Source organism: Oncorhynchus nerka, linkage group LG17 (assembly GCF_034236695.1).
Source record: "Oncorhynchus nerka isolate Pitt River linkage group LG17, Oner_Uvic_2.0, whole genome shotgun sequence".
Lineage (NCBI taxonomy): Eukaryota > Metazoa > Chordata > Actinopteri > Salmoniformes > Salmonidae > Oncorhynchus > Oncorhynchus nerka.
Window position 1 is genome coordinate 51,742,309 of NC_088412.1, and position 72,089 is coordinate 51,814,397.

Below are 72,089 nucleotides of genomic sequence, written 5' to 3' on the forward strand. Positions count from 1 at the left end.
AGTCTGGATTTCTTTTGGTGGTTTTGGAGCAGTGGCTTCTTCCTTGCTGAGCGGCCTTTCAGGTTATGTCGATATAGGGCTCGTTTTACTGTGGATATAGATACTTTTGTACCCGTTTCCTCCAGCATCTTCACAAGGTCCTTTGCTGTTGTTCTGGGATTGATTAGCACTTTTCGCACCAAAGTACGTTCATCTCTAGGAGATAGAACACGTCTCCTTCCTGAGCGGTATGACGGCTACGTGGTCCCATGGTGTTTATATTTGCGTACGATTGTTTGTACAGATGAACGTGGTACCTTCAGCCGTTTGGAAATTGCTCCCAAGGATGAACCAGACTTGTGGAGGTCTACAATTTTTGGGCTGATTTCTTTTGATTTTCCCATGATGTCAAGCAAAGAGGCACTGAGTTTGTAGGTAGGTCTTGAAATACATCCACAGGTACACCTCCAATTGACTCAAATTATGTCAATTAGCCTATCAGAAGCTTCTAAAGCCATGACATCATTTTATGTCTAAAGGCACAGTCAGCTTAGTGTATGAAAACTTCTGACCGGATATATGATACAGACTGGATATATGATACAGTGAATTATAAGTGATATTCTGTCTGTAAACAATTGTTGGAAAAATGACTTGTGTCATGCAAAAAGTAGATGTCCTAACTGACTTGCCAAAACTAGTTTGTTTAACAAGAAATGTGTAGAGTGTTTGAAAACTAGTTTTAATAACTCCAACCTAAGTGTATGTAAACTTCTGACTTCGAATGTGTTTTTGTCCTGGAAAATGTTCATGTGACTTACAACCTCATGCTAATCACATTAGCCTTCATTTGCTTAACCTTCCTGTGGGAAGGGACACTGTTTTTTTCCCTTCGAATCCTAGTCACACCTCATGTAGCCTAGCCCATAGGCTTAAATGTTTTCATAAGGTTTGTATCACAACTAAAGTGGCCAAATAACTTCTTAAAATGTAGCACATTAATCTGCTTTACAAGGGGTGTATGATTTAACTGGCATACACAAGCAGAGGTGAGTTTCAAGTTTGAGAGAGATCATTTTCACCATAGAAATGCATCTTTATAATAAAAGCATGACATGCATGATTACATTTGCGTTCACTTTTGATAATGGTGTTTTCCGTTGATGGGACATTCACGCTTATAGCCTACTACCATGTGCGCATTGATGCGCTTCCACTGTGAATAAGTAGCCTAATAGTGTGTCAACATTTTAAGCGAAACATTCTGATCTGTTGCGTCAGCCACATTGCGTTAAAAAAGTATTTTGATGCTCGTGGTTGTATTAATTTGGGATCTATCGCATCCCACTGTTGTCCCAGATTATGTTTGGAATATTTATTTCTCGCACGGAATAGAATAGGTCGACCTTTGTACTCTGGGGGATAGTAGATTGACATAGGCTATTGCTTTTGCTGTTCGTTAGGCCGACTCATCTTGTTGGCTGATGAAAATTAAATGTGGACAATTCTTCCAATATCTTCAATATGCACTTCGGAATTGGATAAGGCCACGTGCAGTAGCATGTGAGAAAGACCCAATCATGTGATAGAACACAGCACTCAGGGAGAAGGGCACAACCTCCAGTGGCCGCAAAAAGGTATGGATTTTTTTTAGGGTGCTTTACGATACGCAAAGTGAATGCCGCTGTGAAATTCTACGCATTATCAAGTGCTTTTGTAAAGAAATGCTATTTCTTATGCAGGTGACCAACCTATTACTATTAATGATACAACTCACAGTAAAGCCTGTGGGGTCCCCTACAGGATAGCTCCCACATTACACACTAACTGCCAAACCAGCGCACACACATAATCTCCTTTCTAGCCGAACATTGTGTGCCCGAAGAGGATTCTACGATGACAGACAGACAACTGAGCCAATGGCGGAAGACTACAGACTACACCCAGCCTGAACCAATCCAAAGATCCGATCTTCTAGAATCAACCTACTTTCTGTTCCACATATAAGGGGTGTGCTGACTGTTAACGACCTCTTGCCTGCTGTTCCATACGAGCTAACGGAAGAGCCGTAATTACGCTGTACCAGATATCTTCACTCTGAATAAACTGTCGCTTGTCATACAATTTACCACTTTGTCTGAATCGATCCTTGACCGGTTCACCCTTCTACATATCTAATTACTAACAGAACTTGGTAGCAGAGGATGGTTAACTAACGGTTCAGTCGAAGTGAGCTGATTGGGTGTGAGAGAGGGGGTGAGTTGGTGGAAGGACGATTCACGAAGGGCGAGTGAAGACGTTTCGGGGGTGGACAACAATTCTGCTCAACTCGGGAAACTGATCTAAAGGTGCACCATAAATAAGGTAAGCAAAACCTGTTAAATCAAACTTTGCATATTGTTGTATAGTCTGTCTAAATTTTGATCAGTATTTCCGAGTAAGTATGAATTATTGTGTAAATTTATAATTTGCTGACGAGTCGAAAGAACAGTGAAGTGAATATATGTAGTAACAAACCGGCGACGGCCGGGTGATATAAATCATTGATGAGATATCAGTAAGGGGATAGTTAATTGCTATTCATTAAATCTGGCGCCGAGGGGATAAATTGTAATTTTGTCCCGCGACCCGGTCAGCACAGTCTGATAGCTTTCAATGATGAGAGATCACTTTAAGGCCTGGATAGTTCCGATAGGGGTCAGGAATAGAGATCAGTAAGGGGATAGTTAACTACTATTCATTAAACCTAGCGCCGAGGGGAGAAATTGTAATTTTGTCCCGTGACCCGGTCGAGGCTAGTCTGATAGAAATTCACTGATAGGGGTCGGACATGTGTAATAATTCTGATAGGGGTTAGCTCGATAGGGGTCGGGAATAGAGATCAGTAAGGGGATAGTTAACTACTATTCATTAAACCTAGCGCCGAGGGGAGAAATTGTCATTTTGTCCCGTGAACCGGTCGAGGCTAGTCTGATAGAGATTCACCGATAGGGGTCGGCTTTCAGGGGTCAGAGAGAAAACGTGTATTAATTCTGATAGGGGTCAGTTCGATAGGGGTCAGTAGGGGATAGAATTGGATTCTAGAGTTGAATTTTATCCAGTAAATCCGCTTAGTCCGGTCTGATAGGGGTCGACTGATAGAGGTCAGAGATATAACCTGTATTTGTATGTTTTGTCTTGTTTTGTCTATTTGTAACTGTTTATATTAAAATGCAATGTGGTTGTAATTGTTTCCATTAATAAGATTGTTGGTGGTTACATAGAGAGAGAGAGATAGAATTATAATAAGGGTTATTGGATAAATCCGAAACTTCTATGTTGTATGTACCTATGACTTCTGTGTTAAATGTATAATCAGGAACAAAATGACTGATGTATAATTGAAATAATATCTGAATATAATATTTAAATATTGAGACTAAATAGTCGAATAGATCCCTTGGTTGTGCGCTCCACAAATGCTATACCAACCCATTAGTTTTTTCTCGAACTAAAACATACTAAGGAGAAGCTCAGAGATAAGACAGAGCACGAGCAGCAGTGTCTCTTCGAATACATCGTGGGTATTAATCAACGTCGGGCGAAGTATATGCTAACTATATTCAGATAGAAGGAGAGAATTCCGATTAAAACTACGATTAAATTCCGATTTAATTAAATTAAATTACGATTAAAGCAAATTCACAATGGCGACCCCCAATACTCCAAAGCTGAGGTTTAATGAGTTCCTAGAACAAAAAAATAGAATATAGATCAGGGGGAAAGGAACAATGGAAGCACATGAAGAAAGTTTGGGAGGGATTAAAGCTAAAATGGACACAAGAAGGTTATTTAAAAGGGGGAACGCCATCCGGGGTCCAGCTGAAAACAATGGAATGTGGGTTAAGAGAGACGTTGCAGGAAGCTAGAGAGAAAGAGGCAGAAAAGAACAAAAATCACGTATTTAAGAAAGAAAGGGTCAGATACGAAGGGAGCGAGATTAATGAGAATCCTAATTGAGGGAAAACTTTGGGCGTTTAAATTAGTGCTATTTTCTGTTGTTCAGATGCCGGAGTAACAAATACAGATAACTGTAAATTGGGTCTATTTGCGGAGAATCTCAGTTCCATAGCATTGGTGGTTCAGTGGTAGAATTCTCGCCTGCCACGCGGGAGGCCAGGGTTTGGTTCCCAGCTGAGGTGTAAAGAATAGTTATATATGTCTGAGTTTTTGGTTGTAATTAAACTAATTGTTTTGCAGAGAAAGTTATAGTCACTAGTATTGGTATAAGATATAAACTGAACATTTTAAATAGTTTGTTTGGTTCAAATTGAAAGACTAAGTCAGTCAACTTAATATAAGAACGGAGATTTTGATGCAAGACGATGTCTGTTCACTAAATGATTTGCTGGGAATAATACATTGGGAAAAGAGTCGTAATTAAAATGCTAAATCAAAGACGAGACAGTAACTTAAATCAAATTAATTCTGAATAATAACGGGGAACAATTACGATAGATTTGTGTCCATCGAAATGTTTTTATAAGATTAGCCAAATTGAGAGATGTTGATTGATGTTGTAAACTCTAATTCAGGATTCAACAGACGTGATAAATTAGGTTTGGTTTATCGAACCCGAAATACTGTTGATGCAGACAGCCAACCATTATTTACAATGAGTTGAAAATCGTTGCAAATTGAGTCAAGATTGAGCGCTTGTTGATGACATCACTCGCGAGGTTTCCGTCACCACGGAAATAATGTCTTGACTGGGGTGACGGAGAAAATGGTTAGTGTCTTTTAGAAGGAAATGCGTGCATTATTGTTGAGTCACTTTTCAGAAGTTGATAAACATTTCGAAATACATTTTTAAAAGGAGTATGTAAATCGTCAGGAAAGATGCTAAAAACTAGCAGCTGATTCGCTGGGTGGGTTTCATTGATTTGTGGCGTTTATTTGGACTGTAATTAGGCCATGAGAAAGGTAGATTGAATGTCTGAATCATAAAACATCGTGATAATGGATTCTGATGGTTATTGATTCTTGGTTTGATCGTTTAAATAACACCAGTGAATTTGAGCACTGTTTCCATTATGTGGAACAGTGTCAGGGTATTAACCTCTTACCTCTACCTGGGACGCTTGCGTCCCAACTAGAGCTCTGGAAATGCAAATGCACTACGCTAAATGCTAATAGTATTAGTTAAAACTCAAAAGTTCATTAAAATACACATGCAGGGTATCAAATTAAAGCTACACTCGTTGTGAATCCAGGCAACAAGTCAGATTTTTAAAATGCTTTTCGGCGACAGCATGAGAAGCTATTATCTGATAGCATGCACCAATACACTACAACAGAAAAGCACAGCAGGGGACGTAAACAAAATAATTAGCATTTCGGCGTTACACAAACCGCACAATAAAATAGAAAACAGTCATTACCTTTCACCATCTTCTTTGTTGGAACTCCTAGATGTCCCATAAACACTATTGGGTCTTTATTTCGATTAAATCGGGCCATATAAAGCCAAGATATCGTTATATGTAGACTGTGTGATAAACGAAAAAAACAGCGATTTCACAACGTAACGTCATTTTTTAAAATTCAAAAAGTAGACGATAAACTTTCACAAAACACTTCGAAATACGTTTGTAATGCTACTTTAGGTATTAGTAAACGTTAATAAGCGATAAAAATCATCCGTAGGCGATGTACATATCATTAGCTGTCGTCTTGGAAAAAATTTCAGGAGAGAGCTCTTCCGGAATGATCTGGGCGGAGACCGGAGGTACGTCGTGCCCCTCTTTCGGTTCAACCAAGAATCAAAGAGGATTAAATTCACAAGATACTCGACTACATGGGGATGCTTTGGGAGTTGAATGCTCGGTCTTATCTAATTCGGCTCACTGTTAACAATTGCGGTAGTGGCGCAAGGATATTTATTTCCATTTTCTGTGATCAGGTTTTCCTGCTCTTTCCGATGTAACGCACGTTATGTAATAGCCACAGTCGTGATTTAACCAGTTTTAAAAACGTCCGAGGGTTTCCTATACACACATTCTAACCATATGAACGTACTATATTCCTGGCATGAGTAGCAGGGCGCTGAAATGTTGCGCGATTTTTAACAAAATGTTCAAAAAAGTAGAGGGTCGACTGAAGAGGTTAATGGTGAAAAGCAACCTCCATAGTAAAACATAATTGTATATGTTTTGGTAAACTAGCTAGGTTGAATTTGGTTATTTGAGCATTTCCCTTGATACGTAGACATACGTAACAGGGGCAAGTTGTTTTTCCTTGAGGAACACGCAGATGGTGTTTTGTTTTATTGAGATGTAAATGTGAGTTGAAGGAGCCAAGGGAAAATACGTTCTTTTTATTAAATATCAGGGATTATAATCTTGGGGAGAATGAGGCCATAAACGACCAAATTGGAAAGGCCTGGAAGTTTTGATTAATCATTAAGGTTTGCAAATATATACACATAAAACATTTGTTAGGACTATTTGTTTTTGTGCAAAGGTATTTTAAAGAGGCACGCTCAAATATAGAACTTTATGAGTTTTTATTTTATGAGTTTTAAATTACACAAGTGAATTTAGATTTTAAGGATAAAGGGTTCTTTAATATGTCTAATGTAGTATAGAACTGGACTATAAATGGGTGGGTTGACTTAATGACCTTATCATGACTGTCTTCTAAGGTCTGATCAGCCTTAGGGGAGAGTCATTGGTATAATGAATGTGGTCATATTGAGTTACTAGTTTTAAGGTAAATTCATTATACATTTACATTTACATTTAAGTCATTTAGCAGACGCTCTTATCCAGAGCGACTTACAAATTGGTGCGTTCACCTTAAGACATCCAGTGGAACAGCCACTTTACAATAGTGCATCTAAATCTTTTAAGGGGGGTGAGAAGGATTACTTTATCCTATCCTAGGTATTCCTGAAAGAGGTGGGGTTTCAGGTGTCTCCGGAAGGTGGTGATTGACTCCGCTGGTGCACAATATCTAAGGAAATCTCAAGGTTTTGCTCGCCTAAGGTAGAGTATCTCATGATAAGCTGTAGACCACACTAACTACCTACAGATGTTTCATCTATATTCTTCATAGCTGTCTCCACAAACCGATGCTGACACTAATACCGCACTCAATGAGCTGTATACGGCCATAAGCAAACAGGAAAACGCTCATCTAGAAGCGTCACTTGAATCAGTTTGATTCAATGGACCGATGTCTACCAGCATGTCACATGCAACAAGAGGAAAAAAACTCTAGACCACCTTTACTCCACACACAGAGACACATACAAAGCTCTCCCTCACTCTCCATTTGGCAAATCTGACCATAATCCTCCTGATTCCTGCTTACAAGCCAAAATTAAAGCAGGAAGCACAAGTGACTTGGTCAATAAAAAAAGTGGTCAGATGATGTAGATGCTAAGCTACAGTACTATTTTACTAGCACAGACTGGAATATGTTCCGGGATTCTTCCGATGGCATTGAGGAGCACACCACATCAGTCACTGGCTTCATCAATAAGTGCATCGATGACATCGTCCCCACAGTACATACCCCAACCAGAAGCCATGGATTGCAGGCAAGATCAGCACTGAGCTAAAGGGTAGAGCTGCTGCTTTCAAGGAGTGGGACTCTAACCAAGAATCTTATAAGAAATCCCGCTATGCCCTCCGATGAACCATCAAACAGGCAAAGAGTCAATACAGGATTAAGATCGCATCGTTCTACACCAGCTCCGACGCTCGTCAGATGTGGCAGGGCTTGCAAACTATTACAGATTACAAAGGGAAGCATAGCCAGAAAGTAGTGCGTACGGTCCATTACATCACCGGGGCCAAGTTTCCTACCAGGCACTGTTAGAGGAAGGCCCTAAGAATTGTCAGACTCCAGCCACCCTAGTCATAGACTGTTCTCTCTGCTACCACACGGCAAGCGGTACCGGAGTGCCAAGTCTCAGTCAAAGAGGCTTCTGAACAGCTTCTACCCCCTCTAGCCCTAAGATTCCTGAACAATCCATCAAATAGCTACCCAGACTATTTGCAATTCCCCCCTCTCTTTTACACTGCTGCTACTCTCTGTTATTATCTATGCATAGTTACTTTAATAACTCTGCCTACATGTACATATTACCTCAATTACCTCGACTAACTGGTGACACCGCACATTGACTCTGTTCCGGTACCCCCTGTATATAGCCTCACTATTGTTATTTTACTGCTGCTCTTTAATTATTTGTTACTTGTATTTCTTATTTTGGGGGGTATTTTTCTTACCTGCATTGTTGGTTAAGGGCTTGTAAAGTAAGCATTTCACTGTAAGGTCCACACCTGTTGTATTCGGCGCATGTGACAAATATTATAAAGGAGTTTAGGTTAGGAGGTTAGAATTATTGTTTGAACTGCAAATGAGAAAGTGGTTCAGGATTCTGTTTTACAACATTAGCTGTGAAGTTTTTGAATGGGCTATTAACAGAGAAAAAATAATCCTATTTATCATTGAGAATAAATAGGGGAAGATAAGATACATTAAGGTTGGGATAGGAGATATATTAAGCCAATAGGGCAGGGAATTACATAGAAAATAAGTTTCAGTTCTTAGGGGTGATAAATTACTGTAGATAAGGAATTCTGCACTTTGCAACATATATTAAATTCATGTTATTGTCAGATAGAATACTGAGGGTCCTTGAAGGAAGGATTTTGATATGATAAGCATTTGTTTTGAATTTTTTGACTATTAGGAGTTTAAAAAATATATATATATATATAGTATTACATTTAACAGGTATATAGGACATCTGTGATGATTTAGGATTATTGTTAGGTTGATTAAGGAAATGTAAGGACTTTAGAGATTGACACTCATAGACATGATTTTAGATAAAGTCAAACAGTTAGAAGCTTAGTGATATTTGAGAGATATGAGAGAAAAGGTTTAAATTGGTAAATATATATTTAAGAAAATATATAAGTAGCGCAGATAGTTCTTAAGTAGATAAGAAACTTGACAGGGAATTGGTACTGGATTGACGCCCAAGGGAGAATTGGACATGTGGAAAACTAAAAGGGGCTCCTTCATGATGATGTCAGACATAAGGATAATATACTAATCTTACCTAAGTCATTATTTAGAGTAGGTAAGGTTGATACCTGGGCAGAGTCAGGTATCAAAAGGGGGATGGGTAAATTGTGGTCTAGGATAGGATGGGGCCTATTGGATAAGAAAATAAAAAAATAAAAAAATGTAAGCTAACAATTGGGCATAGAAGTTAAAGATATAATCAGATAAAACATATGAGAAATTGTTTGTTAACCAAGCCTGTATGTCCAGGATTTTATGCATTACAGGTGAACTACAGGTGAAGTCACTCAATCCAGTCCCAGAGGCTTGGGGACCATAGAAGACCCCTGGTGACAGCTAGCTGAAAGAGCTACCCAGATTCATATCGCACGGCGGAAGGGTAAGACACTTTTTCACTGTCGGACAATAAACAGAGTTCGGGAGAAGAACTGGTATTAACAGAATTCCGGGGGACAACTCTCGAATGAAGTAACCCTCCCTGTCCTATCACCCCTGTTTTTGTTCATAGAAGTGAAGATGTGTCTGGCTCCGGCTAAGTGATGTGTATTTGGTTCCAAAATAAGCATAAGAGATCCCTAGATCTGGGTAGACGGGAAGTTAGAGTAGAGATTACATGATAACCGATTTCGGACAGTTCTAGGATTGGAGAAGAGGGTATCCTTATAGCATAGGGAATCCCACAAGGGTGGATAGGTTTTCCATGATATGGGGAAACCTGGGAGCAATGTTGAACTTTGTAAAGGTGATGAAATCCTACTAACCATCAAAACTATTAAGCTCTCTGATGCAGGCACTCACACCCTCGGACTACAAAGGACGAGGACAGACATGATGGGTGTGTTTTCTATTAAGGTACTGCCAAGACCAGAGGCAACCGGACACACTCCTCTACCACCACTGTGTTAAAAATACCATTCAGGTAATTAATGTTAGAAACTATTCGGCTATTGATCAATTAGGAACTGAGACTGGTTTTGATAGTAGGGACAATTTGTGGCTGTCTTATATGAGGTACACAGCTAAAACCCTGAGAAGAAAGGACTGCATTATTTGTAGTCATGCTAGACCTGTTCTGGCTACACACCCATTTGCGGTAGGAGAAGGAGAGGGGTGGTTGTGTATTCTGAGAAGTTTTTACCAGGTTAAGCCCAATTCAACCCTCTGTTCCTCTTTGAGCCTTGTGTTTCCTGCAGTACCTCCTCATCGGGCCTCTTGGGGTATATGGGGGCAATTACGAGTGCATCACAGGGACAGGTAATGGCATTGATTATGGGAGATTGCCTGAAGCTGATTGCAGTAGTAACATAACCATTAATTCCACTTGGCCAGTTACAGGCCTAAACCAAACTAGTGGTCTGGCTGATGTGTGGTGGATGTGTGGAGCCAAAAGAGTGCTGAGACCCATTCTTAGAGGAGAATGGCAAGGTACGTGTGGTCTGACCAGTTTGATAATTCCACTGACCATTGTTGATGTTGCTGCTGAACAGCTGTTGGGTTCTGTATCCAGGGGACCTGAAAACATTCCATCCCATGGGAGACATAGATGTAGTGCTCCATGGACAGAGGATGTAGTTGACATACACACTAACCTGTTGGGAGTGCCAGTGGAGTTTCCTCATGAGTTTCAGGCCTTGGGTAGGAATGATGGACTCTGGCACTTACTACCTACTATAGGTCCAGCCATGGTGGATGCTAGACAGACTGCATGGATTAATTATATCTACTATAATCAACAGCGTTTTGTGAATTACTCCCGTGATGCACTCACTGGTATGTCTGAACAGCTTGAGGCCACATTTGGGGTTTCCAGACAGAATAGACTTGCCTGGGATATGCTTCTTGCCAGTCAGGGGGACGTCTGCAAGATGTTCGGTGAACAATGTTGCACGTATATTCCTAATAATACCAGTCCAGATGGTAGTATATCTAAGGCGGGCTTGATGCACTATCTGCTAAGATGAGGTCCACGGGGGGGTGGAGGAGTCTGTTCTGGTTTGGTAAGTACACTGGTATGATGGTTACTGGATTTCTGACCCTAATTCTTGTATTATTTGTTATTGATGTGATGTGCTGCTTGCATCATACCGTGTTTTAAGAAATCTGTTACAGATGTGGTGAAGGCTTCAGGCATGCTGTCTTTGCTTGATGCTCCAGTTGGAGATGCCGATACTGAAGCATGCTTTCAGGGGAGGATGGGACTGACTGAGGATGACACATGGTATGCTGTGGGTGAGGTAGTAAAATAATTTTACACCACCACAGTTCCTTGTTATACATTTTTATGATAGGTTTTCTTTCCAGTATGTTTGTTCTCCCTGTTGTGAAGGTTTAGAGTCCCTGGGTGGCAAGGAGCCCACCTGGTACAGGATAGGAGTAGCTGAGAGGACCAGATGGTTTCTAATAATTCTTTACTCTGTTTTCCATGACCAAAGTTTTATCCTACATCTTACATGTCAATAACAATAAAGTTTTATCCTGTTTTTGATAAGTGACACCCTTGTGGGTGACAAAAGGGGGAAACAAAAGCATACAACAAAAGCATATATCATTTGTTATTAACAATAAACTTTTTATTATTTTCATGAAATGCTATGACTGCTGAAATAAAGGATAATGAGTGACACCCTAGCGGGTGTCAAAAGGGGGACTTAAATTTCACACTATTTTATTTTGTTCTGTTTTTGAATGAGCTGTTCTCTTTTGACATGCAGGTAGTTTAAACTTTGTAACTGTTATATGATTCATTGCTGAATTTTTGTTCACACCCTTGGGGTTATTTTACATTATAGCCATTACCATATATATGATTGAATATTATCTGCTGTTGCCTTGTGTGGATGTATGTATGTGTTATGCTACCTAGCTGATTTGAAACATTGTTAAAAGTATCAGGGCCATGGAACTTTCTCATGCTGGAAAAATACAGAAGGGAGGGCACATTCAGAGCGTGGGGTTGCGAGAACAAGCGGTCTTTTGTTAGATAACAGGAGCCAGGTGCGAGATAACGGTATGGAGCATGAGACCCATCTTTCAGTTTTTGCAGCCATTTTAGTGTTGTGCGGCTGCTGCTGCATTCCATGTATTTCGCTCACTCACTACTAGAGTTATATCTAAGGCCCGAGTAGGAAGAGGGGGATCCAGTTGCTTTTATTGATTAAGCTCTCCATTGTATGTCGTGTCCCATCTGGGATGGGAAGAGGGGGCAATTATTTTTCTTTGTGGGCCATTTCCGTATAGACTTACCTAGTTTAGGCTATTTTTCCTTTTTGGATTATGTTTTCGTTTTTGCTTGGAGTAATGTATCTGGACTATATCACATCTCTTAGGAGATGTGAAGAGAGGGAATCACAACTTTTTCCTGCGGGAAAAAGTTGGCTTATGTGGACAATCATTTTACTTTTATTTTGAGCTGTTGTTCTCCGCTCTGTTAAATGAGGGTTTTAAGTTCCTAGGTGGCTGGTAGCCAACTTAGTACATAGTGGGATTGAATGGAGAACATGATGGTAATACATATATATCTATTTCTGTTTAATACCGTGCCTTATTTCATAGTCCCTTTGGGAGAAGTTTCTCTTTGTGTCTGGATCTAGTTAGGTTGTGTCACGTCTCTGGTGAGACGTGAAGAGAGGGTTTTGTAAATAAATGCTATTTCTTATGCAGGTGACCAACCTATTGCTATTACATTGATACAACTCACAGTAAAGCCTGTGGGGTCCCCTACAGGATAGCTCCCACATTACACACTAACTGCCAAACCAGCGCACACACATAATCTCCTTTCTAGCCGAACATTGTGTGCCCGAAGAGGATTCTACGATGACAGACAGACAACTGAGCCAATGGCGGAAGACTACAGACTACACCCAGCCTGAACCAATCCAAAGATCCGATCTTCTAGAATCAACCTACTTTCTGTTCCACATATAAGGGGTGTGCTGACTGTTAACGGCCTCTTGCCTGCTGTTCCATACGAGCTAACGGAAGAGCCGTAATTACGCTGTACCAGATATCTTCACTCTGAATAAACTGTCGCTTGTCATACAATTTACCACTTTGTCTGAATCGATCCTTGACCGGCTCACCCTTCTACATATCTAATTACTAACACTTGTCAACTTGTGAATGAGTGACTGATGTACATGTACAGCCTGCACAAAAAACAAAGTAGAGTTCATGCCTTTCAAGCGACTTTTTTCAAATAATCATTAGTCACATCATGCAGCCTTACAGTGTATTAAAAATCTAAACATATAGCCCAACATTTGTAGGCCAACTAAAGTTACATTTAGTAACTCTAAATTAAGCATATAGGAATACCTATTATTTTGTTCACCGCTCAACAAAGAATAGCCACATGGACGCACACTCAAATATTTTAGATTTTTTTTCAGCTTTGCTTAATTGTATTCTTCATACTAGAAAATAATGCCACGGAATTGTAAGCAAATATTGTCAGCTAAATTAACTAGTGTAGCACACAGCCATTTGGCATAGCCAGATCAGGACCCAACATAAGGACAACTCAAGAGTATGCTATTCTGTCGTTCTGATATAGACTACATTTTCTGCATATCATGCTTTTTTAGACCTGTCTGTCAAAAATAAATAATGGATGTACTGCGACGATGTAGGCATGGATGTATTACTTTTTAATATGTAGATGTTCCAAATATGTGGAAGCCAAGAGATGCTGAATGTGTTTATGTTAGTTAACGGTCAATTACCATGAGAACGACAGTTGTTTGCTTGACAATCACCGGCTGACGAAATTTTGTGGTCCCACAGCCCTTTCTCTAAATGTCCTTGAGTGGCCCAGCCAGAGGCTGGACTTGAAACCGACCGAACATCGCAGGAGAGACCCATAATGGCCCATAATGACAAAGGAAAAAACTTGTTTTTTTTAAAAAAAACATTTTCGCTATATAAAAAAAAAAAAATAGGACATTCACATAAGTATTCAGACCCTTTACTTAGTACTTTGTTTAAGCACCTTTGGCAGCGATTACAGCCTTGAGTCATCTTCGGTATGACACTACAAGCTTGGCACACCTGTATTTTTCTCTGCAGATCCTCACAAACTCTGTCAGGTTGGATGAGGAGCGTTGCTGCACAGTTATTTTCAGGTCTCTCCAGAGATGTCCGGCTGGGCCACTCAAGAACATTCAGGGACTTGCCCCGAAGCCACTCCTATGTTGTCATGACTGTGTGATTAGGGTCATTGTCCTGTTGGAAGGTGAACCTTCGCCCCAGTCTGAGGTCCTGAGCGCTCTGGATAAGGTTTTCATCAAGCATCTCCCTGTACTATGCTCTGTTCATCTTTCCCTTGATTCTGACTAGTCTCCCAGTCCCTGCATCTGAAAAACATCCCCACAGCATGATGCTGCCACCACCATGCTTCACTGTAGGGATGGTGTCAGTTTTCCTCCAGACATGATGCTTGGCATTCAGGCCAAAGAGTTCAATCTTGGTTTCATCAGACCAGAGAATCATGTTTTTCATGGTCTGGGAGTCTTTTAGGTGCGTTTCGAAAACTCAAAATGGTCTGTCATGTGCTTTTTACTGAGGGGCTTCCGTCTGGCCACTCTACCATAAAGGCCTGATTGGTGAAGTGCTGCAGAGATGGTTGTCCTTCTGTAAGGTTCTCCCATCTCCACAGAAGAACTCTGGAGCTCTGTCAGAGTGACCATCGGGTTAACGGTCACCTCCCTGACCAAGGCCCTTCTCCTCCGATTGCTCAGTTTGGCTGGGCGGCCAGCTCTAGGAAGAGTCTTGGTGGTTCCAAACTTGCATGGCGCAGCAGTCTTAGGCACTGCATCGCAGTGCTTGAGGCGTAACTACAGACCCATGTTCGATCCCAGGCTATGTCACAGACAGCCATGACCGGGAGACCCAAGGGGCGGCGCACAATTGGCCCAGCGTCGTCCGAGTTAGTGGAGGGTTTGGCAGGCTGGGATTTCCTTGTGGCAGGCCGGGCGCCTGCAAGCTGGCTTTGGTCGCCAGCTGTGTTTCCTCTGACACAGTGCGGCTGACTTCCGGGTTAAGCGAGCAGTGTGTCGAGAAGCAGTGGAAGGGTCGTGTTTTGGAGGACGTATGGCTCTCAACCTTCGCCTCTCCCGAGTCCTTAGAGGAGTTGCAGCGATGGGACAAGACTGTAACTACAAATTCGATATTACAAAATTGGTGAGAAAAAGGGGTAAAGTTTTTTTTTTTATAAATAAAACATTTGATGGAGGCCACTGTGTTCTTGGGGACCTTTAATGCTACAATCATACCACCCGGTCTCAGAGCTCTATGGACAATTTCTTCACCCTCATGGTTTAGTTTTTGCTCTGACGTGCACTATGGGCTAACTAACTAACTATGGGCTGTTTAACTATTGAACTAACTATTCATTGTATTCTCACGCGTGAAGGTGCTGGAATTATTAGGGAATTAAGTCAAGGTGAGAAAGCGTCAGGGTTTTCCAACCCTCTCCTCGGCCCCCCCAGACATTCCCCCCAAAAATGTAACGCTAAACTGACACACCTGATTCAATAAGTCAACTAATCATCAAGCCTTTGACTAACTGAATCAGGTGTGGCAGTTTCTGTCCCCCTGTCTGTATGTCCCCTTTCTGTCTGTCGGTTCCCTCATTTTGGTACTGTCGGGGAGCACGGGTGACCTCAGCCAAGAGAGAGAGAGAGAGAGAGAGAGAGAGGGGCGGAAAGGAAGGGCGGGGCAAGGTATTGATAGTGAGAATCAGTCATGTTTGTTCTGCATTGGTCACCATGGATTACCCCATTTGGAGTGACTGATAAGGCCGTCATTGTAAATAAGAATTTGTTCTTAACTGTCTTGCCTAGTTAAATAAAGGTTAGATATTTTTTTAAGTAAAAAATAAGAAAGAAAAGGGTGAAAACCAAAACGGGACTGAGACAGAAACTCACCCGCCTGCTACATGTTGAAGAAGACAGGAATGTATCCGAGAGAACAAAAGTCACCTGGCTTAATATTGATGGGAAATTCAAGGTGTGACTGGTAATGGCGTCTGTCTGCTCTGACTCTGCTTTGAAGTTGTGTATGTGTTAATCATTAAAGTCATCCTGAAATGTGGGTTCCCTGCTTGGACATCCTATATCTTAGCAGGGCAGGTACGGCAGAGGAACCAAAGTCCAGCAGGTAGGAGCCTAGTGAAAATGAACTCAGTCTTACTGACAATATCAATAGGCGAACTGACTTACGCAAAGTGGACAGGCCTGTGTATTCAGTCCCCACCCAGTTTTATGGCTCGGTAGAGCAGTGCCTATATTAAAGGACGCACCAGATGACTTGGGCGGAACATTTCCTTATTTGCAGTTCTCTGTTGTTTCGTTTCTCTTTCACTGGAATCAGTCGGAGCTTTTCACACACAGAGAAGCAGAACGGGTAAGTGACAAATATTAGTCTTCCTAATCCCAAGCACACTACAGTAGCATGATTTGTAGGCCTACACTTGTAGCCTACATGCATTTAGCTTTTAGCTGTTGAATCTACAGTGCATTCGGAAAGTATTCAGATCCCTTGACTTTTTCCACATTTTGTTACGTTACAGCCCGATTCTAAAATTGATTACGTTTAAAAAAAAAAAAAAGAATAATAATCCTCAGCAATCTACACACAATACCCCATAATGAAAAAGTGAAAACAGGTTGTTAGACATTTTTGCAAATGTATAAAAAATGAAAAACAGAAATACAGATGCGTAAGTATTCAGACCCTTTGCGACTCGAAATTGAGCTCAGGTGCATTCTGTTTCCATTGATCACTCTTGTGAGGCTGTGTGCTGCCAGGACAACAACCTCTCCCTCAACGTGATCAAGACAAAGGAGATGATTGTGAAAAACAGGAAAAAGACGACCGAGCACTCCCCCATTCTCCCACAACGGGGCTGCAGTGGAGCAGGTTGAGAGCTTCAAGTTTCTTGGTGTCCACATCATCAACAAACTAACATGGTACAAGCACACCAAGACAGTCGTGAAGAGGGCACAACTAAACCTATTCCCCCTCAGGAGATGGGTCCTCAGATCTCCTGAGGTTCTACAGCTGCATCATCGAGAGCATCCTGACTGGTTGCATCACTGCCTGGTATGGCAACTGCTCGGCCTCCGACCGCAAGGCACTACAGAGGGTAGTGGAACGGCCCAGTACATCACTGGGGCCAAGCGTTGTATTCTGCGCATGTGACTAATAACATTTGATTTTATTTGAGATGCTTCTACAACTTGAATGGAGTTCACCAGTGGTATATTCAATTGACTGGACATGATTTAGAAAGGCACACACCTGTAGAAATTGGTATGTGAGGGTGCAAGAACACTGGGTTAAAATGAACAATAACATTCTGCCTTGAAATCTATTTCTCTATTGTCAATGTCATTGAGTAGCCTATACAGTGTAGGCCCAAACTAGAGTGAATTGGATCAGAATTCATGCAGGATCAATGATAACTTGATTTCCAAAATTAAATAGACTAGTGGTGGGGAGATGTGTGGAGTAGATTTTGGTCACATAAGATGCTCCAAAATGTCATATTGTCACATTAAAATCAGTGTAGATCTGATTATCTGATTAGTCTGCATATGTCAAACAATACTGTAATCTCCTTTCTCCAGACAGATCAGTCATCAGCCATGGTTTCTATCAGCAGCTCTAACACAGCCTTTGCCTTGGAGCTGTACCGCACTCTGGGTCAGACCAACACAGGGAATGTCTTCATCTCCCCCTTCAGTATCAGCTCAGCTCTGGCCATGGTCTACCTGGGAGCTAAAGGAGACACAGCTGCTCAGATGGCAAAGGTAACGCACACATACTCAGATACACAGACATGGGCACACGCACACACACACACACACACAGATACGCACTGAAAGAGATAGACACACATACACACCCTTAAAGTAGGCTACATGTAACATGGATGGAAGACATGACTAACTCTGACTATTGCTACTCAACTTGTACTTTGGAACGTACCAAAGCAGTATCTACGTACGTATCACTGTCCAGCTAGTTACCATGGAGAGGGCTATAAACCCACAGGTTACTTTTTTCCCAAATGGCACCCTATTCCCTATATAGTGCACTACTTTTGACCAGGGCCCATAGGGCTATAGGCAGGGAATAATAGGGTGCCATTTGGGACATATTTACATTTACATTTACAGTAGCATATTACACCATAACAATTTCTTTGTGTGCGAGATGTACACTGCACTTTATCTGCACACAGGCTTGATTTAGTCACCTTTATTCATTTCATCATCATAACCCAAAGGGTTGCAAACCGAGGGTATATTACCGATAACTTTCTAAGTTTACCAGTAAACTACCAGAATTGAGGAAACTTGGGTATGATTTAGACATTTTAATCATGTAAAATATATACATTAATAAAAAATAAGAGGATTTTAAAATGTTTTTAAAATGTGACAAAATGCTGTAAAATACTATTCTAAATATAGAATACTTGTTGAGTAGCGTTCATTCGTATTTAATATGAGGAGTTCAGCATTAAATATTTTTATACTCTTTTATTTATTTTGCTATGTCAACATGTCTTTGTTGTAAATGTTTTGGCACTTAACTGGTGGCAGTTGTGAAAAAAGTTGAAAATTATTCCATTGTTAATTAGAATTTGTTTTTTTTAAATTAATTACGCTATTTTCTCATAGTTTATCCATTAGAAACTCATGGACAACATGGACACAGATATAAAAATGAATATTTTGTACGAATACATTTTTAAAAAGTTATTCAAGTATACAGTATTTACCAAAGTTACCATCAATTGCAATAGATTAACTGTAAATGACCACAAAGTCTGGTGACTTTGGTAAATGATCAGTTGTTTTGCAACCCTAACCACCATTATCATCACTTTAACCATCTTTCCTCTCTGAATTCTCCCCAGGTTCTGTCATTCAACTTGACTAAAGACATCCACACAGATTTCCAGACACTCAATGGAGATATCAACTCTCCCTCTGCATCTTACATCCTGAAACTGGCCAATCGCCTGTATGGAGAGAAGACCTGCAAATTCCTGACTGTGAGTTTCACTATAAACTATACTTTTCATGCAAGTAGCAAGTAACAGCCACACTACCACTTTACAGGCTACTAATCTATACAATCTTTTCACATTTACGGATATGCTGAGGTAATAATTACATACCCAATGTTCTCTAGTAATACTAGTCCTGTGCGAATAGGGCTTTATTGAAACAGACAGACTGGCTTTGCTATTACTGTCCCCAGAAGTTCTACCGTGTTTCCCTATATGCTAATTGAACTGTTCTCTCTGCTTATTGGTTTAACTGTCCTCTATATGCTAATTGAACTGTTCTCTCTGCTTATTGGTTTAACTGTCCTCTATATGCTAATTGAACTGTTTCACTCTGCTGTAGGAGTTTTTAGAATCCACCCACAAGTTCTACCATGCAGACATGAAGGCAGTGGATTTCTCGGCGCAGCAGAGGAGGCCAGAGGAGAGATCAATGGCTGGGTGGAGCAGCAGACAGCGAGTATGATCATTCAACATATCAATGATTCAGTTAATCAATCACATACAGTAACAGTCACAAGTTTGGACACTACTACTCATTCCAGGGGATATCTTGTTTTTTCTGTTTTCTACATTGGAGAATAATAGTGAAGACATCAAAACTATGAAATCACACATATGGAATCATGTAGTAAACAAAAAAGTGTTAAACAAATATTTTAGATTTCAGATTCTTCAAAGTAGCCACCGTTTGCCTTGATGGCAGCTTTGCACACTCTTGGCATTCTCTCAACCAGCTTCATGAGGTAGTCAACTGGAATGCATTTCAATTAACAGGTGTTTCTTGTTAAAAGTTCATTTGGAATTTCTTTCCTTCTTAATGCGTTTGAGCCAATAAGTTGTGTTGTGACAAGGTAGGGGTGGTATACATAAGATAGCCCTATTTGGTAAAATACCAAGTCCATACAGTGCCTTGCAAAAGTATTCATCCCCTTGACGTTTTTCCTATTTTGTTGCATTACAACCTGTAATTTAAATGGATTTTTATTTGGATTTCATGTAATGGACATACACAAAATAGTCCAAATTGGTGAAGTGAAATGAAAAATATATATTTTTTTTTTAAACGGAAAAGTGGTGCGTGCATATCTATTCATCCCCTTTGCTATGAAGCCCCTAAATAAGATCTGGTGCATCCAATTACCCCAGAAGTCACATAATTAGTTAACTAAAGTCCACCTGTATGCAATCTAAGTGTCACATCATCCGTCACATGATCTCAGTATATATACACCTATTCTGAAAGGGTCTAGAGTCTGCAACACCACTAAGCAAAGGGCACCACCAAGCAAGCGGCACCATGAAGACCAAGGAGCTCTCCAAACAGGTCAGGGACAAAGTTGTGGAGAAGTACAGATCAGGGTTGGGTTATAGAAAAATATCCAAAACTTTGAACATCCCACGAAGCACCATTAAATCCAGTGGGGGAGGTGTTCAGTCCCAGGGTCCTTACCTTAGTGATGAGCTTTGAGGGCAATATGGTGTTGAACACTGAGCTGTAGTCAATGAATAGCATTCTCACGTAGCTGTTCCTTTTGTCCAGGTGGGAAAGGGCAGTGTGGAGTGCAATAGAGATTGCATCATCTGTGGATCTGTTGGGGTGGTAAGTGAATTGGAGGGGGGTCTATAGTGTCTGGGATAATGGTGTCGATGTGAGCCATGACCATCTTTTCAAAGCACTTCATGGCTACAGACGTGAGCACTACGGATCAGTAGTCATTTAAGCAGGTTACCGGTTACATATTACGGTTACTTACTCACAATCCACCCCCACAGTAAATTATTAAAAAATTGAAGGAATATGGCACCACAACAAACCTGCCAAGAGAGGCCCTCCCACCACAACTCACAGACCAGGTAAGGAGGGCATTAATCAGAGAGGCAACAAAGAGACCAAAGATAAACCTGAAGGAGCTGCAAAGCTCCACAGCGGAGATTGGAGTGTCTGTCCATAGGACCACTTTAAGCCGTACACTCCACAGAGCTGGGCTTTACGGAAGAGTGGCCAGAAAAAATGCCATTATTATAGAAAAAATAAGCAAACACATTTGGTGTTTGCCAAAGGCATGTGGGAGACTCCCCAAACATATGGAAGAAGCTACTCTGATCAGATGAGATTTTTTTACTCCTTGGCCATCAAGAAAACGCTATGTCTGGCACAAACACAACACATCTCATTACCCCGAGAACACCACCCCCACAGTAAAGCATGGTGGTGGCAGCATCATACTGTGGGGATGTTTTTCATTGACAGGGACTGGGAAACTGGTCAGAATTGAAGCAATGATGGATGGTGCTAAATAGAGGGAAATTCATGAGGGAAGCTTGTTTCAGTCTTCCAGAGATTTGAGACTGGGACAGCATGAAAATGACCCTAAGTATACTGCTAAAGAAACACTTGAGTGGTTTAAGGGTTTAAGGGGAAACATTTAAATGTATTGGAATGGCCTAGTCAAAGCCCAGACCTCAATCCAATTGAGAATCTATGGTATTACTTAAAGATTGCTGTACACCAGCGAAACACATCCAACTTGAAGGAGATGGAGCAGTTTTTCCTTGAAGAATGGACAGAAATCCCAGTGGCTAGATGTGCCAAGATTATAGAGACATACCCCAAGAGACTTGCATCTGTAATTGCTGCCAAAGGTGCTGTACAAAGTATTGACTTTGGGGGGGATGAATAGTTATGCACACTCAAGATTTCATTTTTTTTTCTTATTTCTTGTTTTTTTCACAATAAAACATATTTTGCATCTTTAAAGTGGTAGGCATGTTGTGTAAATCAAATTATATAAACCCCCCAGAAATCAATTTTATTCCAGGTTGTAAGGCAACAAAATAGGAAAAATGCCAAGGGGGTGAATACTTTCGCAAGCCACTGTATTATGGCAAGAACAGCTCAAATAAGCAAAGAGAAATGACAGTCCATCATTACTTTAAGACATGAAGGTCAGTCAATCCGGAAAATGTCAAGAACTTTGAAAGTTTCTTCAAGTGCAGTCGTAAAAACCATCAAGCGCCATGATGAAACTAGCTCTCATGAGGACCGACACAGGAAAGGAAGACCCAGAGTTACCTCTGCTGCAGAGAATAAATTAATTAGAGTTAACTGCACCTCAAATGCTTCACAGAGTTCAAGTAACATACACATCTCAACATCAACTGTTCAGAGGAGACTGCATGAATCAGGCCTTCGTGGTCAAATTGCTGCAAAGAAAACCACTACTAAAGGACACCAATAAGAAGAAGAGACATTTGTCAAAGTCTCGGGCCTAACAACACCAACACCAACACCTACCAAGGTGTTTACAAACACTACAGGAACAAGATCATCCCCATGTATCTTTCACATTTTTACTAATACTGTAGAACTTTGTTCTAAAGCTGTATCCGTACCCATTGGATGCAGTGATCAAGATATAGTGGCTAGATTCAGGAAAGTTCCAACAGCTGGGCCTAAAATAGTGTATAAGAGATCCTGCATTTTGCAGCGATACGCCATCCCATCTGGTTTGCTCTTAGTGGGACTATCATTTGTTTTTCAAAAGGACAATGACCCCAAACACACCTCCAGGCAGTGTAAGAGCTATTTGACCAAGGAGAGTGATGGAGTGCTGCATCAGATGACCTGGCCTCCACAATCACATGACCTCAACCCAATTGAGATGGTTTGGATGAGTTGGACCGCAGAGTGATGTAAAATCAGCCAGCAAGTGCTCCTCCTGTGTGGGAACTCAAGACTGTTGGAAAAGAATGCCAAGAGTGTGCAAAGCTGTCATCAAAGCAATGGGTGGCTACTTTGAAGAATCTAACATCTAAAATATAGTTAGATTTGTTTAACACTTTTTTGGTTAATACATGATTCTATATGTACTATTTCATAGTGTTGATGTCTTCACTATTACTCTACAATGTAGACAATAGTAAAAATAAAGAAAAACCCTTGAATGAGTAGGTGTGTCCAAACTTTGGACTGGTACTGTATATTGTCTAAATTGGGAAATATGTAGTGCAATACAGGGAGGAAAAAACACAACATAAATACAATATATATTTATTTACAAATGCATACACAGCCAGAAGAGAACTGGCCACCCCCTCAAAGCCTGGTTCCTCTCTGGGTTTCTTCCTAGATTCCTGCCTTTCTAGGCTGTTTTTGCTGCCACCGTGCTTCTACATCTGCAATGCTTTCTGTTTAGGGTGTTAGGCTGGGTTTCTGTATAATAAGCACTTTGTGACATCTGCTGATGTAAAATGGGCTTTATAAATACATTTGATTGATTGAACCATCAGATCTGTAACTAGGATCAGCTAACATGGAACTCAACTAAATATGAATAAATGTGTCTTTGCTTAAATTACATAATTAGAACCATATGGTACTTCTTGTTTTAGATTGTTTCATTGTGTGTGTGTACGTGCATGTGTGTTTGTGTGTTTACAGATAGAATCAAAGATCTGCTGAAGCCGGGGACAGTCAGTGCTATGACAAGGTTGGCTCTAGTCAACGCCATCTACTTCAAAGGAAACTGGCTGAATCGATTTGACCAAAAAGACACCAAAGAGATGCCCTTCAAACTAAACCAGGTATTTAGATAGATATCTAATAATATTTAGATAGATATCTATGCTGAGTAATTCAATAATGGAATTATAATATAATTATATACTACACTACTAGAAGATATGATGAAAATGTATATTAAAACAAAAAGGATTCAAAAGCTCACTTTAAATGGGCCTTATTTATAGCAATGGTACAGGCAAAGATTTGACATGTGTATGTCATCCAAGAGACAAAACAAACCTTCAAGTTACACTGTATAGGCCTATTGTGAATTATATGGTGGTCAGATGAACTCATTCTCCTTGTCTGTTATATTCTGTGATTTTTCAGAATGAAAGCAAGCCAGTTCAGATGATGCACCAGATGAAGAAGTTCCCCTTTAACTACGTCCCAGACTATAACCTCCAGATCGTGGAGCTTCCGTATGTGGACGAGGAGCTCAGTATGTTTGTCCTGCTACCTGAGGAGGCCACTGATGGATCTGATCCCCTAATGAAGGTATACACAGCCTCCTGTAACCTTTTCACACTACTGAAGAAACCCTTACTAATGAGCCATGTTACAAATCCCACAAAGTGGGTTCACCCTGTTGGCTCGATGCGTAGGGGGGTTTGCCTTTCATGCCAGCAACCGGGTTCGCTTCGCTGTCCCTCTGTTCAATACACTACAAAACCTCCTATAGTTAAAGTGATACTTCACCCAAATTACAAAATTACATTGGTTTCCTTACCATGAAAACAGACTATGGTCAAGGTACAGTGGTTCTTCCTTTGAAAGTTGTGTCATACTGCAACACAGCTTGTGGGGTGCCACAGAATCCTATGGCACGTTATTTAAGTGTCAGCCATTGTTGCCATTAATGCTAGTTTGACCACCAGAGGGCATCTTTGAGAAGTTAAGTTATTGAAATGACATGGCGCTGTAGACTTAAGAGTCCTTAAGAGCTGTTATAGCATAACTTACTTATTGGCATACAGGCCTACTTCAATATACAGTATATCAATCAATCATTAGTTAATTTGTGCGTGTCATCACGTCTTACATGTCTTTACATGCATTCAAGCATTTTAGTTATAACTTTAAATAAGCCATGTTATAGCCATGAGCCATGAATATTTAAACAATGAATAAACCTCAACATGTCGGCTAAAGCGATTGAATTCAGGAATGCATTTGACGGTTTTTAATATTAAGAAAATATGGCGCTGTACAACGTGACCGGTCGGGAGTAGGCCTAGGCTACTAAGTGACTGCGAGTGAAGAGCAAAAATAATCCTAACATTTCCAACCCTAATTGTAGGCTAACCAATACCCAAACGGAGATCAAATTAAAAAATAAAATCTCATTGATTTATCAAGCCCAGTCCCCATGCTTGTCTCAGAGCAGCACAAAATGGTGCTGAAATACCACACGTGGGTAGGCTATTGCTTCAAATCCTATTATAACAATTGGATGACTTTGGGAGTTTCAGTAAGCAACAATTTGTTGCCTTCTTTAGCCTACTTTATTCCACTTTATTCCACTAGTTCTGTTATTCAGTGATATGTATGCCCATAGTAATTTGTTATGGATCCATCCAGATGTGGTTAGACAACAGTGCATTTGGTGGGGCTATGCAAAAGTATGGGAGAGGTGACATGCCTCGCAAACATCCATTACTACATTTAAAGTCCCTAAACTCGGCAAGTGTCTATTGTCCTGCTGATAGCCTATCAAGGGTGGAAGGCTTCTTTTGTATTCAAGAACTCCAGCACAAAGAGAAAGGAGGCTTAAATAATTCAACAATGAATAAATCACAACATGTCAGCTAAAGAGATTGAATTCACTAAAATGCATTTGACTGTTTTAATATTGGCCATCAACCAAAAACACAGCATCTACCGTGGTAGAAATATGTTAATGAATTCATTTTTTTTGGTACTATTTCGAAATGCATATGTTTATTAGGCTACTGTGCAATGTCTTTAAATACTTTGGTTCCCCCTACCCTCCTTCCCTATTGTCCTGCTAATAGCCCATCCTCGGGGGATGGCTTCTTTTGTATTAAATACATTTTTTTAATTACAGTCATTTACCATTCTCATTCTCGGAGTGTAAACGTTGTTATTAACAACTTGCTACACTTGTGTGAAAAACAAGTGTTTGAAAACATGTTTTCAAAATGTCTCCAACTGTTAATCAACTGTATTCAAAAAAAAAAAAAAAACACAGGATCTACAGTGGTACAAATATATTATTGAATTGGGTTTTAAAAAACTGTTTTAAAATGAATATGTTGACTAGGCTACTGTGCAGTCTGACGAAACCAACAGGGCAATGAGAATAGACAACAGAAGCAGGAACAGCATAGGGCTGATTGACTTACTCATTCCTGGCTTTCGTTCAAAGTAAGTTATATTATTAAAACAGCGTCTGGTGCTGGTCTAATTTCTGGTCTAATGTGTGGATAGGCCTCTGGGAGTAAACGGATACTGTACTGCACTCTGGTCAAAGAGTGCTGACAGACACAGAAGACCAGTCTAGGAGTTTAATGATGAAGCAGAGTATACATGTGGTCTGTGTACAGAGGGAAACAGGATACAAGAAATAGAACATTACTACAATGTAAATCCAATAAACAATGTTACATTAAACACTAATGTCAACAATCTCTATACACAATTGACAATAAGAGAAAAATAACACACCATAGTTCCTCTCAAGATAATTAACATTACAGTTACACCAATGGGTAGGCTAATCACACAAAAAGTGGTAAGGGAACTGGTGAAGAAAGTTACATACACATTTCTAGTATGCCCATATAGCAACAGGAATATGATAAAAGTGACATAAGTATTTGTTCTGATTTACATTTTGTCAAAAATGCACAAATATCCTTGCAAATGAAAATAGTCTGATCTCCACAAAAGCCAACCTAACTAATAAATACATTTAGTTTGTTGCCATGGTGAATAATCCAATAATAATTGGTAGGACACATTAAAGGAAACATCAGAGTTTACCGGAATCTCGAAATGAAAATACTAGCAGATCAATAAAATGTCCATGTAAATCGTATTACATTTAGAGGATTCTAAATTAATATCTAAGGGGCTTTTATACAATTATAATGCAGGGTGGCACAAATTTGGGGATTTTTCACACCTAGCCAAGCTAGTAGAGTATCCTTTTGTGAAAAACAAGTGTTTGAAAACATGTTTTCAAAATTCCTCCAGCTGTACATAACTACTTTAAATAAAAACAGCATCTACAGTGGTACAAATATATTATTGAATTAGATTTGTTTTTTTTACTGTTTTAAAATGTATGTTTATTAAGCTACTGTGCAGTCTGACAAGTAAACATAGCCTATAGTACATAGTAAACATGGTAAAGTGCCTAATTCCTTACGTAAGGAAGAGCAGGCCATGTCCAGACTTTCTCTGTGACCTCAAGTACTCATTAACTCTGTCTTTAATGCTTTGTCGTGTTCCATCAGTCAAGGACAGAAACTTCTGAGACACACCCGGAGGTTCACTGGTAAGCCACATTTGTCTCGGGATCCATCCCAGTTGGTATTCTGTGTCCGCTAGAAGGTATCTCTCTTCGGTTACACATCCTTGGAATAGCAGAACAGCATAACGGTCCGGACGGCCCTTGCTGTGCCTGGTGAGCAGTTCGTCAAGTTTTCTTGTCAGAAGAGGAATGGAAATGTCAGTGTGAACCGACGACCTGACGAACCCGCCACATATGTTGACTCTGCCTGTCAGAGGTGGAGTTCCAGAGCTCACAGGTGTGCCTGGCATGGATTGCGACTCCATCTCGTTCCTCAACGTGTCATTCTCCACCTGACTCTCCGCCAATACCGCCTGGCTCTGGATCAATGGATCAGCTGTCACCCGTATCTCTCGTATCCCTCAGAGAATGTTTCTCTTTCTGCTGGTCTGCCTTCAATGACTTCATCTCAGTCTTCAAAGTTTGAATCTGATCCATGTGCATCTTCATCAGATGAGCCGAACGGTACAGCCCTGAGCCCACCATCGATTACAGTGGCCTATGGAATAAACGGTAGATAAATTAATATTAAAAGTGACTACAAACACGCAAATGCTGCGTACAGAAACACATTTTAAGAATCTAGCTAAACGAACCACTTTTTTGGGAACCAATGTATTTTTTTCTGTTGTCTGTTGTACAGCTCTTTGTCCACTGATCTCCGTGGATGGTTGGGTCGGTTGAGAATGACCAGGAGTGAGCAGATTATGTATTTCAGGAGGAACGGAAAATCTACTGGAGACATTTAAAAAATACTGTTAGAATTGGGGATTATGTAGCTGAGATATACAGTAGTTGAAATGAACATCTACATTTTGAAAGAGTATTTTTATCGTTATTTTATTGACAAAAGCATAAAGATGTTGATGAACAAATACTGTACTCCCTCCAATTTAGAGGATTGGAGGATTCTAAATTTAGATCTAAGGGCCTTTTTCGTTAGGGCAAATCTGGTCTGTGAGAATATCTAAGGGGCTTTTATATAATTAGAATGCAGGGTTAATAATAATCGCTGGATAACAGATCGGCTTTCGAAACTCATTAAGAGACGGCTTCTGTCTTCAATATAATCATTAATTCAGAAGATTAAACCCGTAGGTTTTAGGCCTGCAATAGTGTATAATAATCCATGCCTTCTGGGAATGTTAAAAATGAGAATTTTGGCTGTTAGAAGTACTAAAATCAACCAATGTCAGCCTTTCAATGCTTTATTATCCAAATGTTTAAAGTGCGTGTGGACGACGGAGAGAAACAAAATGGTGCAGTTTGAGGCCATGAGGCGGAGGGTGACGCAGTGCTGGAGATAAAATAAATGAGAAGGGAAAAAAAGCAACATGAGTCTGATTATTCATTATTATACGATTGATTTAGTTTATATTCTTCATTGCAACCACAATGTCACGAATAATTGAACACGCACAACATGAGCAGATTAACTTGTATGTATTTTTAAAGACTATCAGAAAGAGTGTTGGTACTTATTTATTTAGATCCAAAGCCATGAATGAGTGAGTCACTCAGCTTTATACTGACAAAATGCTGACTCTTTCATTCCGTTTCTTCTTCACATCAGCAAAGAAGGACTCCGTGTTTCAGAAACTCACTTTGTATAGAGGGGCTATCACTCTTTCACACGGTGGTAAATAAAGCCCGTTTTTTATTTAGAATGATTTATTTCTGTTTTCAGAGAGAGAGAAACCAAAAGCCCACCCTGCCTATTTAAAAAAAAATCCTCAGTCGATGGTCCTGGAGTTAAGTTCTCTCTAGTGCCAGAGAAGAGAGACTCTCAGACTGTAAATATTTCCATTAATTCTTCAAAAAGATAGTCAATTTGTGCCATAGTTTAGACGACCGAGAGATCAGCGTTCTAATTACCCCTTGTGATAGTGTGGTGCAATGACAGAATCTACCACTAACGGTCTCGGCCTAAACTCTAACCTTTTATAGAAGAACCACTGTGACAGCATTCCATGCGTTGGTTTTGTTTCCCTGGTTTCCAAATGCTAACGTTTTAGCATTTGTGGCAAAATCCAATGCAAGTCATGGTACCTATATTAGCATTTTCCACACATCATTTGCCACTAGGTGGTGGACTTGGCTCAGGCCCGGGTAGGCTGCTGAAAATCCCACTACTACAGTATCATCTATCACCTGTAGGAGTGTCAATGCTGCTACGCCTCTCTACACTGATTGGGTTTCAACTGTGTGTGTTTCACCTTCTTTCTATACTGACTGGGTTTTAACTGTATGTATAATTTTAGCTGGAGAGAGAGCTGACCATGGAGAAACTGGACGAGTGGACCAGCAGGGACAACATGGACACCGGCACAGAGGTCATAGTTCACCTGCCCAAGTTTAAACTGGAGGAGGACTACGAGCTGAACGAGCCCCTGACCCAGCTGGGCATGAAGGACGTGTTTGAGGGGGGCAGGGCCGACCTGTCTGGGATGAACGGGGAGGGGGGGCTCTTCCTGTCTACGGTGGCCCATAAGGCCTTTGTGGAGGTGAACGAGGAGGGGACGGAGGCTGCCGCCGCCACTGCTGGGATAGTAGCGTTCTGTATGATCCGAGAGGAACACTTCACAGCTGACCATCCCTTCCTTTTCTTCATCAGGCATAACAAGAGCAAAAGCATCCTCTTCCTCGGCAGATTCTCCTCTCCTCAGTAGAAGACTGGTTAAAAAAGCGTGGAGAAGATTTAATTTATAACATTTATTTGACAGGGAGAAATGAACATCATTCAACATTTCTGTAAATGTGGCAGATTTAGCAAGCTAGCTAGTAGCTAGTTCCATCGGCCCTTGATAGAATCCACTATAAAAAAAATATTTTACTCTTTTAAAAAATAAAGGAAATTTGTCTGTTTGAAAAGTATCATTGTGATCTTGGTTCCCTTATACACGTATTTTGACAACAGAGCAATCTGGGATTCAAATAACAAGGGGGAGGAGTAAACAGCTGAGAGTTGGGGCTGGAGAAATGTAGTAAAGTAGCCCAAGCTGATAAGACTGCTCATCGTGGAGCCTATCTTCTGTTTATGTAGCGTGAGGCAGCTTGTATACCCCCTGGACAGGACGCTAGTCTATTGCAGGGACTTACCCCAATCTGTCTAATTAATGCTGAGTGCTAAGCAGATATGCACCGGGTACTATTTTTACAGTCCTTGGTATGACTCGGCCGGGGATGGAGCCACTCAAAACACAAGGTCTCTGAAATGATTGAACAAATGCAACCACTCAAATACATAGGCAGAGCTATAGATGCAAGGACTGACCATCCATTTTTAACCATGTTTTGAAGCTGTGTTTGTTTACAATACCATAACAGAGTTGAACTAAACTAATGAGAAGGAAGTATGAGATGTATTCAAAAATCAGTGCATTCGAAACATATCCAGACCCCACATTTTGTTATGTTACAATCGTATTCTGAAATGAATTAAATTAGTTTTTTTCCCCTTATCAATCTGCACACATTACCTCATAATGAGAAAGTGAAAGCATTTATTCATTTTTTGCACATTTATTTAATCGAAAAAATAAAAATACCTTATTCACATAAGTATTCACACACTTTGCGAAATTGAGCTCAGGTGCATCCTGTTTCATTGATCATCCATAAGATGTTTCTACAACTCAGTCCACCTGTGGTAAATTTAATTGATTGGACGTGATTTGGAAAGGCCGACACCTGTCGATGTAAGGTCCCACAGTTGATAGTGCATGTCAGAGCAAAAACCAAGCCATGAGGTGGAAGGAATCCTGAGACAGGATTGTGTCGAGGCACAGATCTGGGGAAGGGTACCAAAAAATGTCTGCAGCATTGAAGGTCCCCAAGAACACAGTGACCTCCATCATTCATAAATGGAAGAAGTTTGGAACCACCAAGACTCTTCCTAAAGCTGGCCGCCCGACCAAACTGAGCAATCGGGGGAGAAGGGCCTTGGTCAGGGAGGTGACCAAGTACCCAAATGGTCAGTCTGATAGAACTCCAGTGTTTATCTGTGGAGATGGGTGAACCTTCCAGAAGGACAATCATCACTGCAGCACTCCACCAATCAGGCCTTTATGGTAGAGTGGCCAGATTTACTGAGGAGTGGCTCAAAGGCACATGGCAGCCCAAACGGCACCTTGTGCTCAGGTGCATCATGTTTTCGGCAGGAAAAGGAAGGAAGCACCTTGTTTCTCAGATTCTCTGGTTGGAAGAAAACGAGATTGAACTATTGTGACAGATCCTTGATGAAAACCTGCTCCAGAGCACTCAGGACCTCAGACTGGGGCGAATGTTCACCTTCCAACAGGACAACGACCCTAAACACAGCCAAGACAACGCAGGAGTGGCTTTGGGACAAGTCTCAATGTCCTAGAGTGTCCCAGCCAGAGCCCAGGCATGAACCCTATCGAACATCTCTGGAGACCTGCAAATAGCTGTGCTGCGATGCTCCCCATCCAACCTGACAGAGCTTGAGAGGATCTGCAGAGAAGAATAGGAAAATCTCCTCAAATACAGGTGTGCCAAGCTTGTAGAGTCATACCCAAGAAGACGAGGCTGTAATTGCTGCCAAAGGCGAGGCTGGCTGAGGCTGTAATTGCTACAAAGTACTGAGTAAAGGGTCTGATACCCTGATATAATAGGATAATTATATCCTCCTGATTCCTGCTTACAAGCAACAACAAAAAACTAAAGCAGGAAGTACCAATGACTCGCTCAATATGAAAGTGGTCAGCTGACGCGGATTTGCTAGCACAGACTGGAATATGTTCCTGGATTCATCCAATGGCATTGAGGAGTATATCACATCAGTTACCGGCTTCATTAATAAGTGCATCGATGACGTCGTCCCCACAGTGACTGTACGTACATATCCCAACCAGAAGCCATGGATTACAGGCAACATCCGCATCGAGCTAAAGGCTAGAGCTGCCGCTTTCAAGGAGCGGGAGACTAATCCGGACTCTTATAAGAAATCCCACTATTCCCTCAGACGAACCATCAAACAAGGAAAGCATCAAGTCAGGATTAAAAATGAATCCTACTACACCGGCTCTGACGCTCGTCGGATGTGGCAGGGCTTGAAAACTATTACGGACTACAAAGGGAAACCCAGGCGCGAGCTGCCCATTGACGTGAGCCAACCAGACGAGCTAAATGCCTTTTATGCTCTCTCCGAGGCAAGCAACAATGAAGCGTGCACGAGAGCACCAACTGTTCTGGATGACTATGTGATAACACTCTCGGTAGTCGATGTGATCACAACCTTTAAACAGGTCAACATTCACAAAGCCACTGGTCCAGATGGATTTCCAGGACACACTAGACCCACTCCAATTTGCGTATCGCCCCAACAGATGCACAGATGACGCAATCTCAATCGAACTCCACACAGCCCTTTCTCACCTGGACAAAAGGAACACCTATGTGAGAATGCTGTTCATCGACTACAGCTCAGCATTCAACACCATAGTGCCCACAAATCTCATCACTAAGCTAAGGACTGGGACTAAACACCTCCCTCTGCAACTGGATCCTGGACTTCCTGATGCGCCACCCCCAGGTGGTAAGAGTAGGCAACAACACATCTGCCATGCTGATCCTTAACAATGGGGCCCCCCAGTGTACTTAGTCCCCTCCTGTATTTCCCGTTTACCCACGACTGCGTGGCCAAACACTACTATAACACCATCATTAAGTTTGCTGACAATGCAACAGTGGTAGGCCTGATCACCGACAACGACAAGACAGCCTATAGGGAGGTCGTCAGAGAACTGGCAGTGTGGTGCCAGGACAACAACCTTTCCCTCAATGTGAGCAAGACAAAGGAACATATTGTGGATTACAGGAAAATGCGGGCCAAACAGGCCCCCATTAACATCGATGGGGCTGTAGTGGAACGGTTCGAGATTTAAAAGTTCCTTGGTGTCCACATCCCCAATGAACTATCATGGTCCAAACATACCAAGTCAGTCGTGAAGAGGGCACAACAAAACCTTTTCCCCCTCAGGAGACTAAAAAGATTTGGCATGGGCCCCCAGATCCTCAAAAAGGTTATACAGCTGCACCATCAAGAGCATCCTGACCAGTTGCATCACCGCCTGGTATGGGAACTGCTCGGCATCCGACTGTAAGGCTCTACAGAGGGTAGTGCGAACGGCCCAGTACATCACTGGGGCCAAGCTTCCTGCCATCTAGGACCTATATAATAGGCAGTATCAGAGGAAAGCCAATAGAATTGTCAGAGGCTCCAGTCACCAAGTTATAGACTGTTTTCTCTGCTACCGCGTGGCAAGTGGTACCGGAGCGCCAAGTCTAGGACAAAAAGGCTCCTCAACAGCTTCTACCCACCCAAGCCATAAGACTGCTGAACAATTCATAAAAATCGCCACCGGATAATTTACATTGACCCCCCACCACTCCTTGTACACTGCTGCTACTCGCTGTTTGTTTGTTACGTATGCATAGTCACTTCACCCCCACCTACATGTACAGATTACCTAGCCTGTACCCCTGCACACGGACTCGGTACCCCCTGTATATAGCCTCGTTATTGTTATTCTTATTGTGATACTTTTTATTTGATCCTACTTGATAAATATTTCCTTCTTCTTGAACTGCACTGTTTAAGGGCTTGTAAGTAAGCATTTCACGGTAGTCTACACTTGTTGTATTGGGCACATGTGGCAAAAAAAGTGTCTATAATTTGGATGGGACACATTCAGACTTTGTGTCGCTGGCAACAGCGTTGTCCACTATCTTCTCCTAATTATTACTTGTCGTTACATTGTGTTCACAATAGACCCAATATTAGCATTATGGAGGTCTGGAGCCTGCTGGTTCGGTTCTACCTGATAATTAATTGCAACCGCCTGGTGTCCCAGGTCTAAATCAGTCCCTGATTCGAGGGGAACAATAAGTTTGAGAGATATTAAGCCTTGTTCACACTGCAGGCCTTATTACTCAAATCAGACGTTTTTCAAAGCAGTTTTGGACTACTGACTATCCAAGCAGCAAGTTACAAGCGACCAAATGGGATGTGTGTTCAGACAGCAGTCATTTGCTGAAATGGCTACGCTAGTTGTCATTGTTGTGACGGTTGTGTGCACGGTGGTGTAGGCCGAGTGGTGGTGGTGCTCGTGCTTCCTATCACTCAGAAGTTATGTAGCAAGCTAAGGTGACAATAATGCCCTGGACGTTTCCCCAGTTGCTTTGAATGTTCACAATCATAGTGTAAGAACACTTTTAAAGCCTCAAAGGACAAGATGATCCAACTTTCAAAACAATTTTTGGCCACAGCAGCTGTTTAGCATTCTAGCACATTTACCAATTTGTTTGTAAACTATTAACAAACTAGTTAGCTACCACGTTCTTGTCAAACTGTCAGAGTAGCTAGCAAGCAACAAGATATCCCAAATAAGTCTAAAAACTAAATAAATCAGATTTAACCATTTTGACAAAAGTCACATGGCTGGGAATCAGATTTGTATGAACAACCTACGAAGTTGGTTTGAAATATCCAATTCCATTTGCGTTTTGGCTGTTCAGACTGCAGGAAAAAGCACAGATTTGAATAAGATATGCAAATAGGTGTCACGCCCTGACCATAGAAAGCTGTTGGTTGGGGCATGATAGTGACTAGGGTGGGTCATCTAGGTGAATTATATTTCTATGGGTGGGTCATCGAGGTAAATTATATTTCTATGGTGGCCTGATATGCTTCCCAATCAGAGGCAGTGTTTTTCATTGTCTCTGATTGGGGATCATATTTAGGTAGCCATTTTGCCCATTGCTGGTTGTGGGATCTTGTCTACATTTAGTTGCCTGTGTGCACACCAATAGCGTCACGTTTCGTTTGTGCTAATTGAGTTTCGATTTATTAAAAATATGTGGAACTCTACGCAAGCTGCACCTTGGCCTACTCATTACAACGAGCGTGACAATAGGTTTTGAGTCACTTCAAATTGCCAATGTGAGCACAGCTGACAAAATCCATGAGTATGTCTCAAATGCCATCAATAATGTGAAAAATATCCCTGTTGGATCTTTCCTTCTTGAACAGGCACCATTTTTCTGTTAACAAACTCCTCCATACGGTTAAGACTGAATTCCCTGAGGATTTCTACCTTGTGTTTTATCTTGGTTTGTGATCCACTGTGGGGACAAAAGGAGAAAGAGCATGCAGCAAAGTTACACAGATTATTATAAGTATTAAGATGTCGCAGAACAATGAATGATCATTATGTTAGCAGGAGATGGATGAGTTTACAGACTCTAAGGAACGGGCTGGGAAATCCCAGTCATTTTACCCATTCGTATAGCTATAACTTCTTCTACTGTATGCCGTTTTGCTGTCAACTTTCATAATAATTCACAAAGAAAACTCTACATCCACTAGTGATCACCTAGCCTTGTTTGAATACAGAAATGGACACAATGTAAGAACAGTTGATTTGGTAAAGTGGTCCAGAGCCTTCTCTTAATAAAGAGAATGACTGATATATCTTGCCGCTACCCATGCATTTGACCCTTTATTTCCTACTATTGTTCCCCACGTGGCTGCATACATGTGTTAATACTCACAGAGAGACAGACAAGAAACTAGTTAAAGTGCACCAAAAGCTCTTTATTATTAACCATGAGTGACACAAACAGCAGCAAGGGACGGACTGGGAACATGGTTACGTCCCACATGACACGCTATTCTCTATATAGTGCACTACCTTTGAACAGCTCATAGGGCTTAAAGTAGAGCACGACAGAGTGAATGGGGTGCCAGGTGGGACGGGCCCAATGAAAAGGAAGAAGGTCAGAATCAGATCTTGTTGAAGGCTGCTACGTCAACACTCTGGACCTGCAGAACAAGAGATAACATTCATCAAGATAAAGTACATAACCATTTCTAATTTGGGAACGCTAACCTGTACATAGTGTGCCAGTTACATTTTTATATTTCATTGTGGACCCCCGAAGGATTACGTGTGTGTGGGTGTGTGTGTGCGCGCGCCTGTACTTACAAAGTCCTCAAACTTTGTAATCTCCTCCTCTAGCAGGTCTGTCCCGACCTTGTCGTCCTCGACAACACACTGGATCTGTAGCTTCCGGATACCATAACCCACAGGAACAAGCTTAGATTGACCCCAAAGTAGACCGTCAGCGACAACAGACCTCACACATTCCTCCAGTTTAGCCATGTCTGTCTCATCATCCCACTGTAAGAGAGGGGAGGGAGGGAGGTGGGGTATAGAGAGAGGGCAGGGGGGAGAGGGATGGGATGATAGTAATGTCAGGAACACAAACACAGAGGAAGAGACCAAAATTCCATTCATATTTTTAAAAAAATACTGTATAGTGATTGGCGAAAGTATTAGGAGAAGCGCGGGGTCTGTGACATACAGGCTTGACGTCCAATAGGATGGAGGACTTTGCGATGAGGGTGGGTTTCTTTGCCTTCTTCTCTGCATACTCTTTCAGCCTCTGCTCTTTGAGTCGCTCAGCCTCCGCATCCTCCTCTTCATCGCTGCCGAACAAGTCCATATCATCATCATCATCATCTTCATCCTCCACTGGGGGGCTGGTCTTCTGCTGCTGGACAGAGGTTCCCTGAAGAGAAGAGGCGATTAAAATACACACTCATATATTGTACCAGACAAAAGTTTGGATACACCTACTCGTTCAAGGGTTTTTCTTTATTTTTTATATTGTAAAATAATAGCGAAGACAAACTATGAAATAACACGTTTCATATTTGAGATTCTTCAAAGTAGCCACCCTTTGCCTTGATGGCAGCTTTGCACACTCTTTGCATTCCCCCAACCAGCTTCATGAGGTAGTCATCTGGAATGCATTTCAATTAACAGGTGTGCCTTGTTAAAAGTTCATTTGTGGAATTTCTTTCCTTCTTAAAAAATTTGAGCCAATCAGTTGTGTTGTGACAAGGTAGGGGTGGTATACACAAAATAGCCCTATTTGGTAAAAGACCAAGTCCATTTTATGGCAAGAACAGCTCAAATAAGTAAAGAGAAACTACAGTGCATCATTACTATAAGACATGAAAGTCAGTCAATCTGGAAAATCTCAAGAACTTTGAAGGTTTCTTCAAGTGCAGTCGCAAAAACCAAGTGCTATGATGAAACTGGCTCTCTTGAGGACCACCACAGGAACGGAAGAGTTACCTCTGCCGCAGAGGATAAGTTCATTAGTTACCAGCCTGAGAAATTGTAGCCCAAATAAATGCTTCACAGAGTTCAAGTAACAGACATATCTCAACATCAACTGTTCAGAGGAGACTTCATGAATCTGGCCTACATGGTTGAATTGCTGCAAAGAAACCACTACTAAAAGACACCAATAAGAAGAAGAGACTTGCTTGGGCCAAGAAACACGAGCAATGGACATTAGACCTGTGGAAATCTGTCCTTTGGTCTGATGAGCCCATATTTGAGATTTTTGGTTCCAACCGCTGTGTCTTTGTAATACACAGAGTAGGTGAACGGATGATCTCTGCATGTGTGGTTCTGTGAAGCATGGAGGAGGAGGTGTGATGGTGCTTTGCTGGTGACACTATCTGTGATTTATTTAGAATTCAAGGCACACTTAAACAGCATGGCTACCACAGCATTCTGCAGTGATACACCATCCCATCTGGTTTGCACTTAACCAGCATGGCTACCACAGCATTCTGCAGTGATACACCATCCCATCTGGTTTGGGCTTAGTGGGACTATCATTTGTTTTTCAACAGGACAATGACCCAACACACCTCCAGGCTGTGTACGGCTATTTGACCTAGAAGGAGAGTTATGGAGTGCTGCATCCGATGACCTGGCCTCCACGATTACATGACCTCAACCAAATTGAGATGGTTTGGAATGAGTTGGACCACAGAGGGAACGAAAAGCAACCAACAAGTGCTCAGCATATGTGGAAACTCCTTCAAGACTGTTGGAAAGGCATTCCGGGTGAAGCCAAGCGCGTGCAAAGCTGTCATTAAGGCAAAGGGTGGCTACTTTAAAGAATCTAAAATAGAATTTGATTTGTTGAATACTTTTTTGGCTACTACTTGATTCCATATGTGTAATTTCATAGTTTTGATGTCTTCACTATTATTCTACAATGTAGAAAATAGTAAAAATAAAGAAAAACCCTTGAAGGTGTGTCCAAATTTTTGACTGGTACCACACACATGGGTAGACATAAAAATATATGCCGCTTTGTGTCACGTCAGAAGGCTCAGTCTGAAAATAGTCCATGGCTACTTGTCTCATAAGAATGACATCTGTCGAAAGAATGGCCACTTAGCAGTCTTTTATTCAAAGCGACAGACTACAGTGAGTGCATGCATTTTTAGTATGTGTATGCGATCCTTGGGGTAATCCTTGCGGTAATTGAACCCACAACCTTGGCATTGCGCACCATGCTCTTCCCGACTAAGCCACATAGGACCAGAGCGAGAGGGACTTACATTTGTACAGGGGGCTGCAGAGACTGGGGCTGCAGCTGGCGACGGTGATTTCTCCAGCACCGCTACCCGACACTCCAATTTAGACAGAGCCAACCGCAGGTCCTCCACCACTTAAACACACACAAAGGAAGTCAGTAAGATTACAGACTAGTTATATCATCTGTAATACAGATTAGACATTCTGTATACAAATAGGGAAACAAACACCTTTCAGTAACATTTTCGAAGGGTAATTTGATCTCTATACATGTGGACACACATACATACACTGAACAAAAATATGAAAATGCAACAATTGCAATGATTTGACTGAGTTACAGTTCATAGAAGGAAATCGGTCAATTTAAATGAATTCATTAGGCCCTGATCTATGGATTTCACATGACTGGGCAGGGCCGCAGCCACAGGTAGCCCTGGGAGGGCATAGGCCCACCCACTTGGGAGCCAGGCCCAGCCAATCAGAATGAGTTTTTCCCAACAAAAGGGCTTTATTATAGACAGAAATACTCCTGAGTTTCATCAGCTGTCCAGGTGGCTGATCTCAGACAATCCCACAGGTGAAGAAGCCAAATGTGGAGGTCCAGGGCTGGCGTGGTTACAGTCTGCGGTTGAGAGGCGGGTTGGACGTACTGCCAAATTCTCTAAAACGACGTTGGAGGCGGCTTATGGTAGAGAAATTAACATTCCATTCTCTGGCAACAGCTCTGGTGGTCATTCCTGCAGTCAGCATGCCAATTGCACTCTCCCTCAACTTGAGACATCCGTGGCATTGTGTTGAGACAAAACTTTAGTGGCCTTTTGTTGTCCCCAGCACTAGGCGCACGTGTAATGATTAGTGATGCACCGATATTACATTTTTGGCCGATACCAATATCCGATATTTTCCTTGCCAAAAAAAAAACGATACATGATATTTAGAATTTTAGCTGCCTTTTAAGCATTCTAGTACAGTTATATAGTTAACACACACACATGGACGCAGCGGTCTAAGGCCCTGCATTTCAGTAAGAGGTGTCAATACAGTCCCTGGTTCGAATCCAGGCCGTATCACATCCGACCGCGATTGGGAGTCCCATAGGGCGGGGTGCACAATTTGGTCTAGCGTCGTCCGGGTCGTCATTGTAAATAATAATTTGTTCTTAACGGACTTGCCTCTTTAAATAAAAGTCGCTTTGGGCAACAGGGTTAAGTAGCTGACTAGCTATTTATTTTCATGAACTTGAGTTCAATTTCAATAGGCGAACAACAAGTGGCAACCTAACTAAAACGTCACAACGATTCCTAAATCATAGCTAAGAATAATGAAAATGACTGCAGGTTCTACTGGTCAGTTTTCAGGCTGGTTGTATTGGTGCTAGCTAGGTACCAAGCTAAAGCGAGCTAGGTACCAAGCTAAAGCGAGCTAGGTACCAAGCTAAAGCGAGCTAGGTACCAAGCTAAAGCTAGCTAGGTACCAAGCTAAAGCTAGCTAGGTACCAAGCTAAAGCTAGCTAGGTACCAAGCTAAAGCTAGCTAGGTACCAAGCTAAGCTACCCCTGAAGTTGCGGTCGAACAAATTATGCTTTATTACCAATGCGGTATTGTAAACACATTGTTCGTGGCCGGTGTTTGCGCTACTGTATCTTTTTTGACGCGCAAAGACCCAAACGGCCTTCCATAGTAGGCATGTCGTGAAGCTAACAGCAGTGAAGCTATTATTAACTCCGGTAGGGCAACATCTGAAAAATAGCGCACTTGGTAGTGTGTACCAGTGCTCGACCAGTCAGTGAAAACCAACATCACCCACAACAGAGGTTGATTGTCAAGGACAACGTGCTCTTTCAAATGACTGCTCGACTTGTTGACTGCTCGATCCACACAGGAGACATTGTGGAATGCTGTGTTACACGTTTAGCATGTGCCGTTATTACGTCATGTACCTACATTATATAGGTATGTAGCACAGTAGCTTTGACATCGGTTTTTAACATCGGTGTTAAACTAGACATCGGGCCGATGTTGATGTCGGTATTTTTAGCTAATATCGGTCGATTCCGATATCCTGGGGGGTCTGGGACAGGTGATATGTTCACCAATATATCATGCATCCCCAGTAAAGATCATGCTGTTTAATCAGCTTCTTAATATGCCACAACTGTCAGGTGGATGGATTATTTTGGCAAAGGAGAAATGCGTACTAACAGGGATGTAAACACATGTATGTGTATGGAACATTTTGGGGATCTTTTATTTCAACTTTAAAATGTTGTGTTTATATTTTTGTTCAGTATACACACACACACCTTGGTTCAGACTGTTGTTCTCTAGCTCCAGGCTCTTAATCCGTGTGATGAGTTCGCCTTGATCTCCTGCCCCATTAGCTGCACTCTGAACACACACACACACGAAAGAGTGTCAGGATATCCCTATAAGCATATCACCAGCGAACTCTAGTGGCTAAACTCAGGTACCACCACAACCAATTGAGGAGACAGGGCAGACATGAATAGAATGAGCAACACATTACATCACCTGTACACGTAAATAACCACCATCACCTAGAGGCACAGATTGGACAACAACAGCTACAATTGCAGCTCATGCAAAGCTGTCTCACTCAGGAATAAAAAGGTACTTTAGAGTCTGTTGTTATGGTGACGATCAGAGGAAAGTTTCAGGAAATCCAAGTAACCCCTCTGGAGCATTATACATGGAGGTGTCCAAATATTAGAATCCTGAAGTTGACCAATCACAACTCTTCAAAAACCAAAGAAACAAGTGTCCATCTCAGCACCACCTAGAGAGAGAGTAAGCTCAGTGGAGGGTGGCCAAGGACAGGGCAGACTATGGAGTCAGAGAGAGAAGCAGACCCATCATACAGGGAGAATGAAGGAGGGTGGTTGGGTTTGTTTGTTTGTGTGAGTGTGTGCACAAGTCTGTGACATTGCTCTTAGTCAGAGTGGGGGGGGGGGGGGGTCTAGCTACTGTCACACAGGGTGGGACACTTACAGGATGGGGGTTCTGGGGTTGATCAAAGCCTCTGCTAGGTAACAGCGAATTCTTCAGCTGGGGTGCGGGAAGGGAAGGAGGGAGAGAGTTGAATGAGGTTGGAGGTGCAGAAGGGACACTAGCAGAAAGAGAGAGAAAGCTACAAAATAGGATCAGGCAAAGTTAAAGTATACCCAGGGTTGGTCTAAAGAGGAATCAGAGAAATTAAGAGCTAGCCAGCAATACAAGAAATCTTGCTTCATGAATACGACCCAGGGTATTCAATGCTCTCAGCAGCAGTTCAGAGTCAAGGTACCCACACCTTGCGTTTCCCCGTGACATGTAGCCTTAGCCGTGTGGTCACATATAGCTGGTTCAGCCTTGCTTACACGTTTGTGTGTGTGTGTGTGTGTGTGTCTTTGACATATTTACAGTAATGGTGTGCATTGTCCCTGTAAAACTACATTTAATAAAGTATCTTACTTTCAGTGCAGCTTTAAAAACAGATAATGTGAGATATATGTGTTGTATGAAGGGTTGGATGGGTTTATTTTATACTCACTCCTGCTAGGGACTTCTGGATGTTCTCTCTGGCCCGGGCTATGTCCTGCAGGATGGTGTTGGCTCCCAGCTCCTATAGGGTACAGGAGACCAGGTCTGACAGGATGTAGGCATACACACACCAGAGACGTATCCAAGTTTTAAGTGAAACGCCTTTCTTGCTTCCCAACAATGTGGTAATGGATATCAGGTGGCGACACGTGTCAGGAAAAGACCGACAATGTGGGGGAGGGCATTGGCACACACACACTAAAAGAAACGCTCTCTACCTACCTGTGCTGGGTGTGAGGTGCTGTTAATGCGTTCGTAGAAGTGTCTCTCCGCATCGTCATAGCGAGGCTTATCAAACCAGATCTTCTCCTGGACAAAGTAGTCTACTGCTGAACTCATGGTGCTACACGGACAGAGAGAGAGAGACAGACAGGATAACAAATGGTTAGTAAAGTAACATTCAGTCCACCAGAAAGCTTGTGTCCCTCTGTTTTAACCATCTGTGTTCCACTATTTACAGACAAGACCACTTCTCTTTCACCGTCAACGCCACACTAACATCATCCTTAGAAGTAAGCTACATCTTTGAAAACCACTAACATTGAGTCAAATAAATCAAGCATATGCAAAAAAATTAAATGGAAAAGGATTACATCTAAAAACCAAATAAAACAAAAAAGAGACAAATGAGCCAAACAAAGTTTAATAAATTATGTGAAACAAACAAATTAACCAAACCAAGACACAGACAACATCAAAAAGGAGAAAAAAAATAAGGGGGGAAAAAAGGAGTAAGTGAAGCTGTGTTTGTAGAGGTCCAGTCTCCTGGGAGGGGTCATACTTGTCCCTCAGAGGGCCGGTGCAGGCGACCGATGACGGTTGTGGTAACAATGTTGCCGACACCACAGCATCTTCTTGCCCACGAGCCCCCTCCTCTCTGTCTGCTACTGTTGACTCAGCAGGTACAATCTGACGGTAACTGTAGAAACGGCTCTCTGCAGCCTCGTAGCGTCTCTGGTCCAGCCAAACCCTCTCGCTGTCTGGATGCAGGAAGTAGCACACTCCTCCCATCGACATGGCCCCACCTTCCTCCTCTGCGACGTCAGCAGGCTCCTCCTCCTCCTGAATGGTGCGCAGAGCGTGGAAGACTTCGAGCTTCCCCTGTGAGACCACGGCTTCTTCTTCTACCACTTCTTCCTCCTCCTCCTCTTCTTCTTCTTCAACAAGACTCTGTGGGTGGTCTCCACTTCCTCTGGAGGTTGAGGGAGCGTTGGGGTTGGTACGTGAGGTGGAAGCTCCACCACCCAGGTTGTTGCCGGTGGGAGAGCGGTTGTTTCCATAGAGGCTCTGGTAGAAGGCTGCCTCGGCCCGGTCGTAGAGAGGTTTCTCCAGCCACACGTCCCTCAGCAGCTCCATGGGGAGACGGGGGAGCCCATTCACTGGCTGGCCAGGGGCCGGGGTCAGTGGAGATGTGGAGGCTGCCTGGGGGGTCTGGGCCAGGGACAGGTACCCCTCATCTGGCGTGGCTGGTGTGCTGGGGCTGTTGGCAGGGAGGGCTAGGAATTCTGGGGCTGCTGGCTGCAGTGGCTCTGCAACAATGCAATGCTCTTTGGCAACTATGGGTGGATGGTTGCTGGGGTGGTTCGGGGCTTGGGGTGAGGGTGATAGTGAGGGTTGAGGGGAGGCGGGGTGGTTGTCAGTCGTCAGGGTTGGGGGTGAGCCGATGGGCCGTGTCATCGACCCGTTGGCAGAGTGTGCCAACCAGCACTGATACAGACTCTCAGCCTGCTCATACACACTGCGGTCAAACCACACTGAACCACACTCAGATCGCAGGCCGAGCAGGACCGCGCCGGGGGAGTCAGGAGCAGGGTCGGGAGAGATGCGGCTACTGCCCTTCTGGCAAAGCTGGGGCTCCTCCCCTTTCTCCTGGCCAGGTGGTGGTGGTGGCAGCGGAGTCATCATGGCAACAGGAGCCGGGCGGTTATCGGGTTGAGCGGAGCGTTTACGACGGCGACGCCTCTTCCCACTGCGTTTCCCATTGCCGTCTCCATTCACACTGCTACTCTCTGGGGAGGACGAAGCAGCACCACCCCCGTTCCTCTGACCTCCCTCCACTGCCACCTCAGTGGTACAGTCCACCTGGCAGCGTCTGGAAGGGAGATCAGGATCGGACTGATCCATTGCTGAACACAAGGGGTTCCTCTGAGGCATCATCTTTGATACGAAGCAGAGAAAGAGAGTGACAGGGGCATGCCAGAGGGTTAGTTACACAGAGAGGAATTTAGAGAGACAGATTGATCCATATAGATTATAGTCTTTTAAATATCTTCTAATTTTAGTATCTTTGTAAATTTTACTTACGAAGCGAATCTCTGTTTAACAGAGCTAAGAGAGAATTCAACGGACCAATCCCAGAATGCTTTTAGGCATGCAGGAAAGGAAGAGAGCGGAAAAGAATGTGAAAAGAACCAGATCAAGCAGACCAATAGATTATGAAAAATGAACTGAACGATGGATGTAAGTAATAGTGCCCCTGTCACAAGTTTTACTCCCATTTCATGCCCTCTGAACACAACTCCTAATGTCCAATGTTACATTCTGGAGTTCTTGTGATTCTCAGACTTCTGAGGCCACCCATAGTAGATAAACAGCCCTTTAACCAGCATGTCTCTGGACTACTTCTATTCAGGTCCACATAGAGGTAGAGGACACAACATAGTATCTTTCCCATTATGGAGTCTGTGAGAAAATGGGCAGCGCCATTGAGGCTATTTCCTTATGTTATTACTTCTACGAGTTGGTAAACAAACTGAAAGGGTGCATACTACCACCTGGAGGGTGTTGTTTGAACAGGTATAAAGCCACGGTTGGCGATTTACTGCCACCTGCAGTTATGTAATGCTTGCTCGTTTTATTTATTTGTTGTACCCTTATTTTACCAGGTAAATTGAGAGAGAACAACTCATTTACAGCAACGACCTGGGGAATAGTTACAGGGGAGGGGGGATGAACGAGCCAATAGGAAACAGGGGAGAGGAGGGGGGATGAACGAGCCAATTGGAGTATAATTCATTGGCTGAGTCCTCCTGGTGACCTGGATGGAATTATGTGACCTGGGGAATAGTTACAGGGGAGGGGAGGGGGGATGAATGAGCCAATAGGAAACAGGGGAGAGGAGGGGGGATGAACGAGCCAATTGGAGTATAATTCATTGTCTGAGTCCTCCTGGTGACCTGGATGGTATTATGTGGTGCCTCTTAACCCGATAGAAAGTCCCACCCAGTTGACTACTTCGAAATGTTGAAACTGTAAAGATGACCATTACAAGCAAATGGCAATAATGACAGCATATACCAACATGTAATTTCTGCATGCAAACTGAAAAGGTTTCTGCATAACCTTAAAGGGCAAAGCATGTAATATGATCACTCAGCAAGGTTACCGGGCAGCCTTGGTGAATGAATGCTGTTTTGTGTAGTGGTGATGATAACAGTAACAGCACTGGCATGCTTAGTCAGAACTAATGCAGGTGAGACCAACTCGCACTGTGGAGCGGACCAAGTGGCACCCTATTCCGTTTATAGTGCTAAAGCTCTGGTCAAAAAGTAGTGTACTATAAAGGGAATAGGGTGCAATGTGGAACAAATCCTGTGGGTTCTGTGTACACCGCATAGAAAGAGAATCATAGACTCTATACAGTATGTCTATACAACATAACCAACCACAGTCATTAGCAGTGCGGGATGCAGCTGTGGTTTTGATGAAGGAGGACGATCCATGAAACATTCATGATTCATACAGTAGCATTGTGAAACAGGAAATACATGTCCTTATACCAATTTCCTTGTTTTTCCCCCCTGATTGTTTTTAGGCCTACTAATATCAAACTGGGCTGTACTATTGCTGAGCAATGTGCTTTAAATTATATTTTAAAATATATTTGTGTGACTATTATTCAAATCCTGATGAATTCACCATTCAGAAAAAGATTTTGTGCATTACAGGTGTGTCTATTGGTGGCCTATATGAAACCCTATGTAACTCACCTTCCTTGGTGAGAATAAGACCAACAACTGTCGTGATTAGATTAGAATGTTCAACATGTCCATCCATTCAGCAGCCGCCAGCCATGAACAAACAAACATTATAGCCTAATACACCATACAGACCTAGCAGAAAAGCAACACGTTTGGGAATAGGGTGCAGTATAGGCGTGTACAGTATGCTTACAGTAGCCTAAATGGTGGCAGCTTCATAATTAGTCTAAAGTGCCTTCACTTCCTGTTGGATCCTCCCCACGGAGCATGCAAGAGCAACGTGTGAGTGAGAGGAAATCTAAGGTATTCATTCAATGACTGCCTTTGGAGTGGGGCCGTGTGGGGGTGGGAAAGGCTATAAAGACTGCATCGTTGCATATGTCATTAGAGGAATAATCAATAGCCTAAACCACATTTTTACTAATGTTAGGCGACACGTCGGAATCATACTCACTTTTCCAATTCTTGAGAACACAGAGAAGGGGACAGAGGCATACTATTAGAGGTTATCGTATTGTAAACGGTGACAAGAAACATTATAGCTTGTTATTAGCTGACTAACAGCAACATTGTATCAACCGCGGAGCTGTTCCTTTGTTTGATGTTACAATGTAACTATTTCAGGTCACCAGCTCGCACCGCCACTGCAGCGTCGACATCTTCAATCGCTCTCAAGATATCGAGGCAGGTTGTGACAAAGTAAAGCCTTAATACACATCTATATTCATTAGCAACGAATTCGCTGAAATGTTGAATTATTTTTTAAATATTTCTTCTCAGTATCTCAGTTTATGTAGACATTCATTTTTAGCCGGTCGGCCCGGTCTTGGGCGCCCATCATGGCTCCACGACATTTCGCTTTTCTTAGCCATTCACATGATTTCTCCCTCCCACCAAACAAGTCGACTAACGACTCCCGTGTTCATTTCTCGAGAATCCCCGGCTCGAAAAGCGAACTGTCAGTTACTTACTGTTCTGTATGTCGTTGGTTAACCGGGCCGGTGGTCCTCGTGCGATTGTTCAGCTGGGAGCCTAGAACAGAAAGAGTGACGAGTGGGAGAATAAAATGCGAGTGAACCGAAGGGGGCTGTTCGTTTAAACAACGGGTTGTTTTACACTCAAACGCTGAAAATAGTATTTTTTTAATCCACATATTATTAATGTCCAGAACAGTGTATTAATTATGTTTTTAATTATTTTTTGTATATCAGTTTTATTTCGGGTTGGTATGTTCCTACTGCACTTGCTCATGACAGAGTCAAGAACTAAATCATAAATGATTTCGCCAGTAGGCTGAATACATTGACCATCGTTTGTCACCACCTTTCAAAGTGTGTGGCATTATAGTTATAAAAATCGTCAGACTTGCGACGAAATGTCAACTGCACGGCCTTTACATAAATCATATGATCAAAAGATCCGTTTTTGATGAACTCGCTGCAGTTGCTTCTCACTAACCGCACCATGCAGCCATCATCTGCATTGTGAGAGGCACTATTTGTCAACCAATCATTAGGGTTGTTTGAACCACGCTAACCTATCGTAGCAGACGTAAAAGAAAACGGCTGAGCGGACTTTCCTCGTCCAGTTTTCAGCGGAAACGGAAGCTAGATTGAATTTGCTGTATCATTTATGTAGCACTATATTGTATCACTCCAATATGGTATCCTTCCGCGCGGCAGGATACATTCTGAGTAATTTCAGATTAGTCCAGTGTACCGGGGCACTACTTCCACCTCTTCATTTTCTCTGCTCATTCCAGAGAGGATTCGTTTTATAAGAGCTGTATGTTGGAGTGCATAAGCATACCCGCAGATATTCAATAGCTCGGAGCAGTTAGCCTCTCCATCAAGGTGCTCTGCTGCCCTCCCACTCGGTGTGATTTGTGCCATCTCGTTTGGGTTGCGTCCTAGTGACAGTGTACTAATTTTGGCGATACTCGGTTTAGTCTACCAGTTTTGCGGCGCTGGGGGTTGGTCATAGTTGTCTGCATGACTTGTCAATTAACCGGAACCGTCCGGGTTATAGCCTTCAGAATCGTGGACCTCGCCTACCCCGCACGATCGGGAGACTGTATGTTTCGCTCCAACGGGCTTGCAGTTCTCCCTTGAGTGAGCTAGGTGTCGCGAGGCGCACCACTATGGGATCAATATCATGCCAAATATATTCACAAATGTAAATCACTATCCACAAACAAACACTTTTTGATTTGTATTTGTAAATCGATATATTGCATTGTAATTTTTTTTATACCTGCAGATATGCAGGTCATTTTCCAAAGGACAGACGATTTTTAGGCATTACAGCTTCAGTACTCTGCGGTCCCGTTCGAGCCTTTGTTGCTCCTAAACGTTTCCACTTCACAATAATAGCACTTACAATAGAACATCTTTGGAGGTAGCTGAAAGTCCGTATTGCCCAGCGACAGCCCCGAAACCTGAAGGATCTGGAGAAGGTCTGTATGGAGGAGTGGGCCAAAATCCCTGCTGCAGTGTGTGCAAACCTGGCCAAGAACTACAGGAAACGTATGATCTCTGTAATTGCAAACAAAGGTTTCTGCACCAAATATTAAGTTCTGCTTTTCTGATGTATGAAATACTTATGTCATGCAATAAAATGTAAATTAATTACTTAAAAATCATACAATGTGATTTTCTGGATTTTTGTTTTAGATTCCGTCTCTCACAGTTGAAGTGTACCTATGATTTTTAAAAATTACAGACCTCTACATGCTTTGTAAGTAGGAAAACCTGCAAAATCGGCAGTGTATCAAATACTTGTTCTCCCCACTGTATTTGCTGACCAGTAGTAGTGTCAAAAATTGGGAAGGCGGCAGGCTTAGGTCTCTCTAGATACACCTTTCTCATTTGTGGATTTGACTTAATCCAAATGAAGTTGGAAATGTAGCTGTCCAGTTGTTTGAACAATGACTTCGGCAGGAAAATGGGCATCATTTGGAAAAAGTACAAAAATCTAGGTAGTACAGTCATCTTAACAGAATTAATGCAACCTGTTAATGAAATGGGAAGAGACGACAAACGTATGAAATCCTGCTTAGTGCGCTCCAAGAGTGTTTTGAAGTTTAAACAGAGCCTTAAATGAGCGTGTGACCTTTATCCCCAAATTAGTAAAGACCTGATGCTCCACTTTAAATGGGAAATTGGCCAATTCCTTCTGAGGTGGAGCACACTTTTTGTTAGGTTTAATTTATACGCAGAGAATGTCCCAAAACCTTATAGCATGTCCAAGAGATGGGGTATGGACTCCACTGGGTTAGAGATGTATAAAAGAAGATTGTCTGCATATAAGGACACCTTGTGAGTTATGTTGCCCCTCAATATTCCCTCAATCCTATAGCAAGAGGCTCAATAGCAATATTAAATAGGAAAGGGGATAAACATCCTGCCTGGCCCCCCTGTGGAGAGGGAAGCAGCTGGAGGTAATATTGTTGGTGAGAACGAAAACCACTGAGTACAAAATGACGGGCCAAACCCACATTTCTCTAGTTCTGTAAATAGATATTCCCACTCAACCCGGTCGCCTGAGTAAGTGTCTGTGGCAGTTTCTGACTAGAACGGATTTCATTGTACATTGACCTGAGAATAGGGGATAATTTAGAAGAAAATGCTTTATACATTTCAATAGGGAAGCCATCTTGCCCAGGGGCTGGATTGTTCATCTGAATTGAGGCAGGGGATGTCCAGATTGTCTAGAAATGCGTCAGCGTCAGACAAGTAAAGAGCAGAATAGAATTCCTTCAATTGATTGTTGTTTTTTTGGGATTGGTAGAAGTTAAATCAGCTGCAACACAGATTTCAGGTATGGTGCTGCTATTCTTTTTATTTTACCTTTATTTAACTAGGCAAGTCAGTTAAGAAGAAATTCTTATTTTCAATGACGGCCTAGGAACAGTGGGTTAATTGGTCTAGGAACAGTGGGTTAACTGCCTTGTTCAGGGGAACAGTGGGTTAACTGGTCTAGGAACAATAGGTTAACTGCCTTGTTCAGGGGAACAGTGGGTTAACTGCCTTGTTCAGGGGAACAGTGGGTTAACTGGTCTAGGAACAGTGGGTTAACTGCCTTGTTCAGGGGAACAGTGGGTTAACTGGTCTAGGAACAATAGGTTAACTGCCTTGTTCAGGGGAACAGTGGGTTAACTGCCTTGTTCAGGGGAACAGTGGGTTAACTGGTCTAGGAACAGTGGGTTAACTGCCTTGTTCAGGGGAACAGTGGGTTAACTGGTCTAGGAACAGTGGGTTAACTGGTCTAGGAACAGTGGATTAACTGGTCTAGGAACAGTGGAATAACTGGTCTAGGAACAGTGGATTAACTGGCCTAGGAACAGTGGGTTAACTGGTCTAGGAACAGTGGGTTAACTGCCTTGTTCAGGGGAACAGTGGGTTAACTGCCTTGTTCAGGGGAACAGTGGGTTAACTGGTCTAGGAACAGTGGGTTAACTGGTCTAGGAACAGTGGATTAACTGGTCTAGGAACAGTGGAATAACTGGTCTAGGAACAGTGGATTAACTGGCCTAGGAACAGTGGGTTAACTGGCCTAGGAACAGTGGGTTAACGGCCTAGGAACAGTGGGTTAACTGCCTAGGAACAGTGGGTTAACGGCCTAGGAACAGTGGGTTAACGGCCTAGGAACAGTGGGTTAACGGCCTAGGAACAGTGGGTTAACGGCCTAGGAACAGTGGGTTAACGGTCTAGGAACAGTGGGTTAATCAAATCAAATCAAATGTTATTTGTCACATACACATGGTTAGCAGATGTTAATGCGAGTGTAGCGAAATGCTTGTGCTTCTAGTTCCGACAATGCAGTAATAACCAACAAGTAATCTAACTAACAATTCTAAAACTACTGTCTTATACACAGTGTAAGGGGATAAAGAATATGTACATAAAGATATATGAATGAGTGATGGTACAGAGCAGCATAGGCAAGATACAGTAGATGGTATCGAGTACAGTATATACATATGAGATGAGTATGTAAACAAAGTGGCATAGTTAAAGTGGCTAGTGATACATGTATTACATATCAAATCAAATCAAATCAAATTTTATTTGTCACATACACATGGTTAGCAGATGTTAATGCGAGTGTAGCGAAATGCTTGTGCTTCTAGTTCCGACAATGCAGTGATAACCAACAAGTAATCTAACTAACAATTCCAAAACTACTGTCTTGTACACAGTGTAAGGGGATAAGGAATATGTACATAAGGATATATGAATGAGTGATGGTACAGAGCAGCATACAGTAGATGGTATCGAGTACAGTATATACATATGAGATGAGTATGTAGACAAAGTAAACAAAGTGGCATAGTTAAAGTGGCTAGTGACATAAGAATGCAGTCGATGATCTAGAGTACAGTATATACATATGCATATGAGATGAATAATGTAGGTTAAGTAACATTATATAAGGTAGCATTGTTTAAAGTGGCTAGTGATATATTTACATCATTTCCCATCAATTCCCATTATTAAAGTGGCTGGAGTTGGGTCAGTGTCAATGACAGTGTGTTGGCAGCAGCCACTCAATGTTAGTGGTGGCTGTTTAACAGTCTGATGGCCTTGAGATAGAAGCTGTTTTTCAGTCTCTCGGTCCCAGCTTTGATGCACCTGTACTGACCTCGCCTTCTGGATGATAGCGGGGTGAACAGGCAGTGGTTCGGGTGGTTGATGTCCTTGATGATCTTTATGGCCTTCCTGTAACATCGGGTGGTGTAGGTGTCCTGGAGGGCAGGTAGTTTGCCCCCGGTGATGCGTTGTGCAGACCTCACTACCCTCTGGAGAGCCTTACGGTTGAGGGCGGAGCAGTTGCCGTACCAGGCGGTGATACAGCCCGCCAGGATGCTCTCGATTGTGCATCTGTAGAAGTTTGTGAGTGCTTTTGGTGACAAGCCGAATTTCTTCAGCCTCCTGAGGTTGAAGAGGCGCTGCTGCGCCTTCTTCACGACGCTGTCAGTGTGAGTGGACCAATTCAGTTTGTCTGTGATGTGTATGCCGAGGAACTTAAAACTTGCTACCCTCTCCACTACTGATCCATCGATGTGGATAGGGGGTGTTCCCTCTGCTGTTTCCTGAAGTCCACAATCATCTCCTTAGTTTTGTTGACGTTGAGTGTGAGGTTATTTTCCTGACACCACACTCCGAGGGCCCTCACCTCCTCCCTGTAGGCCGTCTCGTCGTTGTTGGTAATCAAGCCTACCACTGTTGTGTCGTCCGCAAACTTGATGATTGAGTTGGAGGCGTGCGTGGCCACGCAGTCGTGGGTGAACAGGGAGTACAGGAGAGGGCTCAGAACGCACCCTTGTGGGGCCCCGTGTTGAGGATCAGCGGGAGGAGATGTTGTTGCCTACCCTCACCACCTGGGGGCGGCCCGTCAGGAAGTCCAGTACCCAGTTGCACAGGGCGGGGTCGAGACCCAGGGTCTCGAGCTTGATGACGAGCTTGGAGGGTACTATGGTATTGAATGCCGAGCTGTAGTCGATGAACAGCATTCTCACATAGGTATTCCTCTTGTCCAGGTGGGTTAGGGCAGTGTGCAGTGTGGTTGAGATTGCATCGTCTGTGGACCTATTTGGGCGGTAAGCAAATTGGAGTGGGTCTAGGGTGTCAGGTAGGGTGGAGGTGATATGGTCCTTGACTAGTCTCTCAAAGCACTTCATGATGACGGAAGTGAGTGCTACGGGGCGGTAGTCGTTTAGCTCAGTTACCTTAGCTTTCTTGGGAACAGGAACAATGGTGGCCCTCTTGAAGCATGTGGGAACAGCAGACTGGTATAGGGATTGATTGAATATGTCCGTAAACACACCGGCCAGCTGGTCTGCGCATGCTCTGAGGGCGCGGCTGGGGATGCCGTCTGGGCCTGCAGCCTTGCGAGGGTTAACACGTTTAAATGTCTTACTCACCTCGGCTGCAGTGAAGGAGAGACCGCATGTTTTCGTTGCAGGCCGTGTCAGTGGCACTGTATTGTCCTCAAAGCGGGCAAAAAAGTGATTTAGTCTGCCTGGGAGCAAGACATCCTGGTCCGTGACTGGGCTGGGTTTCTTCTTGTAGTCCGTGATTGACTGTAGACCCTGCCACATGCCTCTTGTGTCTGAGCCATTGAATTGAGATTCCACTTTGTCTCTGTACTGACGCTTAGCTTGTTTAATAGCCTTGCGGAGGGAATAGCTATTGCATTGGTCATAAGGATGCAGTAGATGATATAGAGTACAGTATATACGTATGCATATGAGATGAATAATGTAGGGTATGTGAACATTATATTAGGCCAGATAGATGGCTTTTTATTGCATTGGTCAACTTGTGTATTTAAAAAAAAATTGCAGTAAGAACCAACATCTCAGTCAACAGTGCATTTATCAGGTACACCACACACACTCCTTTAGCAGAATGGACATGCCATTGTTCTGTCCCTCACTGTGTTCCTCTCCTGCAGGTCTGAGCCTGGCTGCAGTGTGGACGTGTGTGGTGCATGCTGGGATCTCCCTGCTGTGGGCGGTAGTGCTGCCATTACTAAGCTGTCCCGTTTTCTCCCGAGCCATGCTGCTCTTCACTGACCCGCTCAACGCTGTGGCCGAGGTCAACCGACAACCTGCCTTGTACCTGCCCAGCCTCAGCCTCAGCATGTACCTGCCCAGCCTCAGCATGTACCTGCCCAGCCTCAGCATGTACCTGCCCAGCCTCAGCATGTACCTGCCCAGCCTCAGCCTCAGCATGTACCTGCCCAGCCTCAGCTTGTCCCTGCCCAGCCTCAGCATGTACCTGCCCAGCCTCAGCATGTACCTGCCCAGCCTCAGCTTGTCCCTGCCCAGCCTCAGCATGTATCTGCCCAGCCTCAGCATGTACCTGCCCAGCCTCAGCTTGTCCCTGCCCAGCCTCAGCATGTATCTGCCCAGCCTCAGCATGTACCTGCCCAGCCTCAGCATGTACCTGCCCAGCCTCAGCCTCAGCATGTACCTGCCCAGCCTCAGCATGTACCTGCCCAGCCTCAGCATGTACCTGCCCAGCCTCAGCCTCAGCATGTACCTGCCCAGCCTCAGCCTCAGCATGTACCTGCCCAGCCTCAGCCTCAGCATGTACCTGCCCAGCCTCAGCTTGTCCCTGCCCAGCCTCAGCCTCAGCATGTACCTGCCCAGCCTCAGCATGTACCTGCCCAGCCTCAGCATGTACCTGCCCAGCCTCAGCATGTACCTGCCCAGCCTCAGCCTCAGCATGTACCTGCCCAGCCTCAGCCTCAGCATGTACCTGCCCAGCCTCAGCTTGTCCCTGCCCAGCCTCAGCCTCAGCATGTACCTGCCCAGCCTCAGCATGTACCTGCCCAGCCTCAGCATGTATCTGCCCAGCCTCAGCATGTACCTGCCCAGCCTCAGCATGTACCTACCCAGCCTCAGCCTCAGCATGTACCTGCCCAGCCTCAGCATGTACCTGCCCAGCCTCAGCATGTACCTGCCCAGCCTCAGCATGTACCTGCCCAGCCTCAGCATGTACCTGCCCAGCCTCAGCATGTATCTGCCCAGCCTCAGCTTGTCCCTGCCCAGCCTCAGACTCAGCATGTACCTGCCCAGCCTCAGCATGTATCTGCCCAGTCTCAGCATGTACCTGCCCAGCCTCAGCCTCAGCATGTACCTGCCCAGCCTCAGCATGTACCTGCCCAGCCTCAGCTTGTCCCTGCCCAGCCTCAGCATGTATCTGTCCAGCCTCAGCATGTACCTGCCCAGCCTCAGCATGTACCTGCCCAGCCTCAGCATGTACCTGCCCAGCCTCAGCATGTACCTGCCCAGCCTCAGCATGTACCTGCCCAGCCTCATTATGTACCTGCCCAGCCTCAGCATGCTGCTGCTCACACTCTCACTGGGTATAGACATGGCTGTGTGCATTTATACATAAAAATAATATATTCACACACTGTATTTCAACAGTTATACAAACCTCTTTACTTTTTCCCCATACTGTTTTTATTTACGTTTCTGCTCTTTTGCACAGCAGTATCTCTACTTACACATCATCATCTGCTCATCTATCACGCCAGTGTTAATCTGATAAATTGTCATTCTTTGCTACTATATGTATTGCCTACCTCCTCATGCCTTTTGCACACACTGTATATAGACTTTATTTTTTTTCTACTGTGTCACTGACTTGTTTGTTGTGTTATTGGCTTGTTTATTGTTTATTCCATGTTATTCCATGTGTAACTCTGTGTTGTTGTCTGTGTCACACTGCTTTGCTTTATCTTGGCCAGGTCGCAGTTGTAAATGAAAAATTGTTCTCAACTGGCCTACCTGGTTAAATAAAGGTTAAATAAATCAAATTAAAATTAAAAACACAATACCCCATGATGACAATGACAATTTTGAGCAAATTAAAATTTGCACAAAAAAAAATCTAATGAAATATCACTTTTACATAAGTATTCAGACCCTTTACTCAGTACTTTGGCAGCGATTATAGCCACAAGTCTTCTTGGGTATGACACTACAAGCTTGGCACACCTGCATTTGGGGAATTTCTCCCATTTCTGCAGATCCTCTCAAGCTCTGTCAGGTTGGATGGGGAGCGTCGCTGCACAGCTATTTTCAGGTCTCTCCAGAGATGTTCGATTGGGTTCAAGTCCGGGCTCTGACTGGGCGACTCAAGGACATTCAGAGACTTGTCCCGAAGCCATTCATGCATTGTCTTGGCTGTGTGCTTAGGGTCGTTGTCCTGTTGGAAGGTGAACCTTCACTCCAGTCTGAGGTCCATCGGGTACTTGGACACCTCCCTGACCAAGGCCCTTCTCCCCCGATTGCTCAGTTTGGCCGGGCTGCCAGCTCTAGGAAGAGTCTTGGTGGTTCCAAACTTCTTCCATTTAAGAATGATGGAGGCCAATGTGTTATTGGGGACCTTCAATACTGTAGAAATGTGTTGGTACCCTTACCCAGATCTGTGCCTTGACACAATCCTGTCTCGTGGCTCTACGGACAATTCCTTTGACCTCATGGCTTGGTTTTCTCTCTGACATGCACTGTCAACTGTGGGACCTGATATAGACAGGTGTGAGCCTTTTCAAATCATGTCCAATCAACTGACTTTACCACTGGTGGACTCCAATCAAGATGTAGAAACATCAATGATGATCAGTGGAAACAGGATGCACCTGAGCTCAATTTCAAGTATCATAGCAAAGGGTCTGAATACTTATGTAAAATAAGGCATTTCTGTTTTTAATTTTCAATACATTTGCAAACATTTCTAAAAACCTGTCTTCACTTTGTACATATGGGGTATTGTGTGTAGATTGCTGGGAATTTAAAAAAATCCATTTTAGAATAAGGCTAACTTAACAAAATGTGGAAAAAGTCAATGGGTCAGAGTATTTTCCGAATGCACCGTATTTATTTGATCAATACATTTTCACAATATTTAAATATATTCATATTTCATTGAAATATATTTTAAGATATCATTTTCCCGTGTGTGTGTGTTTCTGCCCCATCACCGGATACAGACAGACGTGTGTGTGGTTTGCTGTCGGTTTGACAGGGATATGCATGATTATCCCTGTTATGGGTGGTATGATTACTGTTGTGATCTATGTAAAGCCTTTGCCTTTCACTCAGGTTATTGGTTAGTGTTGTGGGCGTGTTCTCAGATGAGAGGAAAGGAGGCCTTCAGCCTGCTCCCCCCTCCTCCCTCACAGAAGACCCTGGAACCAGAGAGCCCCACTACCACCACCCCCACTCCTGCAAATTCTTCCTCCTCCACACCACAGAGGTGAGTCTGACTAAGACGGTAGACACCGGTGTGTGGTGGGGCTGGGGTGTCTGGCGTGATATCGTGGTTTCTGGTATGTATGAGTCGAGTCTGATGGCCTGTTTTAAAGTGATTTAGCTAATATGCCATGCGTTGTATTTTTATCCTGAACTCTCTCGCTGTTTCTTCAATCACTCAACTGTTGTATTTTTAATGAGAGATCTGAGTAAGATGAACTTTATATTAGATGCTCTCTCTGGCTATGTGTTTGTTTCTCTTACCTCCTCCTTACTGTCAGAGATGGGCTCATGAAACCAGGAGACCTGCTGGATCAGGACAGCTTCATGACTGGTGTGTAACATGCTCTATACACTGAGTATATCAAACATTAAGAACACCTTCCTAATACTGAGCCGCAACCCCCCCCTCCCCTTCCCCTGCCCTCAGAACAGCCTCAATTCGTCAGATTCTGCAAGGTGTCAAAAGTCTTCCATAGCGATGCTATTGACTCCACAGTTGTCAATTTGGCTGAATGTCTTTTGGGTGGTGGACTATTCTTGATACACACTGAAACTGTTGAAACTGAAACTGTTAAGCATGAAAAACCCAGCAGCGTTGCAGTTCTTGACATAAACTGGTGCGTCTGGCACCTACTACCATACTCTGTTCAAGGGCACCTGTGTCTTACCCATTCACCCTCTTAATGGCGCACATACACAATCCATGTCTCAATTGTCTCAAAGCTTAAACATCCTCCTTTAACCGGGTCTCCTCCCCTTCATCTACACTGATTGAAGAGAATTGAACAAGTGACATCAGTGACATGGAAAGAGTAGGTGTTCTTAATGTTTTGTATGATGTCAGAATTCCCCTCAACATGAATGGAAAATCAGTGTCATTGGTCTTGTTTTGGCTTTCTTAAATTATTTAAAGGTGACCCCTGCATAACAGCACTGTCTCCCTCCCATGCACACCACATGGCTGAGGCAATGTTTGTGCCTGTTATGGGCACACCGAACCACTCTACTCCCAGGTTCAAGGGCCGGACTAGTCTCTCTGCGGTGAGCATGAATTTCCTCGAGAAAGAGGGATGGAGGCCATTAGCGTCGTCATACTAAGGGATGAACCTGGGCCAAGATTCAATCTGATCGGGGGTTGTCGACAATGCAAATTTTACAGGCAATGTCCTGTGTTTGCTGAGATCACCTTCGCAGGGAACGCTGTAGATGTCGGCTCAATCGGCCTTTATATTCCGCTTTTGACAACCTGCAATCTGATTGAATTCCGGCCTTAGTTATAAACCAGACACACACACACAAATCGGATTATGATTGATGCTGTCGTCACTGACATACTGTTTTCTTTTTGGTGGGCTATTCTTGACATGCTTTGTTCTGATTGGCAGGTCTGCACCAAAGGAACCTAGGAAGGAATCATGCAGCGCCTGCACTAACCAATCCCTGGTCAGCAACAGGTTGGTAATCTAACTAAACCCCACCTCAGATGTAGCCAAGTCAACTCTGTGTGCAATACAATGTATATGATCCTTATGTGTGTGTGTCTGACCCCCTGACGTAGTAAAACCAATAATGACACACACCGTATCACATTTGTGCTACGCCACACCTATACTCTATATTTATAGGTGTGGCAAGGATTTATAGGTGTGGTTATGGGTTGAAGGACAACTTGTGTCAATTGTGAGAAATAGACCGTTAAATCAATTTTAATGCATGGTTTATCTTGGTACAACTATATATGACCGATGCATAATATCAGATCACATTATTATGCCACGCCACACAAACTGTATGTTTATAGTGGAGGAACAAGGAAGGACTTTACTGCCTGGCTTATCTTAGTGCAACCAATGAACCACACCTTTGTTTGAAACTTTAACTATTCATCCCCCAAAGTCAATACGGTCTCCATAAGCTTGGCACATCTAGCCACTGGGATTTCTGCCCATTCTTCAAGGCAAAACTGCTCCAGCTCCTTCAAGTTGGATGGGTTCCACTGGTGTACAGCAATCTTCATACCACAGATTCTCAATTGGATTGAGGTTTGGGCTTTGACAATTGGGCTTTAGGTTTAGGCTTTAGGCCATTCCAAGACATGTAAATGTTTCCCTTTAAACCACTCAAGTGTTGCCTTAGCAGTACGCTTAGGGTCATTGTCCTGCTGGAGGGTGAAGCTCCGTCCCAGTCTTAAATCTCTCGAAGACTGAAACAGGTTTCCCTCAAGAATTTCCCTGTATTTAGCACCATCCATCATTCCTTCAATTCTGACCAGTTTCCCAGTCCCTGCCGATGAAAAACATCAACACAGCATGATGCTGCCACCACGCTTCACTGTGGGGATAGTGTTATTGGGGTGATGAGAGGTGTTGGGTTTGCGCATGACATAGCGTTTTCCTTTATGGCCAAAAAGCTCTATTTTAGTCTCATCTAACCAGAGTACTTTCTCCCAAATGTTTGGGTAATCTCCCACGTGCCTTTTGGTGAACACCAAACGTGTTTGCTTATTTTTTTCTTTAATAAGCAATGGCTTTTTTTTCTGGCCACTCTTCTGTAAAGCCCAACTCTGGAGTGTACGGCTTAAAGTGGTCCTATGGACAGACACTCCAATCTCCACTGTGGAGCTTTTGCAGATCCTTCAAGGTTATCTTCGGTCTCTTCGTTGCCTCTCTGATTAAGGCCCTCCTTGCCTGGTCTGTGAGTTTTGGTGGGCGGCCTTCTCTTGGCAGGTTTGTTGTGGTGCCATATTCTTTACATTTTTTAAAATAGATTTAATGGTGCTCCGTGGGATGTTCAAAGTTTCAGATATTTTTTTATAACCAAACCCTGATCTGTGCTTCTATACAACTTTGTCCCTGACCTGTTTGGAGGCCTCCTTGCTCTTCATGGTGCCGCTTGCTTGGTGGTGCCCCTTGCTTAGTGGTGTTGCACACTCTGGAGCCTTTCAGAACAGGTGTACATATTCGGAGATCATGTGACAGATCATGTGACACTTAAATAAAATCCCCCTGTGTTCAATCTAACTAATAATGTGACTTCTGAAGGTAATTGGTTGAACCAGATCTTATTTAGGGGCTTCATGGCAAAGGGGGTGAATACATATGCACGCACCACTTTTCAATTTTTATTTTATTTTTAAGTAATTTAAGTAATTTGGTCATTTCACTTGTTCATTTCACTTCACCAATTTGGACTATTTTGTGTGTGTCCATTATATGAAATCCAAATAAAAATCCATTTAAATTACAGGTTGTAATGCAACAAAATAGGAAAAATGCCAAGGGGGATGAATACTTTTGCAAGGCACTGTACAGCTATATGTGAATGTAAATAGTCTGGGTGGCCATTTGATGAATTGTTCAGCAGTCTTATAGCTTGGGGGAAGAAGCAGTTAAGGAGCCTTTTGGACCTAGACTTGTCGCTCCGATACCGCTTGTCGTGTAGTAGCAGAGAGAACAGTCTATGACTTAGGTTTTTGACAATTTTTTGGGCCTTCCTCTGACCTGCCTAGAATATAGCTCCTGGATGGCAGGAAGCTTGGCCCCAGTGATTTATTGGGCCATACGCACTACCCTCTGTGGCGCCTTACGGTCAAGTGCCGAGCAGTTGCCATACCAGGCGGTGATGCAACTGGTCAGGATGCTCTTGATGGTGCAGCTGTAGAACCTTTTTGAGGATCTGGGAGCCCATGCCAAATCTTTTTAGTCTCCTGAGGGGGAAAAGGTTTTGTTGTGCCCTCTTCACGACTGACTTGGTATGTTTGGACCATGATAGTTCATTGGGGATGTGGACACCAAGGAACTTGAAACTCTCTCGACACGTTCCACTACAGCCCTGTTGATGTTAATGGGGGCCTGTTCGGCCCTCCTTTTCCTGTAGTTCAGAACTGCTTCAATGTTAATAATGGGGGCTTGTTCGTGTAGTCCACGATCATCTCCTTTGTTTTGCTCACATTGAGGGAGAGGTTGTTGTCCTGGCACCACACTGCCAGGTCTCTGACCTCCCTATGAGCTCTCATTGTTGACATTGATCAGGCCTACAGTACCACTGTTGTGTTGTCAGCAAACTTAATGATGGTGTTGGAGTCGTGCTTGGCCACGCAGTCGTATGTGAACAGGGAGTACAAGAGGGGAGCCCGCACCCCTGAGGGGCCCCGGTGTTGAGGATTCGTGCGGCAGATGTGTTGTTGCCTACCCTTACCACCTGGGGGGGTGGCCCGTCAGGAAGTCCATAGCTTAGTGATGAGCTTTGTGGGCACTATGGTGTTGAACGCTGAGCTGTAGTCAATGAATAGCATTCTCACATAGGTGTTCCTTTTGTCCAGGTGGGAAAGGGCAGTGTGGAGTGCGATTGAGATTGCGTCATCTGTGGATCTGTTGGGGCGGTATGCGAATTGGAGTGGGTCTAGGGTTTCCAGGATGATGGTGTTAATCTAGTACGATTACCAATCTTAGCCCTGTATTGATGCTTTGCCTGCTGGATGGCTAGTCTTGGATTAAAGGCAAACTCAATTTAATCCGTGTCTGGGAAACCGGCTCTAGAATCCATTATTAATCCAACTTGAAATTATGCCACATTCACATGCCATCAGAAACTGGGAACTTTCATGTTGAAATGAATGTAAATTATTTATGTAGAGATTCATATTGGCTCATTCTGATACTTCCCAAGTCGGAAACTCAGGACCATTGTTCTACATGTTAGCAAGTTGGAAAATTCACCCCTGGTAGGTCACTCCCAAGTATTTTCTAAGTTTATGGGGACACTGTACAACAAAAATATAGGTCTCAGAGCACTGAAATGATGCATTGCAACAGATTTAGCTAAGAATTTAAATCTATACACCACTGATCAACCACCCAGGTGTTCCACATGCCTTACCTCACCCCACATGGTGTAAAATGAAGTTTGTGACCTGGGGGTGAATTTCCCCCACTTCGCCCAGGCGCCACAACACTGCTTCACTGTTCTGCACCAAGGCAAGGCTGAAAGTAGTTGTACAATGACACCCAGACAGTGGTTAAAATAAACATTCTTGATTTATTCTCAGCCCGCCACCAATATACATACTGCACCCTTTAAAACAATTCGTTTTTTGTAAAGATAGATATAAAAGAACCTCTCAAACCACCTAGTATTCTACACTGGACAAATAAACACATGTAAAGTGTTGGTCCCATGTTTCAAGATCCCAGAAATGTTCCATACGCACAAAAAGCTTTTCGCTCAAATCTTGTGCACAAATTTGTTTACATCCGTTAGTGGGCATTTTTCTTGGCCAAGATAATCCCTCCACCTTACAGGTGTGGCAAAACAAGAAGCTGATGAAACAGCATGTTCATTACACAGGTGTGCTGGGGGCATATGGCCGATCAAATGTGCAGTTGTCACACCACAATGCCACAGATGTCTCAAGTTGAGGGAGCGTGCACATGGCATGCTGACTGCAGGAATGTCCACCAGAGCTGTTGTCATGCTGACTGCAGGAATGTCCACCAGAGCTGTTGCCAAATAATTGAAAGTTAATTTCTCTACCATAAGCTGCCTCGAACGTCGTTTTAGAGAATTTGTCAGTATGTCCAACCAGCCTCACGACCGCAGACCACGTATATGGAGTCCTGCGGGCGAATGGTTTGCTGATGTCAACAGAGTGCCCCGATGGTGGCAGTGGGGTTATGGTGAGGGCAGGCATAAACTATGGACAACACAACTGCATTTGGCAATTTGAATACACAGAGATACTGTTGTTTTTTTTAAGGCATCTGTATTCCCAGTCATGTGAAAGCCATAGATTAGGACCTAATGTACAGATTTCAATTGACTGATTTCCTTATATGAACCAACTCAGTAAAATCTTTGAAATGGTAGTATATAGAACAAAAATATAAACCCAACATGCATCAGACGATACAGTAGACAAATTGTGAGTAGTGTGAACAGCCCACTCTGTAGAACAGAATTCACCAGAGCCTTCGTATTGTGGTTTATTTTTGGACAATTCTATTCCTATGGTGTAGGCATGATTATAGCGATGGGGACAGGGGAGACGAGACAGTGGAGTCAATCTGGTCACTCCAGACATAATTTAATAGGATGCGTCCCAAATGGTACCCTATTCCCTACATAGTGCTATAGGGCTCTGGGTCCAAAGTAGTGTACTATATTGGGAATATGATGCAGTTTGGGACTCATTCAAAGTGGTTTAGACAGAACGTTCAGACAAGCCCAAACTTCACATTCAAGGAATTTCAGTGACATGTTCTCTAAATGAATTGGCGTTCGCAAAAATGTAAATGTGCACGCCGCCACCTACATTTAACATTATAATTATTCTACAATACTGAGAGATCAACTCAGACACTACAAGCTACACTGCCAATTCCACTCACTCCAGCACGAGCCAACATCAATCTGACAAGCCAATGTAATGCCAGAGAACACTTCATTCGAGGTCTGATTAGTACATTCTTCAGTTCTAGAACCTTCAGCTCCTGAAGATTTGACTCCCCATGACCTCTTCCTGCTCCTGCCTTCCTGGGACTGTTGCTTGACAGCCAATCAGATCACGTATAGGTAACTGCATACTCTAAGTGTGACTGAGTAGTGGGAGTTTCAAAAGAAGCGAGTGGATCAACAGCGATGGATGTAACACCAGGGGGAGATTTTACTAAACTAACATATGGAATTGTTTTAAATTTGTTAATATTGAATTTGGCTCCTACTACTATAACCCATAGCAACACTCACATTGATTACAATTTTGGACAGGTACATTACATTTAGAATGTAACCTAACCAACCCTGGTGGTAGGTTAGGAAAAGGGTTAGCTAACATTACATTTAGAATGTAACCTAACCAACCCTGGTGGTAGGTTAGGAAAAGGGTTAGCTAACATTACATTTAGAATGTAACCTAACCAACCCTGGTGGTAGGTTAGGAAAAGGGTTAGCTAACATTACATTTAGAATGTAACCTAACCAACCCTGGTGGTAGGTTAGGAAAAGGGTTAGCTAACATTACATTTAGAATGTAACCTAACCAACCCTGGTGGTAGGTTAGGAAAAGGGTTAGCTAACATTACATTTAGAATGTAACCTAACCAACCCTGGTGGTAGGTTAGGAAAAGGGTTAGCTAACATTACATTTAGAATGTAACCTAACCAACCCTGGTGGTAGGTTAGGAAAAGGGTTAGCTAAAATGCTACAGTTGTCAACCATCAACTCGTCGTGCAGCCCAATCTGAGTGGCAACAAATCTGCCCAATTAGCGGATTCGCTTCCCATCCACCGGCTTCTGTTGATCCTCCCACTTTCAGACACACTCCATGTATGCAGTTACCCACGACTCAATCATATTGGAGGAATATTCACTTGCGGGCGTTGTCGTAATTGGCCACGAACCAATCACACGTCTGCTTCAAGGCTACGACAGAGGGAAGAACAACAAGGAGAATCAGCAATTGCGAACGTTAATAAAAAGATGGCTGATTACAGATACGTTGTTTTAGAACAGAGTTTTTGAACTACGGTGTGCAACATGGTTCAATATGCAAATAAAAATAATGTTTTAAAATCGGCCCAATCTACTTTTGTGGTTTTTCTAATTGCGTTAGAGAAGTAGGTACCTTGTTTGAAGGGGGTAAAGGTGAAGTTGGGGTGGTGCTGCAGCAGCTTGGCGTTGCTGGCTGTCTTCTTGAACTGACCGTCCGATTTGGTAGTGTCATACTGGCAGGTCATGAGTTAGGGAATCAAACACACACAGGTACCACTACTACTGGAGGTCATGAGTTAGGGAATCATACACACACAGGTACCACTACCACTACTACTGGAGGTCATGAGTTAGGGAATCAAACACACACGGGTACCACTGCCACTACTACTGGAGGTCATGAGTTAGTGAATCAAACACACACGGGTACCACTGCCACTACTACTGGAGGTCATGAGTTAGGGAATCAAACACACACGGGTACCACTGCCACTACTACTGGAGGTCATGAGTTAGGGAATCAAACACACACGGGTACCACTGGAGGTCATGAGTTAGGGAATCAAACACACACGGGTACCACTGGAGGTCATGAGTTAGGGAATCAAACACACACGGGTACCACTGCAGGTCATGAGTTAGGGAATCAAACACACACGGGTACCACTGCCACTACTACTGGAGGTCATGAGTTAGGGAATCAAACACACACGGGTACCACTACTACTGGAGGTCATGAGTTAGGGAATCATACACACACGGGTACCACTACTACTGGAGGTCATGAGTTAGGGAATCAAACACACACGGGTACCACTGCCACTACTACTGGAGGTCATGAGTTAGGGAATCAAACACACACGGGTACCACTACTAATGGAGGTCATGAGTTAGGGAATCAAACACACACGGGTACCACTACTACTGGAGGTCATGAGTTAGGGAATCAAACACACACGGGTACCACTACTACTGGAGGTCATGAGTTAGGGAATCAAACACACACGGGTACCACTGCCACTACTACTGGAGGTCATGAGTTAGGGAATCAAACACACACGGGTACCACTACTACTGGAGGTCATGAGTTAGGGAATCAAACACACACGGGTACCACTGCCACTACTACAGGAGGTCGTGAGTTAGGGAATCAAACACACACGGGTACCAATGCCACTACTACTGGAGGTCATGAGTTAGGGAATCAAACACACACGGGTACCACTGCCACTACTACTGGAGGTCATGAGTTAGGGAATCAAACACACACGGGTACCACTACTACTGGCAGGTTGTGTGTGTGATAGTGAGAGAACGAGTACAAGAGAGAGGGAGTGTGGTGTGTGTTAGCGCTGTAATCAGGACATGCAGCCAGGTGAAAGGATACAGTCACTTGACCTTTGAACCCCAGCGCCTCGACGACGGCCTCTGCTGCCTCCTTGATGGACACCTCATCCTCCTCACCAACTAAAATACAAAGCGAGAGGGAGACAACACTGAATCCTGAAAATAATATTTTGTTTAATGTGTGTGTTTATGCGTGCGTGTGCGTGCGCAAGGCTCACCAGACAATATAATGGGGTCCACCTCATGGTACTCTCTCAGCACCCAGAGGAAGAGATGCGCCAGGTCCAATGAGTAGATGAACTGCCTTCTGGGAGTTCCTGAGCCCCACACCACCAAAGGACTGCCCTCCTCTAACACACAGATGAGTGAAGGCTTGTTAGAAGAAATATAATTTCCCATGGGCAGATTCTGCATGTAAGAGAGAATCTACCAGGGATGAATGGGACGTGTGAGACCTGCGCAGCATTAGTTCAGTTATTTTTTCCCTCAGTGGTTAATTGGACGTATTAGGACTGGGCGAAGGTGGTGCTAAAACTGCTTAGCCTCAAGTGTTTCGTGCATGTGCCCACACGGATCAGAAAAGAGCTTATTTGGCTGAGAGCTTCCTTTCGTGAGGGTGGGGACGTCGTTTTTGGCAGAACTAAGAATTTCTAACACTATGAACACAGAGTTAATCACACAGCTGCCCAAGTTCTGCAAATCTGGATTAACAGAGATTAGATGTAGGGAGGTATACTGTAAAGGTTTTATACATTTAATAGATGTTATACACCTTTGTATACATTCAGAGCTATAAACCGAATTGCAGTATACAGACCCCAAAAAGATAGCAGGCTACAGTCGGCTGGAGAATAAAGAAATAGATATCGTTCTGGCTATTAGTAGGTGTTGTGTAGTTGTTATCTTACTCTGAGCAATGTAGGCTTTGTGTATGAGACCTGGTAGTACATGTCCATCCTCGATGTTGAAGTTATCATGAGGACCAAACACATTGGTTGGTATCACTGCTGTGTAGCACCGCCCATGCTTCTGGTGATACGCCCTGCAACACACACACACAATATTTGAACACCTGCCCGTCCAAAATCATGGGCATGAAAATGAAGTTGGTCCCCCCTTTGCACTTGGCAGTCCCGTTCTGAGAGCTTATGTTGCCAACACATAGACGTGCTCATAGACGTTTCCACTTCACAATAACAGCACTTACAGTTGATCAGGGCAGCTCTAGCAGGGCAGAAACATGATGAACTGACTTGTCGGAAAGGTGGCGTCCTATGAAAGCGCCACGTTGAAAAGGCACTGAGCTCTTCAGTACGGTGCATTCTACTGCCAAAGTGTATGGAGATTGTACGGTGCATTCTACTGCCAAAGTGTATGGAGATTGCAAGGCTGTGTGCACGATTTTATACACCGGTCAGCAATGGGGCGGCAGGGTAGCCTAGTGGTTAGAGCATTGGACTAGTAACCGAAAGGTTGCAAGTTCAAATCCCAGAGTTGACAAGGTACAAAATCTGTCGTTCTGCCCTTGAACAGGCAGTTAACCTAGGCAGTCATTGAAAATAAGAATTTGTTCTTAACTGACCTGCCTAGTAAAAATAAAGGTAATAAAAAAATGGTGTGGCTGAAATAGTCTAATTCAATTTGAAGGGGGGGGGGGGGGTCCACATACTTTTGGCCATACTACGCACTTGGTTTGAGGAGTTAGGAGTTTAACGCGGGATAACCGGTACCACTGAAATGAGCCAGGTACATTTTTATGGCAACGAATCCTTCAGAACTAACATTGATAAGATCAAAGAAAATCGGCATTAAAATGAATAAAATGAAGACGGCACTTCGTCAAGCCTAATTTCGCACCATAGACTGCTAAATTTGCAAGATAACTCTTCGATTGAGGTTTCAGCATTATCCCAACAAAGATATCGGCGTTCGACTAGCCACATGCACGCAGTTACATGCCTGCTAGCTTTAGCAGGACAAGCAATATCCATGGTACAGATGTAGCCAGAGCTGGAACACGAAGGTAACTGAAAACTGGCTAGCTTTAGAAAACCGTGAGTAGATCTAGCTTCAAAAACCCTTGTAGTCTCCCTTGTAATAACGGTTAAAGCTCCGGAACTTTGGCGACTACTAAGTATTTTTTTAAACCGCCCGCTTTGGGCTGGATGCATTAATGTGTAGTTTACACATGAATTACTGTCTTACCTCAATTAGCCACGACATCCCTAGTTTAATTCTGCTCATAGATTATGCATGTGTACTGTCTTACCTCAATTAGCCACGACATCCCTAGTTTGAAAGCGACTGTTTTCTGGGAGCTGTGCTGAGCCATTTCCCCCAATTTGTTTTACTGTGGGCCAGCTCCCTTGCAATTCGAGTTCCAGCCAATCAGCTTTAGCCCCTTGCCATTTGAGTGACAGCTAGGAAGATGCAAGCAGCAGAGCGAGAGAAATCGCAATGACGTGGTGTACATACGTGGCATAGTACGCACATGTCGGGGACCACTTTTGTCTCGTGACCGCTAGTTTCATAACTGGCTAAAAAGTACAGGAGAATCTTTAAATAAAACAAGCACACACCTATTGTGGACATCGATCATTCTCTTAGCGTAGGCATAACCATAATTAGACTCATGAGGAGGGCCGTTGTGGATCTGGAAAAAAAGAAGGAATTAGAGAGTCAACTACCATCATGTCTACAACACACACACACACACACACACACGCGCCGTTACCATGGTCTCGTCAATGGGGTAGGTGGTCTTGTCAGGGAAGATGCAGGTGGAGAGACAAGAGACCACCCTGACAGCGTCTACTTCGTGTGCTGCCTGAAGAACGTTGTCATTGATGTAGATATTGTTCCTCTGGAGAACATGGATGCATGAACACATTGGTAAATAAACATGAACACACATGGATGGAGAAGTTTGAGTCCCCATTGGCACCCTATTCACGATATACTGTAGTGTACTACTTCTGACCAGGGCCTATAGTTAGTGATTAGGGTGCCGATAGGTATGTGTCAACTTGCACACTCCCCATCAATGGATTTTAAGACATAGGACTGGTAAAAGTTTCCACCATTGTAAAAGTAATGTGAGAAAATTGTGCAAGTGCACACTTCGGGATGCAACCCGTTTCATTAAAACTCCTGAACCACTTACCCAGAAGTCTAGGTTGGCCCTCATGTTCTTGAAGAGCCCTCCCACCATGGCTGCCAAGTGGATGATGTGGGTGGGCTGGTGCTTCTGAAACACAGCCCGTGTCTCAGCCATGTCCCTGAGGGAGCACACACACACACACAGTTAGCTTGACACAGGAACCCAGAGGCTGGGCGACAAAGCCACCCAGAGCAAGGACTGAGGCAGGCGAGGGAATGTTGGGTCAGGTGTGTGTGTGTGTGTGTGTGTAGCTCTCACATGAGGTTTGCGTCCTTAGATGAGAGGAAGATCCACTCCTCTCCCTCCCTGGCCCCTCCCTCTTCTTTGACCACATGTTCTATGGCCCTGCCCACCAGACCAGTTCCCCCAGTCACCAACACCCGCATAGGACCATTTTGATCCACTTTACGATCTCCCATCTGCACACATGGGAGCAGGAGAGAGAACAGCGAATTGCTTACAATATGTAGATCAGTGAAGTTCAAGGTAATCTACAGTTGAAGTCAGACGTTTATATACACACCTTAGCCAAATACATTTAAACTCAGTTTCACAATTCCTGACATTTAATCCTAGTAAAAACTCCCTGTTTTAGGTCAGTTAGGATCACCACTATATTTTAAGAAAGTGAAATGTCAACATAGTAGAGAGAAGGATTTATTTCATCACATTCCCAGTGGGTTAGAAGTTTACATACACTCTATTAGTATTTGGTAGCATTGCCTTTAACTATTTAAACTTGGGTCAAATGTTTCAGGTAGCCTTCTACAAGCTTCCCACAATAAGTTGGGTGAATTGTGGCCCATTCCTCCTGACAGAGCCAGGTTTGAAGGCCTCCTTGCTCGCACACGCCTTTTCAGTTCTGCCCACACATTTTTCATAGGATTGAGGTCAGGGCTTTGTGATGGCCTCTCCAATACCTTGACTTTGTGGTCCTTGGGGTCATTGTCCATTTGGAAGACCCATTTGCGACCAAGCTTTAATTTCCTGACTGATGTCTTGAGATGTTGCTTCAATATATCCACAATTTTCCTCCCTCATAATGCCATCTATTTGTGAAGCACCCCCAACAACATGATGCTGCCACCCCCGTTCTTCACGGTTGGAATGGTGTTCTTTGGCTTGCAAGCCTCCCCCTTTTTCCTCCAAACATAACAATGGTCATTATGGCCAAACAGTTCTATTTTTGTTTAATCAGCCCAGAGGACATTTCTCCAAAAAGTACAATCTTTGTCCCCATGTGCAGTTGCAAACTGTAGTATGGCTTTTATATGGCGGTTTAGGAGCAGTGGCTTCTTCCTTGCTGAACGGCCTTTCAGGTTATGTCGATTATAGGACTCGTTTTACTGTGGATAAAGATACTTTTGTACACGTTTCCTCCAGCATCTTCACAAGGTCCTATGCTGTTGTTCTGGGATTGATTTGCACTTTTCGCACCAAAGTACGTTCATCTCTAGGAGACACAATGAGTCTCCTTCCTGAGCGGTATGACGGCTACGTGGTCCCATGGTGTTTATACTTGTGTACAATTGCTTGTACAGATGAACGTGTGTGGAGGTCTGCAATTTTTTTTCTGAGGTCTTGGCTGATTTCTTTTGATTTTTCCATGATGTCAAGTAAAGAGGCACAGAGTTTGAATGTAGGCCTTGAAATACATACACAGGTACACCTCCAGTTGACTCAAATGATGTCATAGCTTTTAGAGTTACTAAAAGACTAATCTCCTCCAACAGCCGTCTCTTTCTTTCTGTCAAGCCCGGGGACGAGGCTACACACAGTAAAGAAAAACAATGATCCCTTTGACAAATGTACAGTTTGTCAAAGGGTGGGTGTGTGATACATATGCCTACACCTACAGGTTCTGGGACACAATGACGCATTGTCCCAGCATTTTGAAAGATGAAATTCCTTTAGTAACCAAGAAAGAATCCAAGAGGGAGTAAAACACTACTAGCCTGAGTGCCAGTCTGTTTGTGCTTTGACAACTCCCTGTCACTCATTGTTATGTTTGGCTTGACAATGACAGCAATAGAGTACACAACAGTGTTTATATAGATCTGGGTAGATTTGAACCAGGTTGAATATAGGGTATTAACCCTTTTTACAGGAAGAGGATGTAACTACAAGGATGTCATTTCAAAAGAAAACAAACCCAAACGTAAAATTGTATCTGAAGATTTAGCCTAAGTGGAAAGTACACCATGTCCTTGAGCTTGTCTCTAGATCCAAGTTCCTATTCTAGTTTCAAGAATTAGCCGACAATGCAATGAAGGAAAGAGGAAGACAACACTTGACAATGGGTTCTCTGTTTCTCAATGGTTGTTGGATTGGACTTTCCCCAAACGAAAGAACTAACGGGGGCGACTGTGTATATGGGTCAATGACATGTACATTTCAAATGAAATATTTTCCAAAATCAACAGCTTTTATATATACTGTAAACACAGCATTTAACCACTTCAAAATACTTTGAGTTACAGTTCATAAGGATATCATTCAATTGAAATAAATAAATTAGGCCCTAATCTATGGATTTCACAGCTGGGAATACAGATATGCATCAGTTGGTCACAGTACCGTAATAAAATAAAAGCAAGGGTGTGGATGAGGAAGCCAGTCCATCTCGTGTGTCCATCATTTGCCACATCATACTTCTCTTCTCACCTAATTTGCTCACATTGTATATAGACTTTTTTTTTTTTTTTTTTTTACTGTATTATTGACTGTATGTTTGTTTTACTCCATGTGTAACTCTGTGTCGTTGTATGTGTCGAACTGCTTTGCTTTATCTTGGCCAGGTCGCAATTGTAAATGAGAACTTGTTCTCAACTTGCTTACCTGGTTAAATAAAGGTGAAATAAAATAAAAATAAATAAATACTGTTGATTATGGGCTGTGGGATGGTGTCCCACTCCTCTTCAATGGCTGTGGAATGGTGTCCCACTCCTCTTCAATGGCTGTGGAATGGTGTCCCACTCCTCTTCAATGGCTGTGGAATGGTGTCCCACTCCTCTTCAATGGCTGTGGAATGGTGTCCCACTCCTCTTCAATGGCTG

At 43.2% G+C, this 72,089-nt stretch overlaps 4 protein-coding genes across 5 annotated transcripts in view; 1 reads left to right on the plus strand and 3 right to left on the minus strand.

The window, feature by feature from the left end:
- Window positions 1–16,359: 16,359 nt before the first annotated feature.
- Window positions 16,360–30,123, plus strand: LOC115145397 (leukocyte elastase inhibitor-like). Its single transcript, XM_029686928.2, is given in 8 exon segments — window positions 16,360–16,467; window positions 17,694–17,876; window positions 18,992–19,129; window positions 19,488–19,542; window positions 19,545–19,604; window positions 23,589–23,731; window positions 24,042–24,209; window positions 29,511–30,123. Coding segments are annotated over 7 exon segments (1,137 nt in total). The 5' UTR covers window positions 16,360–16,467; window positions 17,694–17,711; the 3' UTR covers window positions 29,919–30,123.
- A 5,722-nt stretch (window positions 30,124–35,845) lies between these two features.
- On the minus strand, window positions 35,846–47,343 carry eef1db (eukaryotic translation elongation factor 1 delta b (guanine nucleotide exchange protein)). 2 transcript variants are annotated; one of them, XM_029686931.2, is made up of 9 exons: window positions 47,235–47,343; window positions 42,506–42,626; window positions 42,234–42,305; window positions 41,693–41,749; window positions 40,987–41,071; window positions 38,705–38,814; window positions 36,637–36,843; window positions 36,258–36,452; window positions 35,846–36,094 (listed from the first exon to the last, which is right to left on the minus strand). In XM_029686931.2, exons 2-9 carry the CDS (start codon window positions 42,620–42,622, stop codon window positions 36,056–36,058), a joined length of 882 nt encoding a protein of 293 aa, XP_029542791.1. In that variant the 5' UTR covers window positions 42,623–42,626; window positions 47,235–47,343; the 3' UTR covers window positions 35,846–36,055. The 2 variants fall into 2 exon arrangements, with proteins under 2 accessions (XP_029542791.1, XP_029542793.1); XM_029686933.2 differs by lacking the exon at window positions 41,693–41,749 and having other exon boundaries at window positions 47,235–47,342.
- Window positions 42,633–47,227, minus strand: LOC135561446 (uncharacterized). Its single transcript, XM_065003223.1, has 2 exons — window positions 44,588–47,227; window positions 42,633–44,440 (listed from the first exon to the last, which is right to left on the minus strand). Exon 2 carries the CDS (start codon window positions 44,438–44,440, stop codon window positions 42,926–42,928), a length of 1,515 nt encoding a protein of 504 aa, XP_064859295.1. The 5' UTR covers window positions 44,588–47,227; the 3' UTR covers window positions 42,633–42,925.
- A 14,711-nt stretch (window positions 47,344–62,054) lies between the features above and the next one.
- The window catches only part of LOC115145401 (GDP-L-fucose synthase-like), a 13,394-nt gene continuing 3,359 nt past the window's right edge, over window positions 62,055–72,089 (minus strand). The window contains exons 2-10 of the mRNA XM_029686935.2: window positions 69,292–69,452; window positions 69,037–69,151; window positions 68,608–68,736; window positions 68,453–68,526; window positions 66,782–66,915; window positions 66,092–66,223; window positions 65,914–65,993; window positions 64,660–64,759; window positions 62,055–64,457 (exon numbers count right to left, since the gene is read on the minus strand). Of these exons, the coding sequence (XP_029542795.1) occupies window positions 64,402–64,457; window positions 64,660–64,759; window positions 65,914–65,993; window positions 66,092–66,223; window positions 66,782–66,915; window positions 68,453–68,526; window positions 68,608–68,736; window positions 69,037–69,151; window positions 69,292–69,452 (981 nt within the window). The 3' untranslated portion in view covers window positions 62,055–64,401. The remainder of the gene's footprint in view (window positions 64,458–64,659; window positions 64,760–65,913; window positions 65,994–66,091; window positions 66,224–66,781; window positions 66,916–68,452; window positions 68,527–68,607; window positions 68,737–69,036; window positions 69,152–69,291; window positions 69,453–72,089) is intronic.

Excerpts from the sequence above, each read along its gene's own strand:
- eef1db (XM_029686931.2), bottom strand. The coding sequence starts at position 42,622 with ATGAGTTCAGCAGTAGACTACTTTGTCCAGGAGAAGATCTGGTTTGAT. Across the intron at positions 36,453-36,636 it reads TCCTATTGGACGTCAAGCCT|TGGGATGATGAGACAGACAT; the intron begins GTATGTCACAGA and ends CCTCTCTTACAG. Across the intron at positions 36,095-36,257 it reads TTACAAAGTTTGAGGACTTT|GTCCAGAGTGTTGACGTAGC; the intron begins GTAAGTACAGGC and ends CTTGTTCTGCAG.
- LOC135561446 (XM_065003223.1), bottom strand. The coding sequence starts at position 44,440 with ATGATGCCTCAGAGGAACCCCTTGTGTTCAGCAATGGATCAGTCCGAT.